Here is a 72,089-nt window from a genome sequence, read left to right as displayed (position 1 = left end):
CTGGCTATTGACTTAACTAGACCTCTCTTCATCTACTTCAGATCCGTGTCATCATTTTCAGAGACGTGCAGCCGGTGTTAAATATAGGATAATCTAGTTATATATATATATATATATATATATATATATATATATATATATATACACACATACATATATATATAAACACCATATATATATGTATATATATAACACTATATATACACACATATATATACATATATATATGTCTTTTATAATGTAACTACTGCATAATGTCGCACACTACTCTTGTAATGCCATCACTCACACACAGGCATTTATTTTAAGGCATTGGTTTATGTAATTTGTGAAGAATAGAAAGTTTGAAATTTGTAGGATTTGAACATTTAAATTCAGATAAGAGTTGATGGTGCTCTCTCTCTTTTTCTCCCACCTCTCTCTCTCTTTCTGTAGCTAAGGTTGGCCTGCTACTCTCCATGGTATATAGGATGGCCTCGAACTCATTGCACTTTTCCTGCCTCAATTTCGCAGGCTCTGGAATTTTGGAAGTGTACCTCTACAGTCATTGTCAATTGACCAAAAAATTGAGTCTAGCCAAGTTGACATATAGAGTTAAATATAATAGGATCCTTACTAAAACATCCTATGGCTTATGGGAAATTTGTTCTCTGTAGTGAAGTGCATTCAGCTGACGAGTGACACAGAAAGGGTGAGAGCCCAGAAAACTGAATGAAAGCTTGCATTTTTAATCAAGCATTTACATAATTTTGTCTTTTCTCTATATTTGTTGATTCATTTCAGAAACATGTACTGGAAACCTCTCAGATGATAGGCATGGCATCGCCTTCTGGGAAACAGTAATTTAAGTATACAGCAATATATTTAATATAGCAGATTAAATGTGGTTATTATAAAGCATACTATAACATGTGCATTACATTTTAAATGTAATCGGTTACATTTGATATACCTTAATAAATTTACAGAATAGTTACATATAAAGACATAAAAATCAAAATGTGGTAGCACCTGGAATGAAGGCTCCAGGAAGACAAATATTGTGGGAACAGGTGGGCTTAGGGAAAGTATTTAGGAGGCAACAGTATGAGGTTTGAAGGAGAGAACAGACGGAGTAAGGAGATGCATAGGGTGAAGGTGAGGCCAACAGGCACCAGGCATAGAACATAGGAGGACAAACGTAACTTTTTCAGTCAGCCAGAAGTTCCCACTTATGTTTCCTGTGGACAAGTGACCGTATTCCTCCTCCCCTGTCCCTCCTCCCTTCTGTCCCTCCCTGCATCTTTCTCTCTCCTCTCTCTCTCTTCTCTCTCTCTCTCTCTCTCTCTCTCTCATATTCACTACATTCCCAGCCACTTATAAAAAGTCATATATTCTCTGTTCTTTATTAAGATAATTAAAAAATATAACTTACCTTGGTAGTCCAAATCCCTCACCAACCAAGTTGCTTCTATCAGAGCCCAAAACACTGAGTTACAGGTTTTAACAGGTGTTATTTCCTGTTCTTTCAAATCATTATCATTTAATGATGGTGTTTTCAATTATTAATATTTTTCTCCTTTCCTCTTTCTGAATAGATAATCAGGAACAGTTGTGACTAAGAGCAGGTAGGCAGAGGAAGAACTTAAAGTCTTCCCAGACCTGAGACAGGCAGTAGATTCTGCAATTGAGCGAGGGGTGGGGGGGGGGTGGGGGGAACAGCTGCCATGAACAGCTCCTGCTGGCAGCTGGCAATTAGAAAGGGGGAGTCTTGGAGTTCATTTGAACAGAACCAGTGGGCCATCTGGAGGGCCAAAAGGTAAGGCTGAGAATCATGATGAATATTGCAAAAAGAGGATGTGTACACCGGCATGTGTGCAGTCGGCATGCAATGTCTTGGAGATATTTTGTGTCATGAATAAATATTAAAACTTAAGAGGAACAATAATTATGCTTGAGATATTTAGCAGAAATCCATTAGTAAAAATATGTGAAATATTTGTGCACATACCTCAACAGTCTATGTGACATAAACATTTCTATCTGTCTGTCTGTCTGTCTATCTATCTATCATCTATCAATCATCTATCTATCTATCTATCTATCTATCTATCTATCTATCATCTATCTATCTATCATCTATCTATCTTATTTATCTATACCCTGGGGGTGATGTATAATGATAGGAGTAGTAATAATTCACTTCACTATAGCTGTATGGTAAAGAATAATTCAGAAGTTCATAAAATTTTAATAAGGTCTTTGCACATTCATATTTGTTAGAGTCCAAGAGTAGCATGACCTTTCAAATATAATGTTTCTTTTGCTTTCTGGAGCTACAGTTTCCTTTGTGTGTATGTTTGCATTGTATGTACACAATCCGTGTGTGTGTGTGTGTGTGTGTGTGTGTGTGTGTGTTTATGTAGGCCACACTCAACCTCCAGTTCTTTAGGCACCGTGAACCTTGTTTTTTTGGGAAAGGATTGCTTATCTGCTTGGAGCTTGCTGAGCATTATAGGATGGCTGACTAGCAGACACGGACCAGAGGTCTGCCTGTCCCTACATTCTCAGCGCTGCGATTATTAGTATGCACCAATATGTTTCCCTTTTTGACAAAGGTTTTGGGGATCAAACTCAGGTCCTCAGGCTTATGTAGAGAGCACATTACAGTGCAGCTGTAATTTACAGCAACATGAAGGACCACAGCAATCATATTTCTGCTTCATAAAATGTATATAGCAGAGGAGTTCATTTATATAACAATAATTTGAAAATTATAAGGTCTCATAACGATATGAGGAGTATGGCAGTCACTTATTCACTTATTCGGGCCATGCACTGTGGACCCCTGGACCCCCCAGTTATGTGCACAGGCATTTGCTACTCGCTAGAACTAAGTGCACTGACAAACATGAAGGACGAGTGTCTCTTTGGTGTCTCTGGAAGAAGTTAAAGGCAACCAGACGATTCTTGTAAGTTTTTACATCACCACCTAGCGAGTGTGTGATTTCAAGTGTGCAGAGAATGGAAAGTAATAGATCTTTCGGGGTTGTGACACAGGGCGGCTTTGACAATCAGATGTAATCGTTTGAAAATGTACGGAATGCTATTCAGCCGTAACCCCCCTGTGGGCTAGCAAGGAGAAGACAAAGGCAATTTAAAAATCAAATGATGAAGAATTCTCCAGATGAAGGACAGAGATTAAAAAAAAAAAACCAAAGTGAAAGAGAAGAGAGTTTAAGGATGGGGGAGCGGTATTAGCAAAGCGAGAAGTGGAACATAGATGTCAATTCGCCACATCACAAGGATCTTCAGGTTTTAACTAAAGTTGTAACTAAAGTGTTAGCAAGTGTCGTAGGCACATTCCCTGCAAATTTTGGGTTAAAGCAGAGTAAAACAAAACAACAATTTCTTTGATTCCTATATTCAAATTCAAAATGTAAGTTTTAATCCAATTCCAAGGTGTATTTTTAACTTTAAGAAATGTTTTCAACGTTCCAGGAACACTTGAATTTAAACACAGCCAGAATTTAAAGGAAAACTCGGGGGTTACAAGGTGTTAGGTGGGGACAAGGGAAGGCAGGCTGTGTTTGTGGTGGCGAGAGGGAAAATAAAAGCAAGAGACAAGGATATACGTGCATTAAAGTATCAATCAACTTATTTTTGTACATGCTGACTAAAATCAATGATAAAGAGGTGATTAAGTCCTAGACATGTAGGGATAAAGGTGGAGCAGAGGCTGGGAAAAGGGCCAAACAATAACCAGACCAACTTGAGACCCGTCTCATGGGCAAGCACCAATCCCTGGTAATATTAGTGATCCTCTGTTATGCTTGCAGACAGGAGCCTAGCATAACTGTCCTCTGAGAGGCTCTACCTAGCAGCTGATTGAAACAGATGCAGACACCCACAGCCAAACATTGGACGGAGCTCAGAGACTCTTATGGAAGAGTTGGGGGAAGGATTGAAGGCTCTGAAGGAGATGGGAACCTCACAGGAGGACCAACAGAATCAACTGCCTGGACTCTTCTGGGGCTCCCAGAGATTGAACCACCAGTCAAAGGTCAAAGAGCATCCACGTGCTGAACCTATGCTCCTGGCACTTATTAGCAGATATGCAGCTGGGTCTTCACAAAGGTCCCCCAACAATTGAAGCAGGGGCTGTCCCTAAAGCTATTGTCTACCTGTGGATCCTGTTCCCCTAACTGGGCTGCCTTGTCTGGCTTCAGGGAGAGAGGATGTTCTGCAGTGACCGATATGTCAGGGTTGGGGAATACCTGGGGGGGGGAGGGCTCCACCCTCTCAGAGGAGAAGGGGAGGGGATGAGGAGAGGGATTGTGTGAGAAGGGACAGGGAAAAGGGTCAGCAGTCAGGATATAAAGTGAGTAAGTAAATAAATTAACGGGGCAGGGAAAGACAGGTAGTCCTAGAGGTGGGGATAGGTGAGTGGGGAAAAAAGAGAAGTGTTTGAGTTCTGAAACACCTAGAAAACAAAATTCTATTCAGCTTAGAAAGAAAAAACAAAATGCCCTCATCCAGCCTGCTTCTAAATTTTATTCTGAGCCTGTCTTTTCAGTGTCTTTTGTCAAGAAAGTCTTGGCTTTGGACTTGGAGAAAGGGCAGCCGCTGATGCAGAAGAGGGGCTTACGCCGGTGTGACAAGATTTCTAGCTGTGCGTGGGAGCACACACTCTGACTAAGACCTGACACCCATGTTCCATGTTCTCAGGGAAGATCCCTGCCAACTGATATGGTCACCTCAATGGTTTTGTGGGAGGAAGTCAGGAAATGCTCTATTGACACATGGACACACCGGTAAGAGAAAAGTAGCAAAGACTGACCAAGGTTTGTGTCTCCAAAGCAAACGTGCAAACTTTCTCTTGGACTCTTGTCATTCTCCTGGGCATAGTTTTGGTTGAAAATTCAATCAAGTTCCAAGACTGAAAGAAGAATATTGTTGTTTCTAGACAATAGATGACATGTTAAAATGAAAAATAATTTTAATTATTTTTCACTCTGGCATATAGAGAAGGTGTTAATTTGGTCAACAATATGAATCAGCATCCTGCTGACTTTGGAACTTTTATAAAAGTAAAATTTGTTTGTAGGTTGTTGATATTTTTTTTCTCATTTCTTCTTGGCTTCTAGCACTTTCTATTCTCCTTTTCTTGATTTAAACTCTAATTATTTTCTACTTTGATTCACTCCCAAATCTCAAAAATGTTCACTCAGATAAAATCTTTGGTGTTTTGGGTATGTTTTTAGTGATTTATCTTCTTCGGGAATGAATAATTTTAGAGGTAAGAGACGCCAAGTCATAGTCCCACTTTCTACGTGAGTCATCGTATGGCCAGCTCCCCTAAGCATGAAGAATTTCTTCTCAGAGCAAAAGCTTAGAGGAGCAGAGGGACCAGGTCCAGGGAAATCACAGTGGAGGATTATCTACAGGGGAGCAGCTTATCTGCAATTTATTCTGCAGTCAAGAATAAAGATAGATAAACTGTTCCTAGGCTGTCACCTGAGGGAGGGAAAGGACAAATGGATGCTTTGCGCTTGTGCCTCTTCTAACATATCACACCAGAAAAAGATTTTCCTGGTCAAATTATCATTGCTAAATTCATCTCCAGAGACACTGCTGTTTAATCAAGTGTTGCACGATTTCACTCCGGGATCCCAAAGAAAAGAATCACTTGGTGCGATAGGTTTCATTATTTCTTGTGAACAGCTCCAGGGGTAATTCATGAAATGTTTTGGTCAAGGAGTATTCCGGCGTAAGACTAGGCTGTCAAATGAAGGTGGGGGTTACACAGCTCTGCACTGGCTTTGCTGTGACCGAGTTGAACACCATTTCCTGTTATTTACTCCAGAGACCGAGACAGAGCACTTAGTGCTGTGCTCCTTCTCTTTTTTAAATAGTGGTGTTCTTATGGTCAGCATTCACACTTTGAAGCGAGGATCGTTTCTTCTGGAAACATCTGGTTAATTCCCGAAACATCCGATGGGGCGGTTTTGCACATAATAAATCCACATGTAATGAATTTTGTTCCGATTTTATTTGTTTATGATTTTGAAATAATATTGTCTGTGGTTTTTTGTTGTTTGTTTGTTTGTTTACCTCAACTCTCCCAGTATTGTTGAAGCTGACAGCAAAACGTACTCATTTCCCCACTCGCCAGATTTCAATGTGAGGGAAACTAGAATTTAGGTCTGGCTCTAACTCATAGTCCCATGCTCCCAGGAGTAAGGCTCAGACTCAAAAATACATTTACAAATACCTAGACCATATAGGCTCTTCTCTGATTAGATTCTAACTTAAAATAATCCATTCTGCAACATGGCTGACTACCTGTGCTCAGGTATCATGCATTTATCTTGTTACATCTTCCCTGCTGAGTCTGGCTTTATCCCAGAATCCTTTCTGCCTCCCCGATGTTCTACCTCTATTTCCTGTCTAAGCCATGGGCTAAATTGACAGGAAATACAAAACACAAGATATCTCTCTACAGAAAACATATGGCATACTTTTATGTCTTTGGAAATAAACTGATTTATGGTACGAGAAATATGGAAAATAAGTTATTTGCGGGCACATCTTCTTTTTCCTTATTGTTTGACATCATTTATTAATTGTGATCTTAGAGCTGGAACTCAACTCAGGCAGTAGCAACAAATTGACTTTGTTATGTCCTCCAAGTCCTTAATCATTAAGGTATTACGTTATATTTAAAACTCCTTATAGCTATCATTAGAGATCCCAATTTCTATGTACAACATATGAAGTTGGACTAAATAAAAATTGATGTTTAAGTTAAAAGAAAAAAGAAACCCAGGTCTAGCTTTATTATCTGTTTTTTGTTATAAGCCAATAAGCTACAGTTGTAAATATTTATGGGATTAAAAAGTGATAGGAAGATTTATAAACCGTAGAATAGTATTACTGGGCCAATTAACATATTCGTTACCTCAATTGCCTACCTGTTTATTTTCTTTCTTTCTCTCTTTCTTTCTTTCTTTCTTTCTTTCTTTCTTTCTTCCTTTCTTTCTTTCTTTTTTTTTTGTGGAGGCAAAATTCATTTTCTTTTACACATTTTAAATTAATTCTTAGGGAATTTCAACCAAAATGTGTTTTGATCATTTGCAGTTGCACATTCAACTCTCCAGGATCCACTCCTCATTCACTACCAACCCAACTTTGTGTCCTCAGTTAAAAATCTCATCAAGTACAAATCTTGGACGGGTGGCCTTCCAGTGGAGCATGGTGAATCTACCAGGGACTACACTCTTTTTTTTTTTTATGGGGACATTCTTTTTTTTTTTTTATTAACTTGAGTATTTCTTATATACATTTCGAGTGTTATTCCCTTTCCCGGTTTCCGGGCAAACATCCCCTTCCCCCCTCCCCTTCTTTATGGGTGTTCCCCTCCCCATCCTCCCCCCCCTTGTCGCCCTCCCCCCAACAATCTAGTTCACTGGGGGTTCAGTCTTAGCAGGACCCAGGGCTTCCCCTTCCACTGATGCTCTTACTAGGATATTCATTGCTATCTATGAGGTCAGAGTCCAGGGTCAGTCCATGTATACTCTTTAGGTAGTGGCTTGGGACTACACTCTTTAAACAAACTGGCTCTCCTAGCAACAGTCATACCAATAGCGTCTCAGCTAGAGGTGGGACTTTATGCCTACCTCCCTTCCCCATGATGATATTTTGTCTTGATTGATATTGTATAGATCTTGTGCTGTCACAACCATTGCGAGTCCTCATAAGCAACTACCCCTGACTCTCCAAATCTTTGAAAATGAGTCCAGGAAGTAGTGTTTACTCAGTCACTCAGCACCTTTGACACTGACACTCTTTCTGGGATATCTTGATCCCTGAGTCCAGGGAAAAGGAGGTATGACACAGATGCTTTACTTAGATCTAAGCATTCTGTGGACTCATATTCTCTGCACACTTTCTAGTTATGAGTCTCAGTGATAACCGTCATCAGTTGCAAGTAGAAGCTTGCCTGAAGAGAGTTGAAAGACGCATTAATTTATGGGTATAACAATTAGTTATTAGGAGTTAGACAATTAGTTACTAGGACATACGAATGTGTCCATTTAGCAAAATAACAGTAGTGGGCTTTTCCCTAAGACCCATATAATCAGTCTAGCCACAGGCTCTTAATGGTAGCAGGTATTGCTCTCATCTTGTGGTGTTAGTTCTTAATCCAAACCAGAAAGTAGTTTGTTGTTCTCCCTTACAAAACAGTAACCAGGACAACTGGCCCTTGTCAACCTGACACGCCAATATATTAGTATTAAACCATAACCTTTTTTATTTATCCCCAATATCTAATATTAATATCAAATTCTCATTATAAACATATATCAACATTATAAGCATATTTAAACTTTTAAAATCTCTTGCATTAGTGCTCCAGCTGTGACTTCAAGCACACCATTGAAAAGGAATGGGGATCGTGGAAATCTCTGTCTCGTTCCTAACTTCAGTGAGATCAATTCATTACTTTCTTCATTTAGGATGCTGCTGGCTCTAGGGTTCTAAAACAGCTTTTATTATGCGAAGGCATGGTCCCCTTAGTCCTACTCTCTGTTGGATTTTATGAAAGCCTTTTCCTGTTGTCTATTGAGAGGATGGCATGATTTCTTTTCTTTAACTTAATGTCTGTAGTTTATTACACTTGCTGACTTGTGTATGCTGACCTGTCCCAGCATCTCAGCATGTCTGAATTTACTTTGCAAGATTTTTACTGAGGATTTGGAATCTGTGTTCTTCAAGGCTATTTGGCCTGTAGTTTTCTTTCTTGTTATATCTCTCCCTGTTTTTGAGAGTTTGGGGTCCTTTTGCTTTTGATTTTTGAATAGTTTAAGAAAGATTGACTGTATATGTTCTTTGAAAATGTGGTAGAATTGTGCTATGAATCCATCTGGTACTGGGCTTTTTTAGTTGAAACTCTGTTTATTATTTTAGTTTCCTTATTTTTATGGTCTCCTTATGGTGTTGATGCCTTCTTGATTTACTTTGGTGGAATGGCTGAATCTAGAAATTTGTTAATTTTTTTTAATGCTTTTGTACTTAATGGCTTAAGCACATGTCTTAAGGGTGTTCTGAGTTTATAATGTTTCCCTGTTCACTTATACATTTGGGTCCTTTCATCCTTCTCATTTGTTGGGCCAAGGGTCTGTTCATCTTTTCATCTTCTCAAAGAACTCTTAGCTTTATTGAGTCTTTGTTTCTATTTCATCGCTTTCTGTTTTGTTTTCTATTTTGTCTTTCCATCGACTGGGTTATGATTTCATTTGTTCCTGTTTCTTCAAATTTTTGAGTTGTACCAGTAGGTCATTTGTTTTTAATCATTCTGGTATTTTAATGGAGTCACCTGGAGCTGTTCATGTTCCTCCCAGGGCTGCCGCCAATGTTTTTCAGAGGCTTTGTTGTGCTGTGTTTTGGATTTAATTTTGTTCCAGGACATTTTTATGTATTTCTTCTTTGACTCATTCATTATTTCTTAACCAATTGTTCAGTCTCCATGAATCTATATGTTTACCAGAGATTTGTTTGCTATAAATTTTATGTTTTATTGCATTATAGTCAGAAAAGATGCATGGACTTATTTCACTATTTTTCAATGTAGAAAGATTTGCCTGTGTCTTATTGTGTAGTCTATTGTAGAGAAGCTTAGTGTGCTCCCAAGTAAAACGGATACAATTCATTGGTGTTTGGATGAAATATTCTGTAGATATGCTAAGTTCACATAACGCGTGCTGCCATTTGATTTTTATATTTTCCTGCTTATATTTTGTCCAGATGACTTGTCTCTTGGAGAAAATGTTTAATTAAATATTGATTTCTTTCTAAGAATCTTGGTCCTAAGAGGCCAACTGGCAGATTTCCAGTATCTACACCTAACCACAGTTTCTCTCCTGTATTGCCATTGGAGATTCCATACAGTATAGGTTTTAGGATGCTGAAAGTTGAGGAGCGTTCCAAGAAATAAATGTATAAGGTGAGTAAAATTTTCCTTTGTAGGAAAAATTGTCAACAAGCCAGTGATCATTTGTTCAATGTTTTTCTCCCAATTATATTGTCTCTTTCAAAATTTTTCTTTTTAGAGTATGAGCAATTAAAGAATACAGTAGATTGAGTGATGAGTAATATCTACCACCCAAACCAATGAGTTAATTGTTCTTTAACTTCAAGATTATTTAATGAAATGAATGGGGAACCAATAGAACTTCATTTTTTGGTTTTATATACCAGAATTAATTTATTAATCTTAACATTATTATGTTAAATATTTCAAAGACATCCTGGAATGGATAGAATGCCCACCAGGAAAGCTATAGGAGATTGGTATCTCCCTACCCCAGTCTCTGAGATCAAAACATTCTGGGTAAAAAGATGGCTTAGTACTACCTAAAGACTATACATGGACTGACCCTGGACTCTGACCTCATAGGTAGCAATGAATATCCTAGTAAGATCACCAGTGTAAGGGGAAGCCCTTGGTCCTGCTAAGACTGAACCCCCAGTCAATGTGATTGTTGGGGGGAGGGCGGCAATGGGGGGAGGATGGGGAGGGGAACACCCATAAAGAAGGGGAGGGGGAAGGGCTGGGGGATGTTGGCCCGGAAACCGGGAAAGGGAATAACACTCGACATGTAAATAAAAAATACTCAAGTTAATAAATAAATAAATAAATAAATAAATAAATAAATAAATAAATAAATAAAAAAAGCTGGCTTAGTGGGTAAAATGCTTGCTTTACCAGCATGGGGACCTGATTTTGGCCTACCACTCATATAAGACAGACTCTTAGTATCCACATATGTAAGCCTAGGGCTGGGAAGGCAGAGATCAAGTTCCTCATGGCTCACAGGTCAGCCAGTCCACCTGAATCCGTAAAACCAGGCTCTTTGAGAGAACCTGGCTCAAACCTTAAGTGAAGAGCAATTGAGAAAGACACTGGATTTAAATATTCACACCCTGTGCCAACCTCCCACCTGTGCGTGTGCGCGCGCGCGCGCTCACACACACACACACACACACACACACACACACACATACACACACACACAAACATTCTACACATTTATCGCAGTTCCTAGACACTATTGTACAGTCTGACTCTGTCTTTCTTCCACCATTTTCTTTTTGGTTCCAGGATTGAAAAATTTGATGATCTGGAAAGAACCTTCTGATCTAGCAAAGTAAATATGTCACAGGGAGTGTCTTTCATTTTAGGCTTTAATAGTTCCCTCCCAAGTTCATTTTCTCATCATGCCGAAGGTAAATCGAGGATGGATTGATTCTGTTTCATTAGTGTTGAAATATATATCCCTGAAAATTCAAGCAGGGAACCATATGGTCCAACGGGTACTGCTGCTAGCAGGGAATTATGCTTCATAACTTGTGGAGAAAAAATACCCTGTGCTTGTGGACATAAATACATGATGTAGAGTAAGGACATTTCTCATTTCTCCTAAATCTTAAAAATGGAACAATCAAGGAACCAGCTTTCTTTCCCCTGTCTGGCTTCATCTTAAACAAGCTGATGCTTCTATCATTCTTTTTGTGACCTATGCTGGGCATCGTTGACCCTCACTAGAATGACAGGTATCACAGGGCCTTGGGTCATTTATGCTCCCTTCAACTTAACTCCTTTCTCTCCTTATATAGTCATCTTCTGTACTTTGTCCTCTTCTTTACCATTGAGATTAAACTCAGACATTAGCTCTTTGGCACAGTCTCTCTTACACTCCCATTTATCTGTGACTATTGGCTCTCCCGACCTTAGATCACAGGACTTTCTTCATCCGCCTCCTTTCCTTTATTCCCCAGTCTACTAAGAGTTTATGCCCTATTACTACACTTTCTCTTTAGACACCATCTGCTGTGTCTCCTCATAGAATTCATTTCACATCTACTTGGCAAACACTAAGCCTGGAAAAACCCAACAGCCGGTCTTTCACACCTGAGTTTTGTTTAGAAAATTTCTTCACCAAGAGGATGCCAAGGAAGCTTTATGGGCTCAGATGGTTTGTCAGTATAGACATGAGTCACTTCGCAGTTTCAGTGTGGAATGGACACCCCACGCTCAGTTTTCTCTGCACTTTGAATAGTGCGGCTTTCCAAAATTCAGCACCATTTTTAATCAAATAAGACCGGTGTTTTTAATTTATTATTGTTGTTGTTGTTGTTGTTGTTGTTGTTGTTAGTGTGTGTGTGTGTGTGTGTGTGTGTGCGCGCGCACACACATTTACAGTAAGCTTGTGGAGGTCAGAGGATAATTTTCGGGAGTTGGCTCTTTCTTTCCATAATGAGTCCTGGAGATTGAACTCAGGGGGACAGGCTTATTTGGTAGGTGCTGAACCATCCAGTGGCCCCCACACAGGTACCTGATTGTACTTTGAGTCCTTGACTCCTCTTCCTACCTCAGGTTTGGTGATTTCTTGCCTTGTGAACTTTTTAAAGCAACTGCATTAATACATCACTGATGGTGGGATTATGCCTGTTGACGTAATAGAAGTCAGGATTATGCCTGTTGACAATTAGAAGACCCACAAGGGCAGGATGAGGCGCACCCCCTTTCCTGTAGTATTCTTGGCACCAGTAGAATGCCGCTCACTTACTACAGTCTGCAGTGGTTCTTGCATGAATCCTACAGATGTACTGGAGCAAGACTGTGGAGCTCAACACTGTCCATCTTGTCTAATATTCAAAGCAACCCAGTACATTTCAATTATTAGTTGCATGTAAATGAACAGTGGGGCTTAAAGGGATTAAACAATTTGCCAACGTGAGCGGAGCTAGAAGTAGTAAGAGCTTGTATTACAATTCGTTTTCCTTACTCTTCGATTCTTACATACTCATTTTAGGTTTTTATGAGTTCTTGAATTACCTAATTGTTATTTTAGTATGCATTTCTTGATGAGTTAGACTTGGCCCTTTAGAGTGTATTTTTATTTCTTCTTTCAGGAATTAACTGTAAATATGTGCTTTGTCTCTATAATTGTTATGGCTTTTGTGTATCCTAGTGGATTTGCAAATGCTATATTAAGAATTATAACCATTTCCCTCAGCCTGAGGAGATGACTCCATTAAGAAGTCTAGTGATTGCAAGCAAGCATGAGGACCTGAATTCAATTCCTAGTGTCCATGCAATGTGTTGGCATGATTTCACTGTTCCAGGGCTGGGAAGCTGAAAGAGCAAACAGCCTCACCTAACTGGTGAATCCTTTGTTCCAGTGTGAGATCTTGACTCAACGAACCATCTGCATGGGTTCTGAGGAATCACAGCCAATGTCGACCTCAAATTTCTACCCACACATTGGCACAAGGGAACATGTGCATCTTACGAAGCCATTTTTACAATATTTACTATGAGTATTTTTCTGCTTGGTGATTCACGTTTTAATTTTCCTTACCTTAAGGCTAAAATAGTAGTCTTTTTCTTTATGAAAACCAACTTTCATTATTTTTCAAATGCCCCCTTATGAATAGGGACCCCACAGGAAGACCAACAGAGTCAATTAACCCGGACCCTTCGGGGCTCCTAGAGACTGAAACACCAACCAAAGAGCCTACATGGGCTGGATCGAGGCCTCCCCGCACAAGTGTAGCAAACGGCAGCTTGGACTTCATGCGGGTGCCCCAACAACTGGAGCATAGGCTGTCCCTGAGTCCATTGTCTGCTGGTGGATTCTGTTCCCCTACCTAGACCATCTTGTCTGGTGTTAGTGGGAGAGGATGACTTGAGGTGCCAGGGTGCATTGGTTCTCTGGGAGGGAACTCCCCTTCTCAGAGGGGAGTGGGAGGGGCAGGAAGGGAGGGGGACTGAGGGGTGGGGGAGGGCTGTGATCAGGATGTAAAGTGAAGAAGTAAAATAAAAAATAATGGAAAAAACTGCTCTTCTAAGTCAAATGTCCTTGTGAAGTACAATCTCACCTACTTTGTGATTTTGTTAAAAGTATTTTAACTTTTCATATTTACAGAGCTTGTTATAATAGGAGATGCTCAGTAAGAGTTCGGACATTTCCTCCCTACTAGCTGTTTGTTTGTTTGTTTTTGCTATACATTGAGGAATCTTTCTTTACTCATTACTCATGTGTGATGTCTTGAACATTATAAAACATCCCACTTTAGTAACTCTCCTGGATCTCCCCTTTCTGTTGATAAGCTTGATACTTCTTTTATGAATGATGTGGCTTTATGGTACATTTCAAATTCAACTGTACAAATTCTCTGAAAACTTTTTCTTCTTCCTCCTCTTCCTCTCCCTTTTCTTCTTTCGTAAATTTCCTTTTGCTTCCCACCATGTATTTTACTTCCAGGTAACATGGTTTACATTAACTATGTAAATTACCAGTGACTTGGGAAGAGTTGAAAGGATCATATTTGCCATGTTCGTACGCAGCAATAGGATTTATCCTCATTTCTTTGGGACTCCTTCATACTTGAGACATTCTCTGTTATGTCTTCACATCTCTTCGAATTATTCTTTGGTATTGTCAATTCAAACTGTGAAAGAACCATAGTAAACTTGGGCCCAGTGTCCTGGCTGGTGGGAACTGGGCAGGATGTTGGATTTAAAAGTCTAGAGGGAGATAACTTGAGGGTGTTCCAGGTCTCTCTGGTCTATGGCAGAATCCCAGGCAGTAATGAGTAACAAGGATTGCATAATAGGAAGTTGTTTGGGCCCCAGTTGAGTGAGTGGATTTAGGAAAAGGATTTAACTATAGTGAAGAAGCAAGAAGGGTCCATCAGAAACTGAGTTAGAAGGTCAAGTAGAGTGTGCTCGGTAAGAGGGTAGGGGACCACTGGAGCAGTTCCGCTCACACCCCCAAAGATCATGCAGGCACACTGGAAACTCACTGTCTTGTCAGGACAGACACCTCTTGTCAACAGTAGCTGGAAGTGTGGATAAAGCTGAGAGTGCAAGAGTGTAGGGTTCTATGAATGGCAGTTGTAGGGTGCCATGGGGTTGAATAAAAGAAAAGACCCCCCCCAAAAGAAAACACAAATAAAACCAGAACAAATTGGAACCAGCATGCAGTTTTGTTACAGGTTCTGTGTGATAAGCCCCTAGAATTAGTACCCTAATCGTGGGATCAAATGAATGAAAACTGAAAAATAATTACAGTGTTCATATTTATCAGTTCTATATATTACCATATTATTTAACTTAGATAAAATTGAGGGTACTTTTAAAAGGAAAAAAAATCAAGGTTTTTTTTATATGAGGATTATACTTTACGGGAATTTTAGACATGTACATGTAGCTCGTTGAGTCACCATGTGACCTCCTGACTCTTTAGCACGCTAATCCTTTGGTTTAAGTCATTCAGGGATGATAAACTAATTTTTGTATTAGTCTACTCAAAATACAGGAAGGCATATCTGCTGTAATAGCATAATACACTATTATTATCTAAAGCTTAATATATTTGTACCGGTGCTTTAGGCAAATTTAATATGCTAAAAGACAGTTACATTAAAAAATCAATCGGATAGTTATTTGCCTTGCAAAATTTTCATCACGTGATTTCCACTAAGGAAAAAAAAAGTCCCCAATTTCCTCTAGAGCATTTAAAATTTGATTTAGTGAGCCAAATCAGATTTGACAACATATTTATTCTGACTAATAATCAAGGGTTAGTAGTTAATAGGGATAAATGTACTTTTTTTTTAAGGTTAAGCTTATAAATATTAGTAGAGGCACGGAACTGAGTTCTCTGGCCTTGACATTCTAAGCGACCAGTTTTGTTAACCTCAAGGTAAAGCACAAAGTGATACAATGACATGGAGACCAGAATACATGAGTGCAATTTTGAGCTTCAGTTAATAGAAGTCAAGGGTTCAGAAGATGAATGCCAAGGTACTCCACATACACAGGCCACATAGGGAGGGGCACTTCCTGCCCCTTCTAACGGAGAGAATTGACGAACTCTTAGCTGGATGGTCTAGTGTGTAGGACAGAGACTAAAGAACAGAAGGTGTTTGGCTTGAAGGAGAGAGGGAAGAGATTCTTTAAGTTATGCAATGAGCTGCGCTCCAGAAGACTTCTTCTTCCCCCCTCCTCCTCTTCTTCCTCCTCCTTCACTGTTTCAGGCTTCGAATTCAAGCCCAGGTTATGGAGAGGTAGTTCCTCCCTCTCGTACTATGGGGATGTTGTGGGACTATTCTGGTGTGGGCAAGAGGTCCAACCGGAGGCTCCCCAGGCTCCTTCTACTGACTGATGAGTGCAAACCTAACATGTGAGAGAAGTTATCCAGCTGTGATTACAAACCATTCATTAGGTGTCTAGCACTGGTCTAAGGACTGTATAACTATCAACCCATTCCACCCTTATTTATGTGGTCCTCTGGGTTAGATGTATTCTCCACTTTACTGATGTGGATACGGAGGCGCAGAGATGTTAAATTATTTGCTAAATCAGCAGGGTAAGAGCAAGAGCCCACAACTACCTCTAAGTTTTGTCTTAGGAGTTGGCTAACAGATTACCCGAACCAGGTGTATGGATCTATCATTCCTGGTCTATTATTGAATTGAAATGGCTTTTATCAATATTACAGCAATTCTTTAAAATAGTTCTCCAAGAAGATTTTTCTAATTCTCCTGGAATTATGTATGTGTATTTTGACGGAAAAATCTTATTTTTTGCTATATTGTGACTTGAATCATTTCTGGTTAGAAATTTAGGTGATTTAAATACTTGTACTTTGTTAGTACAACCTCTGCTTTTTAGCTTTTAATAATTTTTCAATATTTTTCAAAATTTTTATTTATTTACACATTTATGTGTATGCAAGCATATGTATGTGATAGAACTCACACATGTGTATATGTTTGAGAACCATGTCATGCCTATGGAGGCCAGAGGATAACATTCTGGAATTGTTTGCCTTCTTTTCCTATGTGGCTCTGAGAGATTGATTGAATTCAGATCATCAAACTTGCTGGCAATCACCTTTTCCTGCTGAGCCAGCCATCTTGCCAGCCCTTATTATGCATTCTCAGGAAAAATAACGCCTCTCACAATCCACTCCTTAATAATCCATGTGTTTATTTTTCTGGTTGCACGACCTTCCCCTGAGCCACAGTGACTTGTGAGAACCCCCCATCCCCCACGTTTGAACTCTCTGCCAGGGGTAAGCTTGATACTGGAAAGTCTATGGATTATTAAACACACAATGTCTTTGCCATTCCTTGTGCTCACAACCTCAAAAACTTCATGTGGTAGCCGACAGCTGGGACTTCTATAGCAGCCTTCCTAGTGTTTATGTTAGTTGTTCCTGAAGCAGAAAATAGGACATATTTTGAATCACCCCAAACAATTCTCTCCAAACACTTGTTAATCCACCGTCTTCCCATGGTCAACACAATCTATCTTTTTCCCAGGGCAGGCTATATGTATTTTCAGTCTGATATAGATACTATTTTGCTGACGCCACCTCTTCAGGATATGGACTCATTTTTAGGGGGAAAAATCACTTCTAAGTTTTAACCATTTCTTTCTTAGTAAAATGACCAGATAATTTTGGGTCTGGAGAAGTACTATCTTCAACAAGTCTGTAACAATTAAAATATGTTCATGTATCTATTTAAATGAAGTTTGATAATAGGAACAGCAATACAAATGGACAGTTTGGAAAGACTGCTTGGAAAGTGGTTTACAGATGATGTATCCTTGACCAATCTATTGTGTATACAACAGAAACAACGTATCGGTTAAAGCAGGCAAGGACAAAGGGACCTGTAAAAAGATAAATTGAGAGCTGTTGGAGACAGAAAAACTGGCAAAGACTGTGAAGTTGATAAAGTAGAGGGATAAACGTTCAACAGCCAGGAGAATGATAAACACCCTACAGTGTGTGTGAGGGGCTGTCACCAAGCACGGACATCTGTTTAGGGGGTAAATGTCCACTTCCTCATCTCGGACAAGGCTTCCTGGAATGCTCTGAGGATATATGTATCACTGAGGGTGCCATCAAGGTTTTTAAGCACAAAGCTAGACTGGGAATGTTCTGGAAAGAAGTACACCCTCAGATGTTTTCTGTATCGTTCCAATTTTAGTATATGTGCTGCCGAAGCGAGCACCCTCAGATGTTTTCAGAACTTAGCTTGTTTGGGGAAAGGTGGTAGACTGTTCACAGAAGAATCTAGAATCACCCTTGGGGTGACCATGGGTGAGCCATGGGTGAGCGAAAATGATACAGACACTCACTGCTCTCAGGTCTCCTGTGATTAAGAGCAGTGTAGGGTCTCTACCAGTCAGGGATAATTGAACTGTATACACGAGAGAACATAAACACATGTGGGGGAGTACAACATCCTGTCTTCCAAGAGAGAGAGAGGACCATTGTTTCACTTCCCAGTACCCACGTAAAAGCCAGATAGGCATGGCTTTCCTGCAATTTCAGCTCTGAAGAGGAAGATACAGGGCACACATAAAGCTGGTTACTTGTCAAGAAAAAAGGTTTATCAAGTAAAAAGGCTAGTTAGCATGAGCTTAGCTTTGGTGAGCATCTCATGGAAGGTGATGCCACAATGGTGGGAGCTTGTGCAAGGAGGAGAGAGCTTATGATGAGACAGATATTCAGGAAGAGCGGCCAGGCCTGATTTCCCAGCAGGTCTCACCTCTTAAAGGTCCTACTACCCCTTACCATTAGCACAGTAGGGATCAAGCTTCTAGCACTTGAGGACTTTGAGGACAAGCATAACTCCCAGTAGGGCACATCCTTGTATAATTACTCTAAAGAAGCTGTCAATCATGTTAAAGGCGGGACCAATCCCTTGGAATAATTAAATGGCCTAGCCAAAGTCTCTTCCCTAGCAGGTGGGAAATGTTTACCATCCCTAGTGTCTTCACTATTGGGAGTTTCCACACTTTCTTCTTAATTATCATGCTTTATCACAACTAGCTCCTTAAAATCATGTTTTATTGCCATTGCCTTCTTCCTCACATGATAACTTAATGATACATTCTTGCAAAGACTAAACAAATTTACTTAATACAAGAGGGGTAAATTTGGAGAAAAAGCATAGTGTGTTGCAAAAGAAGTTGCCCGGGATAGAGAAGCAGGTAGTATTTTCTGCGGGCCTCAGATTCCATGACACTTTGTATTTTTTTACTTCATTAGTATACCTTGGTAACATGGGGACATTTGTCCTACTGTGTGGATTAGTGCCCTTAAAGCCAGACAGTGAGGTGCAGTTACTTTGGGCTGGAGAGATGGCTCAGCAGTTAAGAGCACTGACTGTTCCTCCAGAGGTCTTGAGTTCAGTTCCCAACTACCACATGATGGCTCACAATCACCTATAATGGGATCCGATGCCCTCTTCTGGTGTGTCTGAAGACTGCAACAGTGTACTTACATGTATAAGATAAATGAATCTTTATTTAAAAATAAGAGACAGTTATATGGTATAGGTCTGTTACTTGGCTGGGCATTGGGGATGAGAAGACAGAATCATGGTCTGAAGGAATTTACCTCAGAGGCCATCTCCTCCAGCCCCACCATTAAATAGCTGAAGCTGTGTTGAAGTAGAGATGTTGACTAGGATTCCATCTTGTTTAATGTAGTCACAGTTTTTGTGGAAGCAAAGCTGTTGTTACTCTTTGTATTGGACTTATGAAAATTAAACGATTTTTCCAAACCTAGAAATTCTGTTTTTGCCTTTAAGATAAAGTGCAAGGTATTTTCTACCCAACATCAGCAACTAGCATAATGTCCTCCTTCTGTGGAAGAATCCTCAGCCTATGTCACTTTGGCTTCCTCCAATGGGCCCTCTTTGTTTTCTGTCAGTTGAATTGGTCAGCTCTTCCCTTCTGTCCTTTAAGAAGCTGCGTATTCTGTGGTGTGCAGGTGTCAGCATATAGCCCACCAGCCTGCATTTTCTGTTCCACTTAAAATGACCTTTCCTGTACTTTCCCACTGAGCCTAAGCGTTGTGTTTGGAAATATTAAAAAAGGAGGCACGCTCCCATGCTAGGACCCGCTACTCTCTGGCCCCAGCGGTCTGGCCGCCTCCATGGCTAGCCCTAGCTAAGTTCCCATGGCGGGTTGCTGCCATACCAGTTCCATGCAGTGACTGCCCGTCTCGAGGTTAGCTGTCACAATTACCAGTAACCTGGTGAAATCAAAACTCTTGAGGTTTATGATTTATCCATCAGATTTATATCAGTGAATTCTCACCCCACAAAGCATCCACACAATGAACTCAGAGCCAATTGATATTGATATAAACCGCCCATCTAGATAAGACAAATTGTCTTATAATTATCCATCCCTTATAAGATATTCATAGCTACCTGTGGCTATTTAAAGCCACATGGATCTGGGTCGTCCTACTCTGCCTTCATTTTCCTTCCCCTTTTCCGTCTTCCTGTCCCCTCTCTTCCCCTCTCTGACCTGGAAGTCCTGCCTACTCCTCACCCAGTGATCGGTCCCCTGGAATCTTTATTTATTAGGGGAAGGTTCTTGCCACAAGGCAGCTTCATGTTGGGATGGTATGCTGACCGCTTTCCAGGACCGAGTAGAGGACACACAGAAAGTTCTCAACGAACATTTATTAAGCCTATGGAGCCACTCGAAGGATATTCAAACATGGTTTTAAATATTTAAGTTATGGTGTCTGGGGTTGCTCTGGCCACGAGAGCAGTGGATTGTGTGACGGGTCTGTCTGTATGCTGGTGGTGGTCCTACTCAGGAAACCTGTTTCCTTTTCTCTTCCCCTTTTTGTTTAGTACCTGCTAGTGAATTTTCACCCACGGCAGCTGCTGGTATGATAATTAAAGAACTTTCACTTGATTAGTTGTCTTTATGGGCAAGGACATGGCTTGTGTCCGTCCGTATACCTTGCTTGGCGATACCTTTTATCACGTTGCCTAGCTTTTGTCTTCCACATTTATTTTCTCTAGTGACTGTAGTCTGGATCTGTTTATGCAGTGTGCTATTCTGCAACTCAGTGAGAAACAAATTGTGAGTTTTAATACCAGTGAAGCTTAGAGGTTGTAAATTTTTTTACTAGTGTCTAGGCTCAAGCTTAAAAGTTTTATGTGCTCTATAGTACGCCATCAGAGATTTAAGTCAAAGCCAAACACCAACTGTTTATTGAATCTATTATGTGAAAAGTGCCACAACTGGGAGAAAGGCAGGGTGTAGGAGGTGAGGAGGAGGTGGGATGGATGACCGGGGAGAGGTATTTGAAAGGCTATGGGCAAATAAAGTTAAGTAACAAAGCACGAGTTGCCTTCCCTTGGATACACGTGTAGATGAGTGATGGACAAGAAGAGGCAGGCAGGACCACTGAGCTGGGAAGCTGTGGGGAGAGCAGGCTCGAATGTGATTTTAAGAAAGGGGCGTGCTACCCATAGGCACAGAGGAAGTGGGCGGGTTTTGTGGATGATTGGCATGGGGTGGGGAGATTCCGGCGCTGGAAGCCTGGAGGTGGACCAGTTTCTGTGGCAGGATATTTAGCGATGAGGAGAGCCATTTAGGAGACGTCTTGGAAGGTATGCTGGCTTTCAGATGGCAAGCCAGTTTCCGGGGTGCGTTGCTTTCTTGCCTTGCCATTAAACTGCAGATTGTGACTCGCTAGGGTGGCCTTAATAATGAGCTGCCAGTGCCTGGACCTCATGTGAGAGGTCTAATGTGACCTCATGTGTAACAGAGAGAAATGGAAGACCGGATAAAAAAAACAAACTGCAGATTTAATTGAAAAAAAAAAGATAAATGGTATTGTTTTTTTTTTTTTTTTTTGTTTGTTTTTTTACAGGGAAACAGTACAATTTATGTTAGCCAGAATGGACAAAACAAAACAAAGAAAGCAAAAACAACATCGATACACCAAAATAACTGAAAGAATTGGAGAGACGTCAGAAGTGGTAACTCCATAGGACTGTATATTTGGAAAATTAGTTTTGAAAAAGTGGCCATTCTACTCAAAGCATTTCACACATTCACTGCAAATGGCATTATTATAAAATGGTATTGTTATTAAATAACTGATTTGGGGGTTTTACTTTGGAGTATTTTGGGGTAGCACTTTGAAGGCATGGAAGAACTGTAATTTCTTTTCTTTTTTTTTTTTTTATTTTTAGTTTCTTTTCTTTTTTTCGGAGCTGGGGACTGAACCCAGGGCCTTGCGCTTGCTAGGCAAGCGCTCTACCACTGAGCCAAATCCCCAATCCCAGAACTGTAATTTCTAAAGGAGACAGAATTCAACCTGGGGCCTTGGTGTAGTTCCACGGAGTTTTCCTGGAAGATTAAAAATCAATTAGATTAAAAATGAATTAATCCATCTTCAGGAAATTTCATCACAAAAATGTATTTTAATGAAGACCGGAAAACTTAACAAAAATCTAAATAAATTACTCATTTAAAATAAATGGTATGTGGGTGCTGGGGCATTGCCGGGTGAAGAATTAACATTTGCACGTTGGACCGGGTTTCAACATTGAGCACTGCTTAGGTTCACTCAGGGGGTAAGACCTAGGCAGGTCCTTTGGGCCAGCTTTATAGCTTTAAAAAGTGTTGCTTTGTACTAGAAAAGTAAATCATAATGTCGGGGCCTGGTATTAAGCTTCAAATATTTGTCCAAGACTGAACTCTGTTGGGGCTTTCATACTAGCTAGCAATGGGGGTTGACTAACGGACTCTGAGCTTGGTAGTCTGCGGTATGAGATGGTGTAGGATTTACGTGGAGAAGCTTCAGATCATCCCGGTGGTGTCAGAGGTGGTGCACTAAGAATGGGAAGCATGCTGTAACTAGGGAAGCAGGCAAAGTACCCAGAGAGAAGCTGTGGGAGCGGTTGCTAGGGAGAGGCAACAGCAGCATCCTGCCAGATGGCTCCTGACATCTTCATGGCACCCAACTGCTTTTTGACAGACTGGGCTTTGCTGCAATGGGCTTACCATCCCAGGAAGGTCAGGTCAGAGTCCAGAGTCCTTTGGCACGGAAGGACAGTGTTTGTGGCTGCTGAAGAGGTGGTTTTGGATGACCAGAAATCGACAGAAAGATGGGAATCTGGAAACAGACAGCAGAGAGAAATGCACAAGCATAAGGAGGTGTGAAGACAAGAGAGGCACCACAAACCGCACATACTGTGTACTCTTCCCTGGGGATGCTGGAGCCAAGGCCACATCCCTGGCTATGCCAGCATATGTGGCCACTTATAGAATAGATCCTGGTACCCAGACCCTCTCTGTGTGCCTGTCTCCATATGAAAAGATGGTGAGGGGCCCCTGCCAAAGGCATTTCTGAAGTTTTAATGAGCTTGCTAAACAGAATATGCGAAACAGAATGACTCTGATAGGCACAAGCACTTGAAACAGAGTGAAGTAGAATTAAACTAGTTTTAGTACAAATCTTTCCTTTACACGTAAAAAAAAATTATTTCTTACAAGAACGTTATACTTACAGAAACTACTTTTTATTTTTTTGAGGGTTTGTGGCAACAAACATTGGAAAAGTTCCCCACCTCCCAGCGCCGACACCTTTGAAATGGACTTGAGCACCCAGCCTGGCTTTCTGGCCACTCGGGCCTGGTGGTAATGATGATTACCTGGGCTCTGTTGAAGGACGGAGGACGCGGTTGCTATGCAGCAGATTTAATGTATTGCTTCCCCTCCGGGTTCCGAAGAATAACACACAAACAAGCTGGAAGATGAAGAAAAGCACTTCCCAGGCTCTGGAAGTCAGACAAACATAAATTACGATGTTTCAGTCTGAGGCCGAAGTAGGCCCACAGGAGACCGTTCTTCTCCTTGGCAGAGGGCTCGGGTCTGTACTCGGATTTTCTCAGAGACTCGTCTGAGCCCCTCTAATGTGGAACCCTAGAACTGACATCTTAGAGAACAGAAAACGTGTCGAACATTGACTCAGTGGGATGATAGTGGCCAGAAACTGGTGCATAGCTGTTCACCCAACTTTCTGATCCTCTTTCCCATGATGCTCAGGGCTTAGAGGGTTAGGCAAGACAGGAAGTGCAGGGTCCCTGGGGTGTAGGAATGTAACAATCAGGCTTTGGTGTGAGAGGCCAGCATTGATTGACTTTAAAAAAAAAAAACATAGGGAGAAAAATGGGCAGGGACCTATTAAATCAGGCCTTCGACTTTTCCAGTAAACATCAGCGATGAGCTTACTTTGTGGCCGTGAGTGGAGAGGCTTTGCCTGCTTTAATTTTTATTTTAGAAAGCTTACCCACTTTTGGGGAGAGCCACTCTTTAGCTGAATGTTGCAGAGGTTAGGATCAATAACTTTTTAAAGGAGTGAGTTCTCCATTCGAAACTGGGGAAAGTCAGGCTTTGGGGACACCTGGTGTCACAATGTTCTCTTCTACTTTTATTAAAACACCCTCAAGACTCCCTTCATTGAAGTCCATTCCTTAGAATGATATGAGAAGAACTGACACAGGTGATCTCTCTCCAGGGAAGATTTTACACACATAACACCCCCCCAGCCACCGCCCTTAGTATGCCTATTGATTCCAGCTCCGACTGACTGATTTCAGCTCTGACTGACAGGCCTCTCTTCTGCTGATTCCCAGTCCTAGGCACTGAAAACCTCCCAGTGTACATTGTACAAACATCAGGGTCTTTATTGTTGGTTTCACTCCCTTCTTTCCCTTCTGATGCTGTTCTGGCTGGTTTTGTGTGTCAACTTGACCAAAGCTGAGTTATCACAGAGAAAGGAGCCTCCTTTGAGAAAATGCCTCCATGAGATCCAGCTGTAAGGCATTTTCTCAATTAGTGATCAAGGGTGAGAGGGCCCATTATGGATGGTCCTGGGCTGGTAGTCCTAGGTCCTATAAGAAAGCAAGCTGAGCAAGGCAGGGAAAGCAGGCCAGTAAGTAACATCCCTCCATGGCCTCAGCATCAGCTCCTGCTTCCTGATCTGCTTGAGTTCCTGTCCTGACTTCCTTTGGTGCTGAACAGCAATGTGGAAGTGTAAGCTGAATAAACCCTTTCCTCCCCAACTTGCTTCTCTGTCAGGATGTTTTGTGCAGGAATAGAAACCCAGACTAAGACAGATGCCAAACTATTTTCCTTTCCACCAGATATCTTTGAAGAGGGCAAAACTTTCCTGTTACTATAACAATTTCTCTTGGTAGCAACGAGGGGATAGAGTCCCAAAAATGAGTATACTTTGGCTTCTAGGATGTCTATAAACTCCTGAAAATGCATTCAGTTTTTTTTTTTTTTGCTTGCTTTTCAAAGAGAATTGGTAGCTTCCATTACACTCTCAAAGGGCCCCAGGACTCCCTCCACACCTTTTGCCACCCCCTGTCAAGATCCCAGATGCTCACGGATGGCATTTCAGGCAGCAGGGAGCAGGTGGAAGAAATTATCTGAGGTCTCTGGGGTCTTGCTGGCACGCAGCTTTTAGGGTTTGCAGACAGGTTGTACCAGTTCACGGTGACGCACCGTCATCACTAATGTCCTCCTACTGTTGCTAGATATTGAATGTGGATTCAGCTTCAAACGTGAGCCTTTTAATGGAGCCTCCCAGCCACAAGAATCCCAAGATTGATAGCTGAATTATTCACCACTTTTCAGCTGCAAGTTAGTTTAAGCAGGAGGGAATACATACTGTTTGGTGGAAAGAAGGAAGGCGTAGACTTCTGGGATGATCCAATTATTGTCCCCAGGGAGCATTTTCTTCCTTAATACAAAGATGGCCACTATGGCTGCCGGCTGGCTTTTATTCTATAAGTTTAGTTGTCACTGGGGAAAGATTTCTTTACTTGCCTCCCTCTGTCTGCCTTCCCACCTAGGCTCTTCCTTTACTCATCCAATATGCCAGCATATATCCTACAGAAGCTTTTTATCAACATTGCCTCTTCCCGGTCTCTTCACCATAGCCACAGTATGGGGCCTTCTGGCTGATCAGGCTTGGATAACGTGCTTGCTTCTGAAGATGGGGGCGGTTGGAATATGCAGATTGAGAACAGGACCGGAGTGGGTTTACAAGGGAAAACTGTACTCGTGTTAGTAAAAGGAAAGGACTTCAGGCTGGCAGCAGTCAGGGGTGTCTGCTGATAGATTCTGTGTAGCGCGGGTGTTTTAGCCCTGTAGCCATGGAAGGTTTGCAGAACACTTTTAGTTGGGGGAGTTAGCCTGACCTTTGATGGACAGGTGGCCTATGATTATCTAGAGGCAGTGGCTTTATGACCTTCATCGCTTTTTACAATGCCTTTGGTAGGAAATTTGCTAAGAACCGCTGAGCAAAGGTCTTCATTTTCCAGATGAAGAAACCGAGGGCTCATAAATCCCAGCTGGCTGGCTTGCTCTAGGAGACAATGTCCGTGATTTATCTGTAACCCCAGAAGTTTCTAGAAGGACACCAGTCTCTGAATACTTCATTAAAAAAACATTTGGAAAACCGGGCACATAGTAACCAAAACCTGGAGATTCACGATGCATTTATACATACTAAAGGTTCCGAGGAAATCATTGTACAGAAACTGGTTTAACTCTGCTTAACCCAGAAACCCATTTGAATTCTTGCTCCTCAACCACCTGTATCCTACTTTAGGGAACTTGTTATAGTTCTGCTGTTCCTCTAGGCGGTATAGTGTCTCGTGGGCCCATCGGGAATCCAGGACACCTACTTTACAGGGCTGTGTGTTCCTCAGTTAACTGGTTCACTTCAGATTCCAGGACACCACTGCTTTCTGCTCCACAGAGGCGTCCTCCAGATCCATCTCCTATATTTTACCACACCACATTGCCCCTGGCCAAGACGCTAGAAGAACGGTTGTTCATCGATCTAGAAAAGAAAAGCTTTCTGCAGTTGAGAGCTGGCAGACTTGGAACACGCCCTGTGTCTACAGTAGGGGAAGTTGGTTTTGCTTTCTGTTCCCTTTTGTCCCTATCCCCAACCTGTTTTCTCCTTGGCCCCTCCCCTTTGACATCTCTCCACTGAGTCCTCTCCCTTCCTCTTCAGGTCCCTAGGCTTTTGTCTCCTACAACTTGTTTGTGTTCTTAGTCATTAATAACAGTAATCATACCAAGCTGGGATTGACTGGGCAGCCACATTTCAGACACATTAGTTTGCTATCAACACGATGGGCTAGGTATTATTTTGTTTCCATTCTATAGTGGCAGATTCATTTCACATTGACATCCAGGGATTTGCACCGCTCTGTGCTTATAACAGAAAACAAAATAAACCTTCCTGTGGTTGGACTATTGTACCCTTGGGGCAGCCATTTAAGGTGACCACCAGTGAATATAATCTTCCAAACCTATGAAAATATTACTGGGCACTAAGGACATAGTGTACTCTCTCCCAAGAAATATACTTTGCTTTTATTGGTTGTCCTGGGAAAATAGATGTCTTCTGCATGAGAGTCATCCTAATGAAGAGAATATTAGATCATGTGTGGTTCATGGAAAGATGACTGAATGAGGGATACAGTTTACCTCCTTCACAGTGGGCCATGCACAGGGTCGTGAGTGTGAGGGTATTCTTATGACGTGTGTGGAAAAGGTATGTATGTGTACTCATATGTGTCCCTATGTGTATTTAAAGAAAAGGGGTGGGGTGGGGATAGAGAGGCAGAAAGGGACCCATAAGACATGAACAGAAACCTGGGGAAGTGCAAGGACTCACGGTGATGTCAAGACAGAGAATGTGAGTGACTATACTTCTGTCTTTGCAGGCCCTTTAACCTGTGACAAGAATATGGGACTTATTTCAGTTGATTAGTTTTTCTCCAACCTATTTCTCCCCCCCCACCCCAGTACTTCTCAGTCTCGTATGGTCTTCTGATGTACCAGAGGAACCCATGTCTCCATTATTGAAACCCTACCCTTGTCATCCACAGCAGGCAGTACAGTAAAAAAATGTTACCCGACAGGCAAGGGCATTGGCTTCAGTGTCAGAATGTGACGTATCCTTCAATCTCTCAGGTTCTCCCACTTTCTCTAGATTTCTGCTTAGACTTCTGTGTTTAGTGAAGGTCTAGGTATTTCAATGCACTGAATCTTTAGATGCAGGACTCAGATTAAGGAGAGAGGGCAAGGCGGGGCCAGCCACGAGGGCAGAACTGGTCAAAACAGGCAGGCACTGGAGAAGAGAGAGGCTGGAAGGGGTGCTGAGATACTGAAGGTTGTCATCAAAGGACAGAGATCACAGGGGAAGGGTAGAAGGCGGAGGATGTTTCTGGAGCTGTGCATATATGTTCCTCTGCAGCACCAAGATGTGTATATTGTCTAAACTTTCCCCCTTATTCCGGAAGTTATTAAGATAGAAACTGCCTTCTAAGTGAACTGATTGTTCACGGTGGAGGAAGGGTGTTACTCTGGGCAGCAGTCCAAGGATGTACGCTGTGGGTTGAATTGAGTCCTTTCCCACCAAAAGAAGATGGACCATCTGGTGCTTCAGAATGAGGCCCCATCTCTTTAGAGAGTTAATTAGGTGATGATGGGGCTGTTGATGATGGGGTAGGCTAGGCTGGGCTCTAAGTCAGCGTTGCTAGTGTTCTTACAGGAAGAAAGGTTTAGACATAGAGACTGCCACTCGTAGAGGCTTAACGTGAAGAGACATAGGGAAATGTCCTACAAAGATGGTAGCATACATTGGTGTGTCGTTCCACAGCTGAGAACCATCTGGGGAGACCAGGAACGGGGGAAACCAGCTAGCATGCTTTCTCTATGGATTCTGGAATGACCGTGGTACTGTTCCGGGATCTTGACCTCCAGGACGGTGAGACAAGAGATCTCTATTGTTGGATCAGTCTTGGATACAATGGCCCTAGCCAAGCGGTGCAGGGTGAGAGGGTGACTCACCGTGAACACAAGTGCCGGCATAGGAAACTCAAACTCGGCGTGGCTTCTTTCCCAGGCTGGGCTTACTGTGGTTAGATGCTCACATTAAAGAGCTGCTCAGAGTAAATATGTGGTTCACAGTGAGCCTGGGGTTTCTAACCATAGCCCATCCTCCTGTTACCACACCCACCGTACCATAGCCCTTAGTCCTCTGGGCACTGGGGAGGGAACATTGTCAGTTTGAGGCAGCCCCGGGAACTTGGTCTGAGACCTTCCTGCTTAATCAGCATGGCGCTCATCAGCCTCTTGTATTTCAGTCTGGAATTGTCATTCTCCCCTCGCCTCCTCCAGCTCAAAACTCTCCAGTCTGCCTCATTAGAGCTCATCACATCTATCCCGTCCATGGATGGGATTACTGCATCCCAAATTCATTCCCAGTCCGGGCAGGCAATAGACATTTCAGGGACTGTTTAGGAAAGTGGATTTGATTAGGAAATCTCGAAAGTCTTGTTATTATTTATGCTAACTCGTGGGAGAGTCCAACCTGAGAAGAAGGCTTAGGCTCGTCAGTTTCATGCTCCTCCTCACTAATAACGGCTTACTGTTGCCATACCTGCTCCTTTTCTGGGAGTAACGAACAGCAAGCTAAGTGCGCTCAGCTCCCACCTGCGATTTCTGTTAACTAATTAATTGTCTCTGAATTCTACAAGCCACGTTTACGGAAATCTAAGAAAGCACAGGCATCGCAAAATACTGAAGTTGAAAATTTTAGCGTAGGGGAGTGGAAGGATATACCACATTTGCATAGATGTCAGGGTATGAAGGCAGCCGATCCTGCACATAGGCTAAGTGGATTTGAGGCACAGATCCAGACCTGCTTGGAGAGGATGCAGCTGGGGCTTACTGGATGGCACAAAAGATCCCAGGATGCTGTGTTGGCAAAATTATCTCGAATTTAGTCCCCAGGAACTTTCTGGAAATCTGCTCTCTAGGGTGTCGGGGAAATCTGTTCCCAGGAAGGTGTCTCATTAAGGAAATGCTGCTACAAATCTGCTTGGTGTGTGGGGGGGAAGGTTAGGGGGTAAGTTCTGGCTGCTGAGTCCTATTTACTGCTGCACACACATTGTGGGAAGCAGACACTAGGGAAGCTGCCTCAGTGCAGGTGCAGAGGCCCAGGAACCTACTGTCCCCAACTCCACATCCTAAGAGGAGCCTGGGCACGCTCTCAGCTTTGCAGAAGCCTTGCAGGGACAGGCACCAGAGCCAAGGCACAATTCTGTTCCCCATGATGCCTCTTCTGAGCTCATTATTGACTGGATAACAGTGACAGAAGCCAAAGAAAACCTTTAAGGGGCCCATATTCACTTCCCTCAAAGCAGACGAATAGGGTGAATTTGGAGATGGCAGGGAATTAAATGACAACTAGCATTCCAAGCCACAGAGCTCTAAACGGTTCCAATGATATATTTAATACAGATCCAAATGTAGTTGGCCTCCAAATCAGCACTGAGTTTTCTCTTGGCCAAGGCAGCAGGAAGAGGAGAATCTGCCTCACTGTCTTCAGAGAAGTTAAGATTTTTTTTTTTTTTTTAAGGACGAAAGTTGTAGCATCTGCTTCCAGAAGGCACTGGAAGACAGAAAGCACTAAAGATCCAGTGTTAAAATGACAGGGACTAGAGTGTTCAACATGCATATGTTTGTGAACTTTGGAAACCTAGCACAGTCATTATTTTATTATTAGCAGACATTACCGATCAATTTTCAATGTCAATTGGACGGTTAAGCAAGCTTGATGTGGTTAAATTAGCTTGATGTAGTAGGTGGGTTTCTCCAGAGGAATGGGTCTCTATTAGCCTAACAATGGTCAGCTTCATGCAAGAGGCACAGAACCTGGTAGCTTTCAGTTCATGAATAGGCTGCTCTAGCAATCCCATTCAGACACCTAAAGTTTCTGGGAGACTGCTGGTATTGAGTGCACTCTGGAAGGCTGGAGAAGCTGCAGCCTGATGTTGATGGAGAATGTCAGGAGCGGCCCTGCTCACACGTGCACGCGATGATGGAAAGGCAGGGGCGTGTTCACCACCTTTACCTTGAAACTGTTAACATGGAGGCCACTGTTGAAGGTCCCTAATTTGAGGAGAGGTCTTCTTCCTCCCTCAGTTTATCCTATCTAGATATGTCCACACAGATGTGTCCAGAGTCTCTAGTAGAACATTGTAAATTTTTTATTTATTTATTTTTCAGCTGATTGTCAAGAGCAACATTGGGTTTCGTGTTATACCATTTGTCACTCAGTGGTCTCACTGTGCTGCCAGCGTCCTGTGTAGATACTGCTGTCCCCAGCCTGTATGTTCAAGCACATCTCCTATGTGGTCCTCGGTCAGACTCAGGGATTGTAAGTGGAAGCATTACGCATTTGATGCATTTGGAGTTGAGCTTTTGCTCAAGGAGAGGGAGGAAGGCCCAGTTTCATTTTTCTACACGTAAGTTTTAACTTTAGTCAGCACTGCTTGTTGATTGATGGTCCTGTCTTTTCTCCAGTGTGTATTTCGGACTCCTCTGCCAGCACTCAGCTGGCTATAGGTGTGTGTGTATTATCTGTGAGTCCTCAGTTCCATTCCATTTGGTCAGTTTGTCTGTTTAAGATCAGCACTGTGCTGTGCTGTTTTTATTGTACTATGTCTGGAGGGTAACTTAAAAATCAGCAACAGCGACGTCTTTAGCAGTTCCTGTTTTGTTCAGGCTTGTTTTGCTTATCCTGCTTGTGTGTGTGTTTCTGTGTGTGTGTGTGTGTGTGTGTGTGTGTGTGTGTGTGTGTCGGTGGTGGTGTTGTGTTTCCAATTAAAATTCAAGGTTAGTTTTTCTATGTCTATGAAGAATTGCATTAGAATTTTTATGGGGACTGCACTGAGCCAGTACATTGCTTTTGATAGGTTGGCAGAAGAGTGACTTCGTTTGTTCTCTCCCATCTTAAGGGTTTTGAACCCCTGGCTGTATTGGCTGACAGGCCTCTTTCCTGCCTAGAGCTGGCATCAGTGCCTTTCTGCCCTTTAAGCTCTCAGTGTCACTGGTTTCCCGGATTCTCAGGTCTTTGGACTCAAACTGAATCCCATCATCACTTTTCTGGGACTCCAGATTGAAGAGGCAGCTCATGGATGAACCTTCCCAGCCTACACCTTGTATGGAGTAAATGCTGTAATAGATGATGTCTCCTTAGGTCTCTACATGTGTCCTATTCATCCTGGGTTTTCTAGATAGCCTTGACTAACACAGTCAATATTAGTCAGAAATTTGAACTCTTACCTTAAAAAGAGTTGTTCCTGTTACAAATAAAAACTATATTTCTGGTGAGAAAAGAAAAACAAACACTTGCAGATGAACAGAAAATATTGTCCTTGGGTAAATTCAGAATTATAAGGGAAAAAATCAAGAAAGAAAAATGCTTTCGACTAGGGCTGTTGCGAAATTTTATCCTGCCCACATAGCTTCTTGTTATAAGCATTGGACAAGAGAATCATTTTATTTTTTTATTTGTTGGTTCTTCCTAGATTTGTTTAAATTTACACACACACACACACACACACACACACACACACACACCACACTTCACCAGCTTCTTATATAAAATGGGGATAAATTACAATGACTCAGTAGAGTTGTTATAGAAATTCATAGTATTCAGAATATGCTTAGCATCTAATTCCTGCTCTTCTCACAAACATACACATTATATATATAATTTTATTTTATTTTTTTTGCAAAACTATCTATATTGAGAATGTACAGGCTTTTCTTTCTGTCACTATTTTCTAAGCACACAGTGTGACAACTGTTTATAGAAGCTTACATCTTGCTAGGTATAATAAGCCATCTGGAGGTGATTTAAGTGTACAGGGAGAAGTATGCAGGCTATGGGCAAACACTATAGCATTTTCTATAAGGATAAATTTTGAACTTCACAAAGGGTTCTGAAAACAATTCCAAGGCTGAGGGAAACTGGATTTATTCCTAGGATGTATTATCCATCCATCCCACTCTAGCTATTCTCTTGGAAACTGAAGATGCCTTTGGGGTTTATGAGGAGGCTTTCCTTCAGACACTGTGTCTAACGTACCAGTGGATTGAAGAGAGGGGGGAGAGTGTGTTTCTCTGTACAAGCTTTGGATTTGTGAGATGAGATCTTCCTATTTGAATTTCTTTGCCACAAAGAGGTGGCTGTATCTCTGAGCTCCTGTACGTGTCGTGCAAGAAGGGTGGGAGTTAACTCTTGCTGTCCTACTTGCATTCAACAGTTAGAGACAGGGAATTACTGGTAGATTTCCATTTGTTGAGTCATTTTTCCTGTTAAAGGAGAATAGTCTATGAAAAGTACTGTATGAATTCCTAGACCATGCTCTTTTGGGAGACACCATAATCAAGTTTGCTTTATGCAATGAAAGTGTCTCATTGTCTAATGGTTAGAAACTCTGTCTCAGTATTAACTCTGCCTGGGTTCAAATTCTCAGTCTGTCCTTTACTCCTCGTCAGACCTCAACTGCCTTACTGGCTTCTCATCTGCAAAATGGGAATAATTACACGGACTCAGTGGAGTAGCTATAGGATTATATAAAGCTCTCAGCTGCCTAGCAGCTAACTCTTGCTCTTCTCATACATATCATACACATGCTCATAGATTAATGAGTTTCCACACTCATTAACATGACTCTACATGCTGACAAGAGTGCATCGTAGGTGGGACATCTTTCTTAGGGGAGCCAGCAAGGAAAAGTCAGAACTTAGCTCGCCCCACAGTGAGCATGCTAGCAGAAAACACAATGATGTCTGGTGATATCGATTGTGTAGGCCTCCCAAAAAATGTAGTCCAGAGGTTATTATGGCACTGGAGCATCTTCCTAGCTATGTAGCCATACTAGTCGATTGAATACATCATTCTAAAGTCCTATGAGCAGGCTGATTTTTAGTGAGGTTCTGTTTTCTTCTGCTTCTAGGATTACCCAGAGATCAACTAGTACCACGTGTGGCTTAGGGAACATCCAGTAGCACACACGCTCTGTGTCCCACCTCTACTTTGGGAATGGCTATATTTTTGCACACTTTATCATGCTTTAAATGTTCTAGTGTTGGCTTTGGTGGCAACTTATAGACCATTGATTTAGCTATCATAGGACATTTCTAAGTTTGGGTGATCGGTAGTCTATCTCCTACTGATTTCATGCTTTCTTACTTGAATACTTGACTCCTTGGCTTGAACTTGGAATGTGGAGAGCTCAACCTTTACATCTAGGGCTTCTGGTGTTTTGAACCCCTGGCTGTATTGGTACACAGCTTTAATCCCAGCATGTCGGAGGCTGAAAGCAGAAGAGTTCATAATTCAAGGCCAACCAAGGTTACATAGCTACAACAATAATCACAGCAACACCCCTCAAGCCACCACGAAACCAAAACAATAAAAATCAAGAACATAGATAGATAGATAAATAGATAGATAGATAGTAGATAGAAAAAAAGAGTTCCAGGTTAAGAAGCAATGTTAGAGATAACAGGGTAATGCTTGCACAATACAGGGATTATTGGTGCCATTCAATCATACACCTGAATGAATTAAAATGGTAAGTTTTACCTTATGTGTGTTTTACTATAATAAAAACACATGTAGATGTCGGAAAAAATAGTGACATTGCACACTTTGTGCAGCGGGTTCTGCCTCTGCTTCCAGGTCCCTTAACAGTGCTACCCGATTTCCAGCTCAGCCATTTGGCTATCAATCTATCATCTATCTATCCATCCATTTATTTTACATCCCTACCCAATCACTGCCTCCTCCTCCCAGTCCCCCTCTCACCTTGTCTCGTTCCCTATTCCTACTTCCCCTCCTCCTTTGAGAGAGTACACACACACACACACACACACACACACACACACACACACACCCCATATCCTTCTACCCTGGCACATCAAGTCTGCAGGATTAAGCATATCCTCTCCTACTGAACCCAGACAAGGCAGCCCCATTAGGGGAATAGATTCCACAGACAGGCAGCAAATTCAGGGATAGCCCCTTCTCCAGTTACTGGGAGACCACATGAAGACTGAGTTGCTCACCTGCTACATACATACGGCAGGAGGGGATGGTGGGGGCCTCAGTCCAGCCCATGTATGCTCTTTGGTGGGTGGTTCAGTCTCTGAGAGCGCCCAGGGGTCCAGGTTAGTTAATTCTTTTGGCCTTCTGGGGAGTTCCTATCCCTGTTGGGCCCTCTATCCTTTCCCTAACTCTTCCGTAAGAGCCCTGAGCTCCTTCAATGTTTGGCTGTATCTGCTTCAGTCAGCGGCTGGGTGGAGCTTCTCAGAGGACAGTCAGGAAAGCATAACAGAGTATTATTAACAGTGTCAGGGATTAGTGCTCACCCTTGGGATAGGGACTCAAGCTTGGCCGGTTATTGATTGGCCACTCCTTCAGTCTCTGCTCCGCCTTTTGTCCCTGCATTTCTTTTAGAGAGACCACCTTTGGGGATGAAAGTTTTGTGGGTGGGTTCTTGTCCTTATCCCTCCACTGGGGATCCTTCCTGGCTATAGCAGGTGGTTCCGTAACCCCACTGCTAGGTATCTCAGCTAAGGTCACCCACATTTACTCCTGGGAGCCTCTCCCATCCCAGGAGACAGCCTGAGACAGGTCTCCGGCAGTCCTAGAGATGCCCCCCCCCCCACTGCCCCTGCCAGCTGATTTCCATTCATTCTCCTGGCTCACAGATGCTCTCTAAACCTGAAGCTGTTTATCCCTGAACCTCAGCTCCCCACCACTCCCTCTTGTCACATGCTGGGAAATGGCCAATTTACTTCCAGTTTTTGTTAGGTGACTACTCTGTTCACCTCATGAAAATGAAATTATTATAACACTTGGCCTTCAATGACTGGTCTATTTGAATAAGCTAATGTCTTTACTGTTCATTCATGGTCAGAATTTCTTTCCCTCTTAAGTGGCAGGCTGTTCTATTGTGTGCACATGTGTTTTTTTTTTTAATCCACCCATTCATCAATACCTGTTTGGCTTGGTTCCTCCTTTTGGCTGTTGTAGGTAATGCTTCCCTGAACACCAGTGTACATGTGTTTATTTGGGCCTTATCTTTCCATTCTGCTGGGTGTGTACCGGGTCATGTGGAAATTCTGTTTAATTTTGATGCTGTCATATTATGTTTCCAAATATTTCTATTAACATTTGTATATTATCTTACAAATTTAAAAACATAATAAAATAGAAAAATAATAGTTAATATTTGTGTGGTTTCAATAGTTCTTTTTTTTTTTTTTTTTGGTTCTTTTTTTCAGAGCTGGGGACCAAACCCAGGGCCTTGCGCTTCCTAGGTAAGCGCTCTACCACTGAGCTAAATCCCCAGCCCCTCAATAGTTCTTTAAGATGAACCAATTTACCCACATTCTTTTTTATTTTTTCTGGTATATATATATATATATATATATATATACATATATATATATTTCATATATATGGCCTTATGTAGCAATATAAAATCAAATGTCTACAACTGAGATCACTAAGTCTGTCTTATTTCACTTATTAACTCCAGATACATTCACTGTACTATGAATGAGATAATTTCATTTTTCTTTTTAGTCAAATATCCATTGCATATATCCACTCTAGAGTCTTTAAATCTTTTTGTCGTTTTTGAAATTAAAGTATAATTGTATCATTTCCCCCCATTCTCCCTCCAGCTCCCTCACATACTCCCCCAACTCTGCTCTTCACGATCTCAAATTCGTGACCTTTGGCCTCTTTTTCTTTAATCGTTGTTTATATTAGTGATATGTGAACATCTTCTCCATCTGCACATCTGTGCAATTATTTGTTTTCTGCGTCCAGCACCAGATATGTAAGCAAAGGGGCGATTGCTCACCATTTCAGTGAGTTACAGTGTCCCCCTCCATTAGTGACCTTTAGTTCAAGGTCTTTCTGTACACACGGATGTGTCATGGCTTGCCATCTGAGGCTTTCTCCACCCAACTAACTTCCTTCCTTCCTTCCTTCCTTCCTTCCTTCCTTCCTTCCTTCCTTCCTTCCTTCCTTCCTCCAGTTTAATAATCCTTGAACAAGAGTAGTAAATGGTAGACCTCTCATGCCCTGGATCCTCTCTTTCCTTGGAGAGTCCTTGCTCACTCTCAAAGACTTTATAACTTGCATAAACCTCCCCATATGATGCTCCTTGCATATGCTAGGAAGCCCAATGATAGCACACATTCCTTAACGCCTGTTTTATTCTACCCAAGTTTCAATGCCCTTGAGCTCCTCATTCACTTCTCCCTCATTGTACAAGTTTCCTCCTTTGCTTCAGTTCTATGTGGAACTCAGCCTCTCTGGTGGTTGACTTTAAATGTCAACTTGCCACAACCTAGACTCACCAGAAAAGAGCCTCAAATGAGGAATTATCTCGATCAGATTCGTTTGTGGGCTTGTGGGATTATCTTGACTAGTTGATTCAGGTGGGAAAGGGCCACTGTGAATGTGGGCACAATATTTCATGGCCTGGGCTCTGAGCTGCACCACACTGAAGAAAGCTAGCTGAGCAGAAGCTCCAAGGGAGTAACACGTGACATCTGTTTCTCTTTGCTCTTGAGCATGAATATTATGCTATGTGACCGTCAGAGTTCCTGCCTTAACTTCCCTCAGTGATGGATGGTAGCCTGGAATTATAAGACAAATAAACTCTTTCTTCTCCTAAACTGCTTTTTGTCAGGTTGTTCTACAGCAGTAACAGACATGAAACTAGGTCCTCTCTCTTGGTTTCTTCCACACACTGCATGCTGCAAAGCCTTTCGCACACACACGCCTGGCTTATCTGAGTTTTACATTGTGGAAGTAAGTACGTTTAGAAGCAAACGATTAAACATCAGTTGGCTTTATTTCTGTCTTTAATGTTCTTCAGCCCCACCCATCAGGAATTCCTCCACAGACCACCTTTAACTGCAAGCTAAAATATATTTTTCTTTTTTATGTTGCTTATTTGCTTTCCCCATCTTGATTCTCTGTGCTTAACCCAATGTTCAATACCTGTTTACTTCTCACAAGGAAGAGTTATATTTCTCTTTGTTTATTTATTTTTTAATGATCAGAACCATTGGGACTCATCTTTCCTGCCAGAATTACCCGTCAATGTGTTTTTTAACCAAAGGAAATTTCCCATGTAAGAGGTCTGATACTAGTTGTTATATTTGCATTCAACCTTACTGCAGGGAAATATAAATAACAGAAATCCATTGCTGGTTCTATGATAGAAGTATTTACTGCATAGTGTGAGTCACAAAGAGTAGATAGTCAGTCTGAACTGCAGCTGACAGAGTGGGAACAGGACAGGAGGAGGAATCTTGTTTGTTGAGCTGAGAAGGAGTGGAAAGAAAGGCACAAATGTGGAACACGTCATTGTCACACAAAGAGCGAACACTTCTGTAGACTTTACTGTGTGTTAGACACTATTCCAAGCACATCCCACAAAGCCTGCCAAACTCTTAGCAGTTCACCTTACCATGCTACAGCGAGCAGAATCAGGTACTAAGCAGTACATGAATCAGCTTTCGGTCAGAAACTCAGTAAAAGATAGAACTGGGGTGTGGCTGGCGGCTGCCATCCTCTGGGTACTGAGACCCTGGGAGGCATCTGGAAATTACTTAGGTATGAGTGCCAGAAAGAAGTGTTCGTGATTCATCTTGAAATATGGCACACTCACTAACCTTTTCACTTGACCTCAGATGCAGAAGTAATAGCATCATTACTAACGTGTACTCTAATATAAAGACAGGGGTCTGTATTTATCCCAAGCCTATGCCATTTATGTCAACACAAGCAGAGAGTGGTGTGAGTGTGCTAATCTGATGCTAAGCCACATGCGGAGAAATGAAGCTCTTAATGGCTACCTGTCTTTTCGTCCTGCCGCCCTATACAGCCCACAGTTCATGGAACCTTTTCCTCTCTTGTAATGTCTTCTCTGTGATATGTCACCTTCTCGTCAGTTCAAACTCAATAGAATTATGTGACTCAGAAAGCACATTTTATGTTTTCCCAAGTCTCATCTCTGTGAGCTATGGAATAAGACATAAAAATGGACAAGGCGGTTGAAATATGAGTCTGTAGATTGATTCCTGAGCTCCCTTTCCGAATAGTCTAGAGAGCATTCGCCAACGAAGGTAGACTTCTTTTCCAAAGTTACTTCTTAAAAGATTGGAGGCTGTTGACTTGCGATTGCTTATAAGTGTAAAATTATTTTAAAGGTTAAAAATAGACTTCCAATTTATAAATTTTCTGTGCTATTACTTCAAAGCCTTATTTATTCTCACTAAAAGCACTTAGCAAACCATCATTGCAGTAAAAGGAAATCAGTGTCCTAAGTGCACGTTAGAATGAGGGCCCCGGCTGGCAGTCGTGATGTGTGATCTGTGGACTCTGCACACCATTAGCTGTTTGCAGCCATGCTCACGGTCACTTAAGTCTATCTAATTGCTTGGGAAACCAGAGGTGATTTTTGTGTTACATAGAGAATATTCTTGAGAAAAAGTTTCTGGGATTTCAAAAAGTATTCGCAGGCCCGAGAGCCTTCTGGGAGAGACACTTGCTGTACAAGTGTTTGGTAGTTTTCCCGTTCACGGTTTCTACCTCTGTTTCATTCTCAGATTAGGTATGGTTATTTAGTGAGCCAGGCCCTGCATGGCCCCTCTGATCATGCTCTGTAGGTTTGACTGAGGGACTGGGCAAGGGGTAGCCAGGCAGTGAGTCCCCTGGTGAGCAGGCTCTCTGTGCGAGCTATCCAGCTATCCCTCCCCCAGTGGGTACTAGACTTTAGTCCATCACACCTGCTGGGAAGCTTCTCTCTCCAGCCAGTGAATTTGGCTTTGAGCTTGATAAACTATGACTCAGAGCTGGTTGGTTCCTGGGAAGCAGGAGATGTTTCTGGGCGAACAGATTCTTCTCCTTGATGCAGTTGATTCCTGAAGCCACTGAACATCTCCTGACACTTGATCCCTTTATCTACTACCAGCAAAGGAAGCCATTTTATAGGACCCCTGTTATCTCTATCCCCTGGGTGACCTTCTGTAACAGCTCTCTGTTGGACAATTTCAGTAAAGCACCGTCAGTGTTTTTCTAGGATAGTTCCTGGTCCTTATACCATCATCACCATCCTCGTCATCATCATCATCCTCATGATCATCATTCTCATCACCACCACCACCACCACCATCATTACCACCACCTCTCACCATCATCTCCACCACCATCATTTTCTTCATTGTAAAGATTATATGTTTATTAGGCACCTAATGACGAGTGACTTTTATACTGAGTCGAAGTTAAAGATGCAAACTTCTTTTTTTTTTTTTCTTTTCTATTTTTCGGAGCTGGGGACCGAACCCTAGGATTGTCACTCAAGCAGACGCAGTGACACACACTTATGTTTATAGGTATGGCATAAGCAGAAATCAAGCTGCTACCAGCCAGTCTGGGTTGCTCATTACAGACTAGATCCATAACTGGCTCATGAAGAGAACCTCTAAGAGTCATAAAGAAAAGGAGGCGGTTGGCCTTTTTTTGGTTAGTATTTTAGGCCAACAGTGATGATAACTACAGTTTGTCTTTGGTGATTTTTGGCTTTCTGTGATTAAGGAGAATGTAAAGTGGGCAGTAGTACTGGAATTTCTGGGTTTTGTTTGTTTTTGTTTTTGTTTTTTTTTATTTTTTTATGCTTTAAGAGAAGGAGACATGAGGGGGTCAAATGAGCTCTGTACAGCTTTGACCCCAGCTGTACCAGAGATGGTGAAAGGAACAGCCTAGTGTAAAGAGACCAGACCAGAATCATGCCTGGACCCGAATCATAGCTCTGTTCCCAGATACAAGATCTGGGTCAAAACACACAGCCAGAAATTCCTGGTCTTCACTTTCCCTCTGTTTGCTGGGAGTAAAAACCCCTGAAGCTCTAGGGGTGTTAGACCATTTTGTACCCTGAAGATAACCAACTTACAAAGCAAAAAAGGGAGTCCCGGGACTTAGTTCAGTAGGTGGTGAACCTGCCTAACATGTGTAAGGCCCTATGATCCCTAGGTCCACACAGACCCAGCATGATGACACATTTCTGTAATATCCACACAAGGAGAACACGAGGCAAAGGTCATCCTCAGTCACAGGGCAAGTTTAAGGCCAGCCTGGGATACATGGGATCCTGTCTGGAAAACAAGAAGAGCTAAGCTTATTGTTGCTTCCAGTTTTCAGCATTCCTGTTGCTTTGGTTTCGTGGTACGGTGGCATGTCTTGGTGGGACGACACAGTGGAGCAAAATGGCTAACTTCAGGAAGTGGAGGAGGGAGCAGGCAAGAGGAGAGAGAGAGTAGAAGAGGAAGAAGGAAAAGAGAAAGAGGAAGAGACTCTCTCTCACTTCCCCTTATCCTTCTTAAAGATGCACCCAGTGACCCAGGGACCTGCCACCCAAACTCCATCCTTTAAAGATCCTACCACCTCTGAGAGCATCCTGAGGTCTTTGAGGGACATGACGATCCAAACCATAGCTCCAAGTAGATGCCAGAGAGCAGCCATTGTTTTCTCTGTACAGCAGAAGGAACAAGGGACGTTTAACAGATGGGGGACCTACACGAAACATTTTAGAGGCAAGAAATTCCCTGTGAATATGTGTTTCCTAAAGACAGTGTAGTCCCAAGTGCAAATCTACAGATATATAATCTGAAGAAGCTTTAAAAAATCCTAAAACGAAAAAAAAAAACCCTTATTAAAACCCACCTTAAATTAGTGCGGATTATGTCTGTCATCAGCAGAGAAATCTCTCTCACATCTTTGACTAGTGGCCATGAGGGTGGCAGGACGGGCTTGGGGTTGTTCGCAGATGTTGCAACCTTGAAACGTTCAGTGCTGCCACTCTGTGTGTGGGTTTCCATGCTGGACCACAATTTCCCTTTTACGAGTTTCCCCGTGGTTGTGCTGCAGCAACAGGCTGAGCTGCAAAGAGACACAGTTGTCTAAAACGTACCTCGTCTGCACCTAGAGAGGGCGTTGAGTTTTGTCCCCACTCCAGACCATTCAGCTGGCACTTGCGCAAACAGGTCTCTTGGGCGTAGCAGGCCAGATGCCTTGGGAGGCCTGTGGTTAGTACAGAGTCTCATAGCTCCTGTTCAGAGAAGCCTTAGGCTAGATGTTCTCCAACTCTTCCATGATTAGATATCTCCCCTTCCTCATTCCTCTTTGTAAACGACAGGGTGAGGCATAGAAGTAGAGAGGTTTTGGAGACCTGGATTCTAGCCTGGCTCTGCCCGGTGTAATGCCGGGTCTCCCTACGCTCTCTCCAGGATAGTGTTTTCATCATAGAAGGTAGGCAGAGATCCTTCTATGTTTAGTTGCCCTCACTTTTCATTGCTGGGGCACATAGAACCTGACTCAGTGGTCTCACGAGATCCCAAATACAGAGGCTGTGGCTCTCCGCGGGGAGCCAGTACTTCAGTGCGCATGCCCAGTGTCCTACGTGTTTGCTGCCCAGTCTGGCACAGTGGTTTCCTGTTTGTTTCACCATTTTCAGTACAGAGCAGAGGGTGCAGGGAGCACTATGTTCAGGAAGGAAGTGAGAGGATTGAATGTGGCAGCAACTGGGACAGCTTTTTTTTTCTTTTCCTCCAGAGGATGAGCAAGGAGGTCAGAGTATCAAAATATTTCCATTTGCTTGTTAGAAAAACAGAGCGGGTGGGTTGCTGTATGGCAGAAAGCAAGCACCAGTTCTTGTTGACAGGAGTTAGGGCTCCAGGCACACTGCTTTCTGAGAACTTCCCACTTTGCGATAGGACTCTCGCACATAGCATTTCAGTAGAAATCACTCAGCTCAGAGTGGGGCGTGGTGCCCCAGCTGCGGGCCTTCCCACTTGGACAGGCCCGTCGTTCACGCGCATGTCTCCTTGTGTGTTGGGAAAGCAGAGTTTACATGACACCTACAATTCCACACATGGGCTTTTGTCCCCACAGCGAACTTCATACCCAGTGTGGGGAGCAGCAGCTCAGACACGAGATGGGTCAATACAGGGGAGCAGAAATGATGGGCCAAGCAGTTTGTTATAAAAATACCTAGGGTACCTAAGGGATGCTGGGAGTGGGAGAAATAGACTTCCCCAGGGATGAGCACACCGACTGACCAGTCAGTAACTAACGGTCATCTCCGAAAACACGGGTACAGATAATAGATTGGACAGGTTGCATTTATGTTACATACATACATACATACATACATACATACATACATACATACATACATACAACTATACACAAACATGCACATAACATATTTAACAATTAACATAAAAAAAGTCATGGGTTTGAAAGAAAGTAAAAAGGAGTCTATGCGAGGGGTTGGAGAGAGGAAAGGGAAGAGGAAATGATGTAATTGTAGTTTCAAAAAATAAAAGAAATAATACATAAACACTCCGATTATGTCATCTTCATAATCTAGACATCCCAGACACATTGCTTGGTTTTGTAAATACAGGCACACTTAAAACAATGAGATTCTGTGACCCATAACGTCCCCTGCCTCAGGCCGATGGGCCAAGTTCTTTTTCTTCAATGGGTTCTTGGAAATGACTACTGTCGGCAGCACAGAGTGCGTGAAGTGGCAAATGGAATTGCAACCTATTCCTCCAGGAGCAAGGGTGAGACATGGACAGAGACTTTTTTTTCTTACTCCAGTAACTCTCTAACTGTCACAGCCAGGGGATCACAGAATTTGATGCTTTTGCTGCTCAGTGCTCCGGGTGAAATTCAGTCCAAATTGCTACAGTTAGAGAAGCGAACTTAGTTCCTTCCTTTAGAGAGGCAGGGAGAAGAAATTCCAATTTTCTGCCTCAGCTCAGTGCATCCTGCCTGAAGGGCCGTGGGGCCTGGACGCTGATCTGGCCACCGACTCGGTTTGGGAGGGAAGATGGGTATCAGCAGATTTTCAGGCTCAGCCCTAGTGTGGAAACAGATGCCCCAAAGCAGAACAGAATCCTCTCCGATCACGGTCTTGGCTGCCGCCACAGCTCGCATGGCCACCATCTGCTATAGTAATGCCTCCCCACCCCCCAGCGACACTCCTTGCTTCTGGTAACCTTCCCATGTGAGTAGTATCACTGATCTGGGAGACTGAAAGCTATAAATAATAGCTTTAGCAGCCTAGCTCTAGCCAAGAGCAGACTCCTTCCTCTCTAGGAAAGGGAGAAGTAGGCTGTTACCCTCGTCTGTTCCTTTCCCCCTCTTACCATTTGTCTCTTATCAATTTCCTTCCGTGCACTAGCTCCTGGTGCTGTCTTGGCTTACAGGTTGTGTCTGAGGAACATCTCAGAGCTCTGAAGTTCTATCTCCCCACTTAGCAGAAACTTTAGTTGGAGGGGGGAAATCAATGCTTATTCTAGAGGGATTTTATTTTATTTTATTTTTTTAAGGCTGACTTAGGTGCCAAATACTTCTAGCTCCTGAGTTACTTTTGAGTTAGGTGGCCTCTGGAATGCTACTCTTTGACCTCAAAGCATCCACGTTATTTGGTTTACAGTTGTAAGTACACTGGCACAGGTACCAATTAATTTCTCATCCTGCCTTCGGAGTAACAGCACTAAAGCATGGGAGTGTCAGCTTCTAACAGGCCGCACCGAGTTCAGTTTCTTCAGGCATTCCTCCATACTTTCATTCGGCATGCCTTTTGAAACGAGAGTTCAGATCTGGCTCTAACTTAAGGATGTTGGGTGTCATAGCTGTTCTGCCATCTCGGAGCACTGAGACCCAGGTGCCGGAAGGAGGAACATGCATCTCGTACTTGTAGAGTTGAGTCCAAGATCAAGGTGCTGGCTGGTTTGTTTCCTGGCAGGAACTTGTTTCCTGGTCTCACAGATGGCTGATGCCTTTCTGTATCTTCTCCTGGGAGCGAGGGAGAGTGTACGGAAGAGCACAAGAGAGAAAGAAACATGGCCACAGGTCCTTTGGCACTTATTAAAAAGGAAGGTATTGTAAGGGTTGAGTTCCTTTATCAACTTGGCAGGATGTGGAATCTCCTGAGAGACATACCTCTGGGTGCGCCCGTCACCGTCAGGGTGTTTCCTGAGAAGTTTAGATGAGGATGGAAAAACCTACCCCTCCTGTGTGAGATACCTTTCACATCCCTAACTGATTGCTGGTGCAAAGCAACCTAGTACCTCAACTCTTCTGTCACTGTGGGTCCTGCAACCAAGTCTTCTATAACCACCTTTCTTGTACCATGATAGTGTGAGCAAAAATAAACGTCTCCTTAAATGCTTTTAGGAGGTACAGAATACAAACACTAATCCTATGGTGAGAACCCCACTCTCATCTTCTCTAAACTACTTATTTAGATATATCAAAGGCTATAATGCCAAGTGCCTTCATATCAGGGAGTTTGTGAATTAGCATATTCTTGGGGGTTGGGGTGGTGTCTTAGTTAGGGTTTCCATTGCTTGAAGAGACACCATGGCCACAGTAACCCTTTTATAAAAGAAAATATTTAATTGAAGCTGGCTTACAGTTTTAGAGATTTAGTCTCTGTTGTCATGGTGGGAAACATGGCAGCATGCACACAGGCATGGTGCTCGAGAAGGAGCCGAGAGTTCTCTATCTTGATCTGAAAGCTGCAGGAGACTGTGTTGCAGTGGGCATTGCTTGAGCATAGGAGACCTCAAAGCCCACCCCCACAGTAACAATTCTTCCAATATGGCCACCCCAACTCCCACAAGGCCACCGCTCCTAAGAGTGCCTCTCCCTATGGGCCAAGCACCTAAACACATTAAGTCAATGGAGGCCATACCGATTCAAACCACCACAGGGCATAGTAAACATTTAGCCCATGACATTGTACAGATGATTTAATTTCTCTAAACGTTGTTTTTCTTCCTCTGTGGAACACAGTGGTAACAGGAGCTGCTACTGCACAGTTTTAAAGACTGAAGGAAGCGGTCTGTGTAAAAGTTTCTAGAAATTGATAAAGACTTTGCTGCTTGGCTCCTCTCCTTTTCCTTCTCTTCAGCAAGTTTTTATTCCAATAAAAGAACACATCATCATAGTATCTGAGAATCATTAAACCATAGAATAAACCATAGAAAAGACCTCTTCTAGTTCTCCTGTTTCAGATAATGAGCTGGGGCAGAAAGTATGCTGAGAAAGAAATTTCTCAGGGCTTTCTCGGCTGAATAGAGCCAAGAATCCAAGTGTTGCTATCGCCCAGTATTGTTCTTTCAACGGCCTCATTGTGCTTTAAGTTATTCTTCCTTTAGCTGTAAAATCTGTCATTCCAGACATTTCCTTTGGCATGAGAAAAGTACTTTATGAGGTAAAATTTAGGAAAGAAACTTGTATCTCAGATAAAAGTTGGGGAGGCAACATTTCATGGCTTAAAAAATATCAAATTAGTAAGGTTTTAATTTACAGCTGGTCAAATGCACTTTTTGAGGAAAAGAAGACAACATACGTTCTTGTAGGCTGAGGCAACTTCAATCAAAGCAGCTCACGGTCCTAGAGATCAGATATTAGTAAGATTCACCTTTGAAGTTGTTCATTAAGCTCACGACCAGCAGGGAGCTGGACTCCATCAATATGAGAAGGAATGGCAATTCTACAACCGAATGATAAAGCCTCCATGTTCTCTCTCTATTTCTATGCTGTCTTCATAAGAAGGGTGATTGGTTGAATTTAATAGATGGATGTGGGGGCTTACAAAGCATAGAGTAGGGATTCTTTATGTATTCTCCAGTATCCTTCGAACTTAAACCTACAACAGACATTGATTTTTCTAAAAAGCTTTGTCTTCCGTGTGCCTACAAGAGAACCGACATCAGAAAGTCCTGCATCTCTGCTTTCACTTTGGAATTATTATCTTTTATATTAGGCACCTGCTTATCTCTGCACTTTGGCATATAAATCCTCACAAAACACCCATGTAAAGCTGGTAAGTTCTATTTACTTCATCCTTCATCAAGGATAAGAATCTTTGTCCTAAATTTGCGGTCAACTTGGATTGCAGGAATAGTGAAGCTTTAAGAGACAGTCCGAGACCCAGTGAGGGCAATCATCTCTCATACCATGGCTGTATCCTGAAGCAGGAGTAGTCCCTAAGGCTGCTTTCCTGAAGGCATTCTTTGAGTTACCTTACAGAATCAGAGCTAGCTGTGCACACCTTGAATGGGACTGCCTCACACTTTCCCCACTACAACAATTCTTTCTCTATTTCAGCCCAAAGCAGTACCATGTCAGTATGTTAAAGGCAAGCTTGAGGTCTCTGGGTCTCTTTATCAACCATCTTCCCGATGTGCCACATTGATGATTTTACTGGTGATTTTCCCCCCATTTCCCATCTCTTTAATCATTGTATTATGATGAGTGGCTAGGCGTAGCCTGCTGGAGTTGTAGGGGCTTGCAACTTTAGTCTAAAATTCTGCTAACAAATCCTTAGGGGGTGAATTTTAGGTGCTGGTGACATCAAGTATCAGAGCTGGCCAAAGGAAGCTTTGCTTTTGCCCAAGGTGAAAAGCTCCCAAGTAAGTGTTGCTTTAAGAGTTGGTTTGAATCTAGACCTGGCAAGTCTTCCAGTGACACTAGATCACCTTCTTTTTTTAGCCTTTTTTAGATGGAATCAGGGCAATGATTTATGCACAGAGTAAATGAGCTATGTTTCCTCCAGCTATTTCAACCCATATTTTTCTCATCTGGGCGCTCCCTCTATTCTCCCCACCTAATTCCTGCTTCTCATTCCCGTGGCTGCTTGTGAGTCTACTCAACGCTCAAACAAATGTTGAGAAAGTGAAATTTGATTCATCGCCCACTAATCTTGCTTGTGTGTGATACAGTCATATCTTGAATTAAGTGAAGTGGTTTATTATGGAATTTTCTAAGAAGTGATTCATGCCTGGATATATGTCTAACCAGCAGTCAATTTAATAATAAATATATTGGTCCTTATGTAACATGTTTGTCTTTATATAACATGCAATGTATGATTTTTTCTCAATGATATTTTAATTCATGACTATGTCTTTAGCAGGGAAAGAATGTGACAGGATCTCCCAGCCTATGAGGGGAAAGGATAACCTCCAGAAGTGCTGATGGCAAAGGCGGCTTTTGTAACTCTAGCTATATCCCTCTCTGCATACCTGTAAACCTGGGATCTGTCTTCTAGTTTGTCCTTCATGACTACTTTGTGGGATAAACCCAAATAGCTTGTCATTTGGTACATAGGTGGAAACTAGAAAATCTTGAAATGAATGTTTTGATGGTCATGGGATATGGTCCCATGTGAAGACTAAAGGGGGTTCTAGAGTCTTGGTTGCTACCCATCAACTTGGCATCTAAGGTCCCTCTCAGAACTATCTGCTATGTAACACTGGTGGGCTCCCACCAATCCAGATGACTACTAGTCTATCCCCGCCCATTTATTTATCCCTACTAATCTATCCCTGCCCATTTATTTATCCCTACTAATTTATCCCTGCTGTTGTTGAGAGAGGGCCTTTTTGGTATAGAACGTCCTTGTGGATTCTAGAGAAATACTTAAAGATTTGATCCACACCTCTATACTTTTGGAAGTCACGATGAATAACAAAACTGGTACTAAGTACGGGTTCCCTTTAGAATATGTTGCCATTCAAGCATGGGTGTACAAAGACAAATTGGACTTATGGAACTCATAGCAGTGCAAACAGATGATACTCTGTGTAATTAGGAGTGAACAATGCACCCTTCCACGCTACCTTACAAAGTTTTCATGAAGGTTAACCATCACGATAGATGTGCGAAGTGATAGAAATATTATTTATAGCAAGTGCCCTTGTACTTAAAGCATGTAGCCAGGCAGCTCAGTTGAGTGAGGATTGGCCATGTGCAGGAGCCTTTGCTAAGTGCTTTGATTTTACTCCTTACAGCTCTAGCCCACTAATTAATTGGGTTAATTAGTTATCTCAACTTCAAAGAAATGCTTTGGGTCAGAAAGCTAAGGAGTTAATGTGTACCACGTGGGCAGGACATTATACATTAGAGGGTCTCAATTCAGTCTGCCACCACGGTTTGTTTTGTTCACTCTGAACAACAACCCAGAGCCTGAGGTTTGGCCAAGTTTTATGGTCAAAAGGAGGCGTGTTCTTTCGCATCACCTGCAGTGTTTGCAGGGCACAAAGGCACAGGGAATTGTATTAATGAACAGTTGCATGGGACAGGACATGAACTCTATTATTGGCACCTTGGAAAGAAGGTGACTATCAAAGTAGAGCCACCCCTATAACAAGTAAGCTTGGGGAATGCATGCTTAATATCTCAAGTATAATATGCATTTATTTTCACATAGTATTCCCCAAAGGATGCTTTTGTTTTTGTAGTCCTACACATGTTAAGAATTTCCTTTTACTTAATTACATCCCCAGATCCTAAATGGTACTTGGGATTCATGATTACTAGTTATGTGTGAGTGAGGACCTTGGCCCCTTCTATCTTGTGGCTTTTCAATCTTTTCCAGGGCTGCTGATTTACAGTGTTGCAATGTCTGCTGTCTCAGACTGGTCATGGCTGAAGTGCAATGATTGCTATGTATGGGGTCAGGCCTGTGAGTGGTGGATCTTTCTCATAAGTCACTGGTTAGAGTTCAGTTTCATGAACGTACAAAGACGCTAACGAGTCAATGCTGGCAGTGTGTGCCCCGGAGGAAGAGGCCAAGTGTCTTCGAGTCTCTTCCACAAAGTGGGCTTGAACATTGAAATAGTGAGAATCAACTTAACCTGGTGGCACGCAGCAGACTGCCCTGCAAGTTTTGGCTGGCCTATTTAGTAAAAAGAAGGGGAGGGGGCTTGTGAAGGAGAGTGTTGTGGAGGGCTAGGTCAGCAAAGACAAATTCTATACAATTTGAATGTTTAATATTCTCTCTCCTTCACAAATTTATGGTATTCTAAATTGGCTTTCAGCTCATCATGTTTCTATATCTGACCCAGATTCTCAGTATAGTATGAAGATGTACCTTCTTAAGTAGTTTTGTAATGGATTATTCTTGGGGTGTGGTGGGAAGCAATGATGGCCTGGGTTCTGATCTTCTGCCCCAATGTTCACTTAGCTTTGAAAGTCAAAGGCAGAGGACTCGCCATGTGGTGGTTAGAGAAGAAAAGGTTGGTAGAGAGATGGAGTTGACTACTGGGTCATTGATAGATCTGGGTACCCATCCCCATGCCTACTTTCATTACTCTATTCTTTTTCTCACTCCCCCTTACTTACTACAACTTGGTTTTCCGAGGTGGAGTGAATATCTGAACTCATGGCTCTTTCCACTGATGTTGAAGTTGGTAAAACATTATCTGTGGACCTGTATGGGAATTCCATGGGGGGGATGAGTTCCAAGATCAGCTTTCAAAGGAGTTCACAGATACAAATGAGTTAGTGGTTGTCTTAGGGTTTTACAGCTATGAACAAACACCATGACCAAGGCAACTCTTATGAAGACAACATCTAATTGGGGCTGGCTTACAGGTTCAGAGGTTCAGTCCATTATCATCAAGGCAGGAACATGGCAGCATCCAGGCAGGCATGGTGCAGGAGGAGCTGAGAGTTCTACATCTTCATCTAAAGGCTGCTAGCAGAATCCTTACTTCCAGGCAGCTAGGATGAGGGTCTTAAAGTTTACACCCACAGCGCCATGCCTATTCCAATAAGACCACACCTACTTGAACAGGGTCACCCCTTCTAATAGTGCCACTCCCTGAGCCAAGCATATACAAAGCATAATATTCCACTCCCTGGCTTCTATATCATAGGTGTGGCCTTTTTGGTATAGGCATGGCACTGTGGGTGTGGGCTTTAATTGTATAAAAATCCTTTTATCAGATATGGAGGGGTGCAATTAGTGATGTATCAGGCAGCCCTTGAATCATCTTTAAAAAATTAAAAGAATGTTTATTCTCATCAGTGTGTGTGTGTGTGTGTGTGTGTGTGTGTGTGTGTGTGTGTGTGTATACACAGTGTATGAGAAGAGCAGGGAGCATATGGTGTGCACACAGAGCCAGAGAGCAACTTGGCCGAGCCAGTCCTCTCATCTTCACATGGGTTCTAGGGTTCAAACTAATGTCATTGCATCTGTGTAGCAAATACCTTTTACCCACTGAACAACCTTTTCAGACCCCCCAATGTTTTCATTATTTTATAATGTTTAGTGTTTTTTTAAATTGTTTATGAGAAATGAAACAAAATTTTAAAGTTTGAAACTGATTAATATGTTTTTAATTGAAATAGAATCACATGCCTTTCCCCCTCCATTTTCTTCCTCCAGCTTTTCCCAGGTTCCCTCCTTCCAACCCCTTCTCATGCTCTCCCCCAACTCTGAAGTTGCTTCTTTTATTTATCATTGTTACACGTGTATGTATGTATGTATGTATGTAACTAAATATATAACCTGAAGAGTCTGTTTTGTTGTTTGGGTATGTACGTGTGGTCTCAGGGCTGACCACTCTCTAGTGGACATCTAATGAGGAGGTTCATCTTTAGTAGAGGTTGCTTCCCAGCAGTCATTAGTTGCCTGTAGTTCTTTGTCTAGGAGTCTGGTCCCAGGCACTACATCACGGAGACTAATCCCATTGACAAGGTCTCTGGATCCATAGTCCTTCCTGGAGATGGTAGACATCCTAGAAGGGCTTATGAGGCATCTCCAGAAGTGATGACATTCTCACACTTTTTGGGACCAGAATTCTCAGGAGAAGTCATATCATATTATCTCAGCCATGAGTGAGATTGACTTTCCTGTACACATGGAACAAATCATTGGTTAACTTATAAAAATTACCTACTTCCATGAATAATTTCCTTTATAATCTTGAGGTTTTCAGCTTTTGAGGCTTCAGATTCACTAAGTTCAGCATCCACAAATAGAGAAAATATTATTTAGTGCGAATAATGCTGGAAATGGAACATTTGATCCATACTTCATAATGATAATGAAGATTCTCAACATTTTTCTATGCTAGGCATGAGAAGATTTGATGGCATAATGAAAGAGATTGAGCATCTCAGGGCAGCATAAACAAGTAGCTAGTAATTGAAACACAATTCTTTTCATACTATAGCAATGCTTCCCAGGGTGCAGAACAACCTTCTCCAGTTACCACACTCCTCAGTACAATGCTCCAGTGTTGTCCATTTTGACTAGACTCATTGATTTCCCTGGCCTGGTTCTTTTATCTACTCAAAGGCACGATCTTTTTTTGTCTGTGTGTGTTCTACTGAACAGCAAGCCTTTATTTGGATCCACATGGATTAAGTTTCTTACCTCTTATTCATAGTAAATTGACCCCTGCTTCACAAAAATCAAAAATAAAATATGGTAGCACACCCACACAGGGCCCACAGTCCGCAGTGAGCAGCAGTCACTGACTGAAAGCAATGTACCCCAGAATCTGTTGATTTAGCTGAATAACTCTCCCAGGAAGTCAAGACTTGAAGAACTCTTTATAACAGTACTGGGTGTGGGAGGCTTCTAGAAAGAAGTGATCACATAAAGACAGTAATAAAGAGCTGTGAGTAGCATAGGTGATTTCATATCATGAAAGAGCTTGTGTTGGATTTAATCTTTTAGGGAGATCTTGAAGCCATAGCACATATGATTATGACTTTATTAGAAAATAGAGGCTTTATAGATGTTTACAATTCAAGGTAAGGTCATCCTGGATTGTAGCAGGGCATACACTTGTTCAAAAGAACATAGAAACAAACATACAGGGGGAATGACAATCAGTGCTGGAGAAAGGGTGATACTAAACTCAAGGGTGCAGAGGGTTACCAACAACCACTAGATCTAGGAGAGAGGTGTATAACACATTCTTTGTCAGATTCCAGAAGGGACCAATAATACCATTGTAGGATGATGTCATTATGCAGGTGAAGGCAGGTACAAGATAGAATGTGGCCTGTCATTGGACAAGAAGGAAGGATGGGTGGGAGAAAAGTTTTAGAGAGGAGGAGGAGACTGAAGCAAGGAGGAGAAAGGAGCAGCCAAGAGAACAAGGAGGCAGATGTTAAGATTTCTCTCTGCACATTTACAGGTTGTTATGAATATTCTTTTTTTTCAGCTTGCATTATCCTTTTTATTCAGTCCAGGATCCCAAGCCAAGGGAGTGGTGCCACCCACAGAGAGCGGTGCCCACACATCAATTAATGTAATTAGGATAACTCCCCACAGACATTGCAGAGACCCATCTCCCAGGTGATTGCTGGTTGTATCAGTTGACAATTGTATGCTAACTGTTATGAATATTCTTAAGGGATGGATGTATACAAGGCTTTGTATGTCTAGGGGGGCAATTATATATTATCCATTGGGTCAGAGGTTATTGTGTTGTGTGTTCTTTCACATGGTGATTTAACTGAATTCAAGAGAGTATGTGGTGGCTGGAGACACTGGGCCACCACAGAATTGGGATGTGTATGTCTGGCATGGTGGCAACCTGCCTTTGGAACTAGATGGGTAGAGAGATTGTCGGCAGTGTGATATGGGATGGAGCAAAGCGGGTGAGAGGCTTTGCTGACTGAGATGACGACATCAAACAGATGTCTTGGAGCACCAAGGTGAGGGATCTAGTGTGAGATAAAAGACAGCATTTATTTTAATTTTACAGCAACATACCATCATCTTGATTTTGAACTTGTAGTTCCCAAAGCTCTGAGAAACGACTTGCTGTCATTTAAAGCTGCTCTGCTTGTGGCTATTTGGTGTGGCAGATCTAGAAACCTAACTGGTGAGATCAGCCTCTTCATCCACCTACTTAGCCCATGTTAGGGCTTTCCCTTGTGTGGATACCACCGACCCCCTTGAAATATCTGTGGGCGGAAAAAAAAATTACTTCAGTGTCAAATTGCTCACATTTGAAATCAAGAATGATCCCCTCTTTTCTGGAATCTTAACCGTTCACGCTTTAGTGAAAGCATTGTACCTGTAGTTTCTCTGAAAGGGTGTGTTGACAGGGATCCATGTTTTTTTCTTTTCCCCTTTCAAACGCTGCAGAACCCTTTCTTGTCAATGCTATGAAGCTTCAATAGTGCTGGCTGTGAAGTCTTATCAAAGACTACAAGACTGAAAAAGATCCTAGACTGTAAGGAAGGATTCTAACAGGCCTCACACCCCATCTTCACCCCCCCCCCCCCGTGTCTTCTCTTCCTTTGCTTGCAAGAAGGATAAAAGACAAGAGGACCTGAACTCAGAGGAGATGAGTGGGGTGTGGCAGTGTGTAGCTCTCCAAGGGGAGAGGCACTGACATTCTGTAGATTATGCCGATTTACTGATTACCTCAGAAATGTCTGTTGACTCCACAGAGCCTGTTTGAAATCACAGCAGCAGTCCCATGGCTGCCTTTGATATTTAGAATGAGGAGGCTGAGGTACATTCAGTTCAATTAAGCGCATGCTACTTTAATCAAATAAGGATTAAGGGCAGGCAAAGACAAAAATAGTACCTTTACTGATTTCTTGGAGATAATTAAATCAGATTTACCACACAAGGAGTGTATATTACAAGTCTGTAAAGAGGAGAGCTTAAATTCATCAACATTAAGTTAATGCTTTTGGATCAGCACATTGAAGAAATCCCTCATTGTCGGATGATATTAGGGATTCAGCATAGTGAGGAGCTATTATAAAGATTATCTGTCAAGTGAACAATAACTATTCTCAATCATTCAAGCGTAATAAGCCACACAAATATATAATATTTAAGCTTGGTGTATAAAATACAAATTTCTCAACACAAGAAATCCACTTCCCTGCCATTGAATGTCTTCTTGAGATCCTTGTTGGTGATTTTACATAAAAACTTAATATGTAATATAGTTTATGCAATTTCCCTAATGAAATCATGAATCTTTATGATCTGTTCACCTGTCCTTCTGACTATCTACCTAAACTTTACATTTTTCTGATACTTCAATATATATATTATAAATATATTATATACATATTTTAAAGTCCTTGCCTTTTTTCCTGGAGTGAGCTCACGGCATCCTTCCTACCTGGAAAATTTAACTTTCCTGGATTCTCCTTACTTTCTGACTGCATTTCCTATATAAAATAATTGCCTAGAGCAAAAATATCTTCTGTCATGGGATTCCTCACATGAAGTACAAATCCTGCTAGACTATTCTTGGGGTTTCTGGCTTTTTGGAAAAGTTTGAGAAAAGTTGACTTGTCTGACCTTCTTAACTGAATGAATGTACTTGAATTTATTTTCCACCAAGACTATCTAACAGGAAAGAAATAATTCTCCAGTAGATATTGTATTGGGTAGAAAGAGCTTAAGGTATTAATGTACTCAACCTAGCTATCAAGTGTAGTAGTAAATATGTATGTATTTGTACTTGACTTGTTTTATTCATGTGTACTTATGCTAATTAAAATCTCATTTTAGCTATATTTTTTGAGACAGGGTTTCACATACCCTAGGATGATTTTGAACTGTTTTTGAAGATGACTTTGAATTTATGATCCTTCTGCCTCTACCTCCAAAATACTAGGATTACAGGCTTGTGGAACCACATTTGGGATCTTACATTCTAGGGAAGCACTCTACCAACCTAGTGGATGACATCTTCAACTGCCAACCAAGGGGCATCTCCATCTACCAACTGAGTGACGTCTTCAGATCCTATGCCACTGTTTCTGAGAGTTTTACAATTTTAACTAAAATAAAATTGTATTGATAATTCCAGTCCTCAGTCATTCCACTCCTTCCCAATTTCATGCCTTCTGTTCTTTAACTGTTCTCATTATATATCATAAACAAATAAACATAGAAGCACAGCTTGCTGAGTCTATTCTGTGTTGGCTCCATTGATATGTTCCATGATGCTTTTAAATATCATCTCGCAATGTTAACGATTCATTAATACTTCAAAATCAGAGTTTTACGGGTTTGCTATAAATTTTGAAGGATATGAAGCATTTCTTTCAAGACTCCCTTCTGGAAATGTCTTTTCCCAATTAGAATAATCTCTTCTTTAGGATTTAGGGGAGAAGGACTGAGGGTAGTGTTAAGCATCAGAAGTGCATTTGCTGATTTATGGAGTGCTTTGCTGGAGGCTTGAAGGTGAACAGATTATTAATTTGATAGGTATTGAAAAGCTAGAGATGCATAGAGGGGGACAGATAGAGTTATAGCAGGACCTCTGGTGTTTCGATACATTCAGGGGAGGAATCTCAGGGAACCATGTGGCTTTTGAGGCACATAGGAAACAGGGAAGTAAAAGTGAATAAATGCATTTTTTATTTAAATTTTTTCATTGTGTTTTTGTTACTTAAAATGATTTTTAAATTTTACTATATTTTCATCATATTCTTCTGTTTCCCCAAGTCCTTCCAGATGTTCTCTCATCTGTAACTTCCAACTTTAAGTTCTTTCTTATAAGACGAATAAGAAACCAACAACCCCTCCCCAAACCAAGAAAACAAAATAGAACAACACCCCCAAAAGAAACACAAAGAAGCAAACAACAACAAACTAAATGTCAACTGTAACCACAGAAGGACATAACAGGTTGTGCAATCCATTATTTATTGGTCAGTTGCTCCTGAACTTGAGGCCTGCAGAGCATTATTCCATCGGAGAGAATTGATTTCCCTCTCCCTATAGGTACAAATGACACTTCAGTTGATGGCCTTTACCCTAGCGGCTAGGTTTTCATTCAATCATTCATTGAAAATATAACAGAATAAAATATAAGAATACAAAACCAAAACTGTCATCTTGAAGTTGGACAGGACAACCCAACAAAAGGAAAAGAGCCCAGGAGAAGGCACAAGAACCAGAGACCCCTCATTTGCACACTGAGGAATCCCATAAAGAAACACTATTCTAACAGCCATAATATAAACATAAAAGACCTGGTGTAGACCCATGCAGGTAATGACTTTGAGACCCCTAGAAGAGGTGATTTTGAGACTTACGAATCAAAATTAAAGGTTGTAAGATTTGTATGTATTGAATACGTATTTTGCTGTAAACAGAGGGAAGAATAATTTGCAATCTAAGTATATATATGGATACATATTTTGATCAAATACTAATATAATTAAGTGGCTTAGCTCCCCACCCCCAGATATTGCTGTTAAAGTATCCGTGTTAATTTGAAAATGCTGACATTTGTGGTGAAAAACAAAGCTCCCAATTAATTACATTTTTGTTGTTAGTGACGTGTAGCTTGATATAATTACTGGTGTATCATTTCTGTAAATGAAACTTGCTTTCAGAAGAAAAGATGGGCAATTTGGACCTACTGGTAAATAAAATGTTGGTTATTAGGGAGGGCCAAAGGAAACAGTTTTCTCTACATATTTCCTCTTAAACCCAATAAGGTCATGGCCTTTTCATGACTTAGCACATGGTAGCATCATGGGATGTCATTTCTCATTTTTCGTTCCTTTTCCTTTACTTCCTCAGGAGTGACCTTGTATGTAAGAATCATGAGCTGGTTTTCTCTCAGGTGTTGCTTTAGTTAGATGGGGCTTTGAATCCTGTCAACCATCTAAGAGTGAAATCGGAGAGAATGAGAGGTCCCGTTGGATAGAGTCCAACATGGAAATCAACAGATTCCATATTCCTGGAGTTTTCTTAAGCATTGAATCCCAGTGCATTATTATAGGTTGCATGGTCTTGAAAGCAGTGATCCTGTTTGAGAATATGAAATTCGTAAGCATAATTCTAATCAAGGGCTCTGGCGTGCAGACAATTGCTCCCGAGGCTCTGCATGAGGGCTGTCAGAGAAACTGCTGCACAAGATGGAGAGACAGATCATAGGAGAGGACTCCCGCTAGAGAGGGCAAACCTTCACACACACCATGAACAGAGGTCACTGGGATTGTGTTTCCTTTATCATCCCACTTCCTCTGAGTTCCCTTCCAAACCTCCCAACTCCCTGGAGAGCCTTTCTCTGTTCGGTGATTCTAGTGCTGAGTTAGAGGCTTTCCTTCCAGTATCCTGACAGAATCTCCCTGGAGAAGTATCACCACCATTTACAGATGAAGGGACATATGCCAGTAGCCCACAATTATAAAGAAAATGGCAAAGCAGAGATTAAAAAAAATTGTTCTGTTCTAGTTACTTAAAATGGCCCATGATATTCATGTGATTAGTCTCGGAGTAAATGGCGTGAAGATCCAGAAATACCTAGGAATTTTCAGGAAGAAAAGCCTCTGTTCATCCTACAGCACTTCTTTTTCTTTTAGTCTTCAAACGGTTCACCGGGGAAATCATGGATGATTTCAGAAAAAGAAGTGCTCCCTAAAGCTGTTCAAACATTTGGAAAAGATGGTTTTTCATATCAATACAGAGAATGGAAAACTAGGGACTTGGAGACTGTCAGAGGCTTCTGTAGGGCTATTAGACACAGTTTTATAGAGTCAGGTTTCTGCTGCAAGGAACAGAGGGTGTGGCCATGAGCAAGTGCTGAGAAGTTTCCAATGGTCATAGCGAATCCCCCTGTTTGACCTGCTCTGTGTCACAAATTACCTGGGCCAGGGAGAGGGCTGATTGATAAGAGAGTTGTAGCAATTTGCCATCAGGATATATTTATTTGTAGCCACCTTGGAATTTTCCTTCCTTCCTTCCTTCCTTCCTTCCTTCCTTCCTTCCTTCCTTCCTTCCTTCCTCCCTTCCTCCCTCCCTCCCTTCCCCCTTCCTCCCTCCCACCCTTCCACCCTTCTTCTCTCTTTCCCTCCGTTCCTCCCTCCCCTCCCTCCCTCTTTCCTTCCTCCCTTTCTTCCTCTTCCCCCTCCCTTGTCCTCCCCTTTCCTCCCCTCTCATATGTCATTTATTAAAATTTAGGGCAGGTAAAATGCAACTTTGGAATAGTAGGTCTTGGAGCAGAGGCCATATTATTAACATTGAAGACCATAGAAGACCGAGTTGAATCTGTTGTGAGCTTATTTCCTTCTTTTGACACTTATATAAACTTCTGAGGTCACTGGTCTCCAAGATCAGTGATGTCATACATAAAACACCCATCTCAGGTGTTTCGAGGAGCTTAGGGGGTGAAGGTGACCTACAGAGTAGAAGCTAGAACTGTATCGGATACTTCAATCTGACCTGGGGTTGTGACACAAGTCTTTTCGATCACATCACATCCCACTATTTAGAATTACACCCTAAAGACAGCTATCTAATTAACAATGTGCAAAGGTCCTTGTGTTTCATAATTGGTAATTATCTCAACTTCCTCTCCTTTGTATGACTGCCGCAAAATGACTCAAAAGGTACCTCACTCTGGATGTCCCAGCATCATGTACACAGCTAACTAGGGCTCAGTGAGTTGAAAGTTTTACTATTTGAAAGCGATGAGATGTTATGAGAAGCACAGAGTGCGCTTCCAGAGGTTAATAAGCCCTTTCTGCTTCTATATGTTCTCCACAGCATCATCACTTCACTTCAGCCTGCTTCTCCAGACGAAGCAGAGATTGAAATGTCACACCCGCGTGATCAATTAAATGATGCAGAACTGAGATGCATTTGCCACCTGACCTTAATGAACGGAGCAGAAAGAACTGAGTGAGGAGACTGACTCCAGAGTATCAAAGGATGGGAAATCATCAGAGTACAATTTAAACAGATACAAAGCAGTATACACCTTGACTCAAGACACATCTACACACGTACACATGCACGCACACGTATGCATACACACTACATATATCATACATACAGACACACAGACACACACTCCACACACATCACACACTCCACACAAACAGACACACAGACACACAGACACACACTCCACACACATTACACACTCCACACAAACAGACACACAGACACACAGACACACACTCCACACATATCACACACTCCACACAAACAGACACACAGACACACAGACACACACTCCACACACATCACACACTACACACAAACAGACACACAGACACACACACACTTCTTAAGTGCTTATCATGGTGTGAACAGGCTCACATAGTGTTCAGTCTGTGAGACAAATAAATGAAGTAGATATCTGGAACAGGAAGAGATATAGTAGAAAAGGAAACAGGTAAACTTTCTCGTGGATCATTTAACTTACTTAAGAAAAGTGACAAGAAGAAAAGAGAGATGTGAAATATATGCAGGCTGTAGGCTGTCCTACGAAGACAGGAGATGATAAGCAGTAGGGGTGTGACAACTGTCTTCCTGTATTTGAAGACTTGTCACGTGGAGAGGAATTTTACATGCTTCAGTAGGAATGACAGAGAGGAGGTTTGACTTAGTCTAAGGAATGGCTTTGCACGGTAAGACACTTTTAGTGTCTTACAAGAGCTCTGCTCTGCTCGCTGCTGCTGGGTAGTGTTGATGAGACATTCTGATATTCAGAGGACCCCAGGCCCTCCATAATAGATCTTTTCTGAGGCTTTCGGTCACCTTGAAGAGGCTTGCAATGGTCTTGGAACCTTCTCTGGTCTAAACCTGCATGAGCTGGACTCCACAGGCTTTGATAAAATTAATGCTTCTCAGCAGTTTTCTGCACACTGCTGGGGGTTGGTTGCTGATATATTTAGATTATGGACAGCTGGTGTTAGCTAAGGGACTTATTGGCTTAGTCATCCTTAGTAACAAAGATATGAACTGTCTCTCCCTGATTATTAGTTGATATCTCCTATCTTGACGCTTCAGTTTCAGATGTTGTTTTCTTTTCCTCTCAAACGTAATTTAATGTAGAAGCATTAAGGCTAGGGACCTGCTAACTTTCCCCCAAATTAGTGGCTTCCCTGACATTAATGGTTGTATCTATTTGTGGGGTTCAATTTGAGACATCAGCTTATCATAACTGAGAAAAAAAAATAGCAGAAGGCTCAAAGGAAAACCATGGGAACCATGAAAAACTCAGGCAAGTAAAATGAGAACATGTACCCTGGAGAGGCAGGGCTGGGTGGTGCTTTCTGTTTTGAGGTAGTCTCACTGTGCAGCCTAAGCTGGCCTGGAACTGGTAGTGATGTCCTCTGTCTTGGCCTCCCAGTTCAGAGATTACAAGTAAGAGCTACCGCGATTAGCTGAGGGTGACTTTTAGACTTGTTTCCCAAGCAATTTCCTTAGTTCAGCTATTCAAATGCAAAAGCATGGATGTTAGTCAACTGGTGTTCAAGCAACAGTGATCCTTCTGCCTTAACACAGGGCAGCTCCTTCCAGAGTGCTTTCTATAGAGACACATGCATAAGAACTTCAGGATGGCCACGTAGTAGGCACACTCTACATTTGACGAACGTTCTTACAGTGAAATTCAATTCACTGTTAGTTTCAACATAAGCACCATGCTGATAGCAAAGATCTCTAAACTTTAAAATGTGTTCTCAAGGAACATTGTGCCATCCTCACTCAAGAACATCTTTTAAATTGGATAGCTAATTATCTATTTAGACTGAAAGCAGAGGAATGGTTCGGAGTACTTTCTGTGACAGCATCCAGTTCTTGATTTCACTTTTGGGCTGTCGTCAAGTGCTTGCAAAACACCGAGTCCACAGCTCAGGAGTGAAGTTTAAAAAAAAAAAAAAGAAGAAGAAGTACGTAAGATGAAGAGCTGAAAACGAACTTTTCATTTGAAATCTCTGTCTTGCTCTACTGACGAAGCGTAAGTTAGTCGTAATTCCAACCACTGGAGATTCCTGTAAAAACATCGCCACATCTACTTCTAGCATACCCAACATGCACCGCACTGTTATTGTCACTGTGGGAAATGCATTCCAAGGACTTGAGGACGGAACAAACATTTGGCTTTTCTTTGAGAAGCATTGACAAGGGGGATAGATGGTTCTGGAACAAGCAGGGCTAACAGGAATTAATAGTTTTCAGTTTTGATATGATAGCAGTTCTACTGTTAGAGGAACTTTGTGTTCCTTGTTTCTTTCTGGCTGAAGAGCATTGTGGAAGAGTACCCCGGTTCCTTCACTTGCCTTCTCCTACCCAGCACATTCACTTCTCTCTTAGTCTCTGTGAGGATGTTTAGGTGGTGTTGACCTCACGCCTGCCTCCCCACGTTGACTACTCACCTTCTCTGGGTGAGACACTGTACAGCTGAGTTACGGTCTCTAGTCCTCTCTTTGTCTCTTCTGATTAGCATAACCCCACCTCCTTGTTCACACAGGAAAAGTACATAGTGGGTCGATGAGAATGAGTTCCAACAAATTCTTTCTCTTTTCGTCAAATGCTGTAATAGGAAACACAGAAGCTGAAATGGTTGCAGTCCTTTGGCTACTGGGAAGGAGAGGCCAGCTCCCATGAAGGTGAAGCTAATAAGCTTTGTGTTTTGTGGAGTCCTCCACTTTTAAAGTATGAACAACCTATTGACAGAGCCTTCTGGGTAGTATAAACTTAAGCCAGTCAACCTATATTAGATCCTTAGCCCAATAGCAGTTAAAATCATTCCTCCTCTCCAAGCCCATTGTAACGGTTTGTGGGCTATGAGATATATGACTGATTGAATTTTATTCCATGAAGTACTTTTCCTACTGCCTTTACGTGTAAGAGATTGCTGCAAAACCTTCACCGAATTGTTGACTCTCTACAGAGTTGTTTTTGCCAATTAGCCATAAAGTTATGTAATCGCATGGGAGCAGAGCTTGAATTCAGCAGAGTCAGTTCTGCATATTTAGGAGGCTCAAAGTACTCTAGTTCTTTCTCTTTGGACCTGTCTGGGAATCATTTGCAGATCTTTCTGAATAAGCAAGGAGAATTATGGTATTGGTTCCTAAGGCAGGGTCCATAGAGTAGATGCATTTCAATCATAATAAACACGGTGGCATCTTTAGAACTGGTAACGAGTCTGAACGAACACGTTTCCATACTCCATTCTCCTGGAGGTTGAAAACTACTCATAACCACTGCCTCCCTGTGCTTGCTGTCTTACTGACATTTCTTCCTCTAGAATGCAGGGCTCTTAGCTGATTATGTTAAAGACAACAATATTAGCAGAAATGGAGAACACTGGGTAGAATCAGTTCTGGGAGATATAAATGACGGATTTTCATTTGAAAAGCAACGTTCAGTTTTAGTGAGAAATTTGTCAAGTTTTTCATTAAATTTGACAGAACAAAGACATCGGATATTTATAGATATTCTTGTAGTGCCTTGCAAGAGACGGATAGGAACACTGTGAAGCTATGTGCATCTAGAACAAAGGGGTTTAAATCATCAGTTACTGTGGGTGGAGAAGTGGAGTGGAAGGGTTTATGGGTGAAGGGGAACTTCCTTTTTTTCTTTCTCTGTATGTTCAACTGTCTGGTTTTAATTTCCTTTGCAATAAACTCATGAGTTATTTGTATCATCTTTATTTTTTATGTTGGGTTTTTAATTAGTTCTTTCTCTGAGGATTTCATACAATGAGCTTTGATTGTTCTCACTCTCTCCACCTCCACTGTTCCCACCCCATGCCTATGCCATGCCCATGCCATGCCCACCCCATGCTTACCCATGCCCACCCTATACCCACCCCATGCCCATCCCATGCCCACCCCACCTACACTATACCCATGCCATGCCCACCCCATGCCTACTCCACTTTCCCTTCCTAACCTCCTGTGTCCTTTTCTCACACCTAGGCCAGAATATTTGTGCATACACGTCCTTCCACCGGCATGTGGCTGGCTTATCTGAGTCTGCACTCAGAGAAACTGAACCTTCCTTTCTCATCAGCTAATCATTGTAATAGCTCCTCTTCTGGGGATATAACTTCTGGGATTTTGTCTGGCTTGGGCTAGCATAGGTCTTGGGGACACTGCCATAGCAGGTGGGAGTTCATATGTGCAGCTGCCCTGCTGTGTCCACAGACACTATTTTCTTCTAGTCACCTAGCATGTCTGGCTTTTACTCTTTGCTGCTTTCTCCGATGGGATCCCTAAGCCTTTGAAGGAGGTAATCAAGTGTATATGCTGACTTTAGGGCTTAACTTTCTGCAGCCTCTGTGTGTTGACTAGGATCTATCACAAACGGAAACATCTCTAATGAAGGTTGAGAGGGGTGCTTTAATCTGTGGATATAATGATAAGTCATTAGGAATTGGTTTAATATTGTGTCCATTTAGCAGAACTTGTACAATCTCAAGTTGACTTTTAAATGTCAATAATTACCTGCAAGTAATAGTTGGACTTAGATGAATATTAGATTATTGTAAACATTAGAGTTATTTATATGTGAGTTACTTATTCGGATGGAGTTAGACTCCATTTGACATTAATGGAATATGCCACTGAGTTCTTACATATGTGTAGGGCATTATATAAGTTAATATCTCTGAAAATACTTCTTTAGTTCCCCTGACTCCATTTGCTTCCTGTAGATATTTGGGTTGGATTTACATCTGGAATAGATATTTTGTCTGGGACATTTGTTCTGATATAAAGCAGTATGCTAGGGCCCCTGGATATTTATGTGTCTTGGCTTTCTTCCCTTCTTGCTGAATGGGAATCGCTTGCCTTGTAAATGGAACTTTGCAGTAATCTCACACTCCTGCCAATTAAAACTTTCTACTGCAATTGGGTAAAGAGCTCAAGGAAAAACAGACATTTCCAGATGCATGGGCCTCTGGGGTCATCCAGCCTAACCTTACAGTTCATTCACGGTGAGAAAAGGAGCTGAGGCCTCAGCAGGATTCTGGCTCATTCTGCTTCCTGTAGCAAGAAGTCCAGGAGTCATTCTGCTCCCCAACTTTACACGCTGGAAGCAGTACTTTAGGACGTGGGTCTTGACAACTCTGGAAGGCAGGAAGGGAAGTTAGTGGCATAGAATGTTCTGCAAATAGACAAGAAAAAATGCGGGCTTAAAGGGGGGAATACCCATCATCTGTAACTAACAAGAATGGCATTTCAGCTTATAATAAATAATGCATCCTCTATTTAGAAAGTTTCTCAAAACACAGAAAAGCAATTTCTCCTGGTCTGACCCCATCGTCAAGAGAAGATGACAGTTGACATTTTGTAATTACTTCCTTTTAATAAGGCAGACACAGAGATGATTATTACTCATATATAAAGGATTTGTCCTGTTTTATTTTGTCATAAATATTGTATAATAAGCATTTGCTTATGTTGTTAAATATTATGCTAAAATGCAATTTTAAAAGTTTGTTCTATTTAAAAGTTACTCATTTTTTACACATACATGCCTGAGTACACACACACACACACACACACACACACACATTATAGGAAAGAGGACTTCGCATGTGGATGGAACAATATAAATTCAAAACTTAGACATAAGGGCTGGCCCCTTATTTATCTCTTTCATTTTCAAGTGTCTTTGAGACAGCATCTGCACTGTAGCCCCACCTGATTTTGCCCTCATGGTAGTCCCTTTGTTTCTGGGGTGAGAGGCATGAACCAGCATGCCAAGTTCAACACTGTGCTGTTTTGAAAATTGGTTAAATAAAACCCCAGATTTTCTCTTGGGCTTTTTATTGTTTTAGGTGGCAAAAGTAGGCCCAGGTCTAGAATTAAAGTAAAGTTTTCATGCTACATTTTTAGGTGCTGAGCACCGACAGTGACAATGGCAGCTGAGAGATGTCATCTGCCAGCACCAACGTAAGGCAATTTAGACACAGGTGACAGAAAGTCGATACAAAACCACACACTTAATGCGATAGCTTTTGTTCTCCCCCATCAGTGCACGGTCACAATTAAGTGCTATTTAGGACACAGACTCGTGAGTCGAGGCTGCTGCTGTGAAAAGCCAAGGTTGTCTCATTATGTATCATTCAGCAACATAATGAAGTTGTCACAATTTCTGTTTGGGGCATCCAGCCAAACTTATCTCCTAAAATCACATGGGCTCTAGGTTGTCTTGTACATAGTTCTACCCAAATCAGGCCAATTAAGCAAAGGAGAACTAATATGTAATGCAGTCTACTCTGTTCGTTGTTAACTATTTTGGCTACGGGGTACATTAAAGAACGTTGTAAAGGATTTGGCTTTGTCTCATACCTGTGTTCCACGATGCCATTGATAATTGGGAATATTTAAAGTTGGTAGTTGTGCCATCACCTCAAAGGTGAAAATCAACTCCAGCTACCAGGCCTCTTTCTCATAGGCAACAGGAGGCAGCTTAGCAAGGAGAGGACATGCATGTCTGAAAAGCGATAATGGAGACTAGGGCTGAGGTGTGGGACCCAGGCCACTGGTGCTCTGACCAAGCGACTTTCCTTTATTACTAAAGGCTTTCTGTTCCCAATTCTACAGATTGATTGCAGATCATGTGTATTGATCATTAAAGAAGCTGATCTAAGCCCTTCAGGTAGACAGAGGGCTTATGCAATTCTTCTAGGAAATGTCTGGCAAATACCTAGGAGATCCCAACACCGATGTAGGCAGACTTTGCTTTCTCGGTGTTTTCATGGTGGGTTGGGCTGAGGAGGAGTTGGCTGCCAGCGGGGTATGGTTTCATCCTGTGCCGAGATGCTAAATTTGTAGCTGGTGGGGGGGGGGGGACGCACTTGGAATGTAATTTCTTCCCTTCTGGAATTTTCTGCCTGCCTGCCTGAATGCTAATGAACACCTCACACATGACAGAGCAATGAAATGTAGCCTTACTTTACTATTTTTGGCAGGTCCTGAAGTCACAAAGTCTAGGTCCCAGTGTACCAGTGACAAAATAGTGTCAGCAGACCCTCTCTTCTCCTCCTTCAAATTTGTCTTGTATACAACTCTTGTGCTGAGCTCATAGGTGGTGTCTCTAGTTTGATCTACTCTCTGTGCTGCTGTGACAGCACCTGCATTCTGACTTATCGTACCACACCTGGGTGTCCAAGACTCTAGGAAAAGCCTTCCTCCAAGCAATGTATATCTTGAAGCTCAATTCCAGACCAACCCCATCACTCTTTTTTTCATTGTGAATGAGTAGCATTGGAAACCAATGTGCTTATTACTTTAACCAATAAGAAGTGGGGTAGGGCAAGAGTAGGGAGTTAACATGCCTATGGGCTGCAGGTTAAATGCTTAAATGATTTTATAATTACACCATCAAATGAATTGACTTATCGGAGGGAAGAAAGTGAAAACAACACTCTGGTAATCAAATTTTAATTGAGAGACTTGGCTGATTGATGGCACCAGCAAGAGAATTTAATTTAGGGGACGAAGTTCTTTGTTTGTGAGATCAGTTGTTGGTGTGCTGACAGTCTGGCCATATTTGTGACAAGGCCACCTACAGATTTTTGTGAATGACAGAGATTATATGAGACATGAGGACAGAGGGTTGCTAACCACAGCTAACCTGTCTCACCTATCTAGACATGCTGCTGGGGGGATGGGGGATATTGCTATTGGGGCTGATTGATGAGGAACCCAATTATATACAGTTGGGGGTTCACTTCACTTCTTGTTCACAACCCTAGGCTGCTTGTGGCAATTTCACAGTAATTTTTTGGAAGTAGAATAAAGAAGACATGAGAGGAAAAGGGGTGGATTTGGGGGAGTACAGTAAAACTTAGAGAGAGCCAGGGCAAAGAGAAAGGTGAACCTGGGGACACATTCTTCAGCAAGAATCTATCTTGTTGAAGTCCATCTGCTTCTGAGACTTAATTCAGGCCATGTGCTGTAGGAGGCACATATGTAGGTCCTTGTGGCTCCAAGATAAGCACTTGGGGAAACTGGAATGTTAGCACACACAGTCTTTCCTTTAAGCTAAGGAATGCAGTATCCGTTATCTTCCCAGAAGTCTGGGAGCAGCTGTGTGTTCTGGCCTGGTGACCTTCACGCTGTTTAAGTGACTGGAGACCACACCACATCCTCCCCCAGACACTCAGCATACGCTTGTTTTTCTCGGTTAATTTATAAAGCCTATCTTCACGGAAGGGTCAAATGTACTTTATGAAGAGTTCAATGTCTAATCTCCATTTAGCTTTGCTCCTCAAAGATATTTACACATTCTTTATTGTGTCCGCGGGATTGAGTTAATTATCAACAGAGTAAATTTTTGCCAAAATGTGCTGTGCTTAAACATGCTTAAAATAAACTATGTGGTGGCCAGATTCCTGAGGTTTGATCCACACATTAGCGACTTAGATGTGCTCAGCTGAACTGCCTTTTTGCCTCCTGAGGATTGCTATCCTACTGCCGTGAAGGTTACAGAGAGTCCCACGATATTTCTTATTTCCATTTCATTCTTACAGTCTACTTTCCTGATTCACCTGTGTGAGTATAAATATGATATGCCAGTGTTCGATGTCAAAACTACTATCTGAATGTCCATGGTTACAAAAGGGGACCTTGATCACTCGCATACCGAGGAAAATATGTCTTTTCCTCTTTCGTTTTTCTTATGTATAAGTCAAGATTTTTTTTTAAAATTTTTACTTTTTCTTTTACTTATTCATTTTATATCCTGATCACAAGATATATTTATTTCTTATAAATCTTGGAAACATACTTACTTGGTCTCCTATAGGCCTGATTGCAGAAGAGCCTCAACTGTGTCGATGAACTCAAAACGAGCAAGAGCGCTAAGAAAGATGTTAGTTATGGGAAGCAGTGAGGGGCCACCATGGACTAGAGTGACCACCATTTTCCCCAGGAATCTCATTATTTGTTTGGTATCCAGAGGAAAGGAAATGTGTAGGTTCCCAAGATGTTTAAACCCTTGTTTTTATTAGTTTATATTAGCACTATTTATATCAGCACGACAGTAAGATATGAGGTCAAGGAAAGTATGGAGCAGAGAACGAATATATCAGTGAGCTAGATGAATTGGAATCCTGCAGTTTCCATAAGGATGCATGGTGCTGGAATACAGTATTTTAAATGAAAACCGTCAGGCCCAGAAAGACAAGGAGCACACAGGACCACAGGGGTGGAGGCTTGGCATCGTAGGCAACCTGTTGCTTAGGGGAAGTGTCCGGTCAGTGTTGACTGGTGAGGTACCCAACAGAAGTGTTGTAAATTATAAACACACGACTCATCTATTAAATTCCCCACAAATATTAAAGGTAGAAACTAAAGTGAGGCATTTGTAGTTAAAACAGTAAGAACTGAGGAAACCAAATTCACCGCTGTTAGAGTGTGAAGAATACAGAAATACTGGGTGGGAATTCTCCAGTTCAATCTGGAAATCAGGTGAGAGATAGAATTTAAAACTTTTGTATCTATAGAATGTATATCTACACCAAATAAGAAGCCCATGAGATCTAAAGAGACTTGGAAAATGATGATGATGATGATGATGGTGATGATGATGATGATGATGGTGATGATAATAATAATGATGATGATGATGATGATGGTGTATAACAGATTGCAAGTACCTATAGGAACTTGCTTGTTTATTATTAATACTTTAAATATTAGTGTAACTAAAACACATTTTGACAATATTTTAGAAAACATTTAAATGAAATCATTACTTTTTTTTTTTTAGTTCTGCATCCTGCTTTTATATTTTTATTTCAAGTAAAAGTTTTCCCAAATCTTTATTTTTAAGTATAATTTTATGATGCTGCCAACTTTAGGATTTTTTTTTATATAGTGCTGGAGAAGAAAAAGGGTTTCTTATGAAACTGTATCATAAGCCTTAATGATAACTTAACAGATATGTGCGTTGTTCTGTCAGTTTTGAGGCTTTGATAGCTCAGTCTTCTAGTTCAGAGATTTGGAAATTTCTTTGCTTTTCCTTGTATTGCTTGGCATGTGGGAAGAAATTCATTGGCATATTTCTCAGGAAACACAATAGAAAGCAGCACCATCTGTTCCTGTTCCCTAGATAGGTGATCAATTGCTTTAGAACAAACATAGCTTCCTAAGGTGAGCTCTAGGTTCACAAATACAAAATCTACCCACAATTCCTCTGTTTAAGTATCCTTTTGTTCACAGGATAATTTTTCATGGCAGCGCTGAATCACAGTGTTGCTTTTAAAAGTCATTTAATTGATCTTATTTTGCTCAAGACTCAATTGACAAATGAAGATTGGATAAAGTTAAGATGTGTAATATGATACTTTGATGTATGTATACTTTGTGTAATGATGACAGCACTCAAAATAATTAGCACATTTATCATTACCCTGATATGCATTCAATCTCCAGAATATGTTCACTTGATAACTAAAAGGTGTTTTCCTCTGACCGCTATCTTTCCATTTCCCCTAACTCTAACTTTCTGCTGATCACCATTTGCCTTCTACTGTTATGAATTCAACCATCTGGAATCCATAGTCGCATGATATCATTCAGTATCTGTCTTTATGTTTTTGAGCTATCTTTTATGGATGTCTTTGTAAATAACAGAATTTCTATATTTTTAGAGACTCAATCAAATTCATATGTCAATTTTTTTAAAGCAGTGCATCCTTAGGGTCATTATGTTGACTCCATATCTAACTATTGTGCTAATTCTACAATGGATATAGAAATTCGGGCATCCTGATGGGATTCCAATCTCATTCCTTTGAATGTAGGCCTACATTGGGATTCTTCACCTGGAGGACATGTTCTTTGCTGTTCCCTCAGATGTGCAGTGATCGTGAGATACCATTTTCCTTTGTGTTTTAGGGGTTTTGCTTTCCCATTTTGTTTAGATTTAGTTATTACTATTACTATTGGAACATAATATGAATTTCTGTTTCTTAGTTTCTTTGATACTTTGTATTAATTACCAGGGAGCAGATGGAGAGAATTCTAACTTTTTGTCACCTTTTTCAATATGAAAGTTAGTTTAAAATTTTTTCTAAATAAAGTTCATGTGTCAAATAGTTCATAGTTTCCTGTGAGCTAACTTGAAACGTGTGACCAGTCTCTAATTCCCCCCTTTTCCTAAGCCCACTCAGACTCATCTACTCACTCCAAAGTGTTCTAGTATTTACTACATTAAGCCTTGGAAATGGGTAAGAAACTCTAGACAACAGTTCAAACCATAGATTCTGAAAGAGGTTATGAAAATTAAGCTGGCAGAAATAGGTTTCTTTTTTGAGATGGGAAAAGCTTGTGCCCATTAATTGTTAATAGAGGTACATGCCGAGGCTATAGGACTGAACCCCTTGAGAATGTAGGGTGTGTTGGGTAGGATGCAGGGCACACAGAGAGGATTAACCTTGTGTGGTGCAGTGGGCACTGCAGAGGTGAAGGCACAGCTTGGAGATTTGATTCGAATGCAAGCATGGGGGGAACTGTGAGAGTCTTCCACATCTCGGCTCTCAGTGTAAACTAAGGAGCAGAATTCCCCACCAATACCTCTTGGCTCATGTTTAGGAAAAGAACATAGAGAGATGAACTGGGATCTTTCTAGTAGAAAAAAAATATAGCAGAGCTGTGAAGGCAATGGACTTCAAAATATATGCTGAACACGGAGGGAAGTAAAGAGACTCAGACAGTGACAGGACAGAATTCTTGATGGCTTAGAGGAGCAACTGTAGAATCAGCAATTGAATGCAGAAGTGGGAGAAAGAAAACTCCTTAGAGAGGCATTCTATGGAAACACAGCATCCCCACCCCCAAGGAAGACAAACTTGAACCCATACATGCCTTTGAGTCAGCTTAAAAGTTGAATGGCCTCGAGGTCATCGTATCTTCTGTGCCTTTGAGTCTAGCAACCTTTGAGTCTAGCAACCTTCTTACAAGGAAAATCGACATGAGCTTATTTCTGGGTTCTACAACGAAGGTGGGATCTTTGCATCAATCTGGGTTAGTGTCCCGTAGTAGTCCCTCAGACAACTTGTACTAGCTCATACATTAAGCAAAAACATTGAAAACAATTAACACAACTTTTAATGTGGAATGTTTCTTCTTTTCTTGAGTTGATAGTTCTGATCTGTGTCTATCGGGTCAAACATTGTAAGATGCTGAACACTCAGGAGAAAGCGGGCAAGAGCCAAACATCTCTGAATTATGGATGAGGATCACAGAGACAGTGCAATTCAATTTGATCCAACTCAACTCAATTCAATTAAAAAATACTGACTGAATGCTAAAACATAAGTCAGGTGGTAGAGACTGGTCACTTTAATAAACCGACTACCTGTACTTGTCTAACTTATAACCAAGCATCAGGAAACATCCTCTCAACCCTCTTGCAATATAACTTCATTTATGATAAAATGTTAGATTATATAAGTTTATTTTTATGAGATACTTTTTTAAATAAAAAAATCTCAATTTATCAAACACTGGTTAGAAAAATGTTACCTTCCTTGATGTCCAAAACAAGAATCTGGCACGACTAGATTTCCTATGAATGTGAGATTCAAGCAGAATGTCTACTTATTTACACTTATACAAGATCTCATGCTGGAGGCCAGGCTGGTCTTGAACTCTCTATCCTCTTGTACTTGGCCTTTTGAGTGCTTA

General features: G+C 41.7%; 1 protein-coding gene across 5 annotated transcripts; it reads right to left on the bottom strand.

The window, feature by feature from the left end:
* Positions 1 to 17,024: 17,024 nt before the first annotated feature.
* On the bottom strand, positions 17,025 to 42,262 carry LOC148001109 (uncharacterized). Of its 5 annotated transcripts, XM_087586873.1 has the most exons (6): positions 41,544 to 41,803; positions 33,981 to 34,104; positions 26,596 to 26,753; positions 23,548 to 23,673; positions 22,898 to 23,009; positions 22,053 to 22,240 (listed from the first exon to the last, which is right to left on the bottom strand). In XM_087586873.1, exons 1-3 carry the CDS (start codon positions 41,696 to 41,698, stop codon positions 26,730 to 26,732), a joined length of 303 nt encoding a protein of 100 aa, XP_087442999.1. In that variant the 5' UTR covers positions 41,699 to 41,803; the 3' UTR covers positions 22,053 to 22,240; positions 22,898 to 23,009; positions 23,548 to 23,673; positions 26,596 to 26,729. The 5 variants fall into 5 exon arrangements, 1 of the variants encoding a protein (XP_087442999.1); XR_015638481.1 differs by lacking the exons at positions 26,596 to 26,753; positions 33,981 to 34,104 and having other exon boundaries at positions 21,071 to 22,240; positions 41,544 to 42,262; XR_015638480.1 differs by lacking the exons at positions 33,981 to 34,104; positions 41,544 to 41,803 and having other exon boundaries at positions 25,291 to 26,823.
* Positions 42,263 to 72,089: the final 29,827 nt, after the last annotated feature.

This window comes from Rattus norvegicus, chromosome 15 (genome assembly GCF_021556685.1).
Source record: "Rattus norvegicus strain SHRSP/BbbUtx chromosome 15, alternate assembly SHRSP_T2T, whole genome shotgun sequence".
Classification (NCBI taxonomy): domain Eukaryota; kingdom Metazoa; phylum Chordata; class Mammalia; order Rodentia; family Muridae; genus Rattus; species Rattus norvegicus.
This window is presented reverse-complemented; position numbering and strand designations above follow the sequence as displayed.

What these genes read in the sequence shown, in the direction of transcription:
- LOC148001109 (XM_087586873.1), bottom strand. Translation starts at nt 41,698, where the DNA reads ATGGAAACCCACACACAGAGTGGCAGCACTGAACGTTTCAAGGTTGCA. An exon ending in ATAATCCGCACTAATTTAAG is followed by an intron (nt 34,105 to 41,543) that starts GTGGGTTTTAAT and finishes TTCTGCTTTCAG; the next exon opens with CCTCCGACATGCTGGGATTA. An exon ending in CCAAGGAGTCAAGTATTCAA is followed by an intron (nt 26,754 to 33,980) that starts GTAAGAAAGCAT and finishes TTTCTTTTCTAG; the next exon opens with ATCGATGAACAACCGTTCTT.